Source organism: Piliocolobus tephrosceles, chromosome 20, assembly GCF_002776525.5.
Source record: "Piliocolobus tephrosceles isolate RC106 chromosome 20, ASM277652v3, whole genome shotgun sequence".
NCBI lineage: Eukaryota > Metazoa > Chordata > Mammalia > Primates > Cercopithecidae > Piliocolobus > Piliocolobus tephrosceles.
In genome coordinates, this window is record NC_045453.1 from 37,943,155 (window position 1) to 38,011,697 (window position 68,543).

Sequence of the window (68,543 nt, forward strand, 5' to 3'; positions counted from 1 at the left end):
CTGACCCCACGACAGGCCTTGGTGTGTGATGTCCCCCTTCCTGTGTCCAAGTGTTCTCATTGTTCAATTCCCACCTATGAGTGAGAACATGTGGTGTTTGGTTTTCTGTCTTTGCGATAATTTGCTGAGAATGATGGTTTCCAGCTTCATCCAGGTCCCTACAGAAGACATGAATTCATCCTTTTTTATGGCTGCATAGTATTCCATGGTGTATATGTGCCAAATTTTCTTAATCCAGTCTATCATTGATGGGCATTTGGATTGGTTTGAAGTCTTTGTTATTGTGAATAGTCCCGCAATAAACATACGTGTGCATGTGTCTTTATAGCAGCATGATTTATAGTCTGTTGGGTATATGCCCAGTAATAGGATGGCTGGGTCAAATGGTATTTCTAGTTCTAGATACTTGAGGAATCACCACACTGTCTTCCACAATGGTTGAACTACTTTACAGTCCCACCAACAGTGTAAAGTATTCCTATTTCTCCACATCCTCTCCAGCATCTATTGTTTCCTGACTTTTTAATGGTTGCCATTCTAACTGATGTGAGATGGTATCTTATTGTGGTTTTGATTTGCATTTCTCTGATGGCGAGTGATGATGAGCATTTTTTCATGTGTCTGTTGGCTGCATAAATGTCTTCTTTTGAGAAGTGTTTGTTCATATCCTTTGCCCACCTTTTGATGGGGTTGTTTGATTTTTTCTTGTAAATTTGTTTAAGTTCTTTGTAGATTCTGGATATTAGCCCTTTGTCAGATGGGTAGTTTGTAAAAATTTTCTCCCTTTCTGTAGGTTGCCTGTTCACTCTGACGGTAGTTTCTTTTGCTGTGTAGAAGCTCTTTAGTTTAATTAGATCCCATTTGTCAATTTTGGCACTTGTTGCCATTGCTTTTGGTGTTCTAGTCATGAAGTCCTTGCCCATGCCTATGGCCTGAATGGTATTACCTAGGTTTTCTTCTAGGGTTTTTATGGTTTTAGATCTAACATTTAAGTCTTTAATCCCTCTTGAATTAATTATTGTATAAGGTGTAAGGAAGGGATCCAGTTTCAGCTTTCTACATATGGCTAGCCAGTTTTCCCAGCATCATTTATTAAATAGGGACTCCTTTCCCCATTGCTTGTTTTTGTCAAGTTTGTCAAAGATCAGATGGTTGTAGATGTGTGGTATTATTTCTGAGGGCTCTGTTCTGCTCCATTGGTCTATCTCTGTTTTAGTACCAGTACCATGCTGTTTTGGTTACTGTAGCCTTGCAGTGTAGCTTGAAGTCAGGTAGTGTGATGCCTCCAGTTTTGTGCCAAGCTGTATTTCTAACAGCTCATTGTGAGTGAGTGAGTTCAGGGACACATTTTGTAAGATTCCTCCTGTGTCCTGAGATGTAGTCCAAGTTGTCTGTCACACCAGCTGACTCAGTCAAATACTTGTATTGGTTCTTGCTCCTTCCCTGTTCCACACCCCTAATACCTCACATTTGTTCCTAGAATCACATCCCTAAGTAATGTACCTGCATGCAAGCCTTTATATCAGGCTCTGCTTTCTAGGCAACCCAGGCTAAGGCAAGAGATACAGAAAATAGAATGCGAGAAATTTCATTGTATGGGAAGTCGGGGTCCTCAACAAAAGAAGAAAGAATAACAAAAATGATATTTAAAGAGATAATGGTTGAGATATTTCCAAAATGATGCAGACATCAATACAGATCTAAGAAGTCCAAAACTGATACAAACATCAATACAGATCTAAGAAGTCCTGCAGAACCCAAGCAAGATTTAAAAAAAAAGTCAAAAAATAAAACTGCAAAACCCAAAGACAAGGAGAAATATTAAGAGCAGCCAAAGGAAAAGTGGTAGATTACCTTTAAATGACCATTCATTAGTTTGACAGCCAACTTCTCAATAGAAGCATGGGAAAACAGATACCAATGGAAATGAGATCATTGTAGTGCTGAAAAAAATAATTACCAGGCTAGAGTTATATACCTAGTCAAAATATCCTTTAAGAGTGGTCATGAAATAAAATACTTCCAAGTAGACAAAAATTGAATGAATTTCTTATCAGCAGACCTTTATTAAAAGAAATGACAAAAGTCCTTTCGGGCAGAAGGTTAATTATTCCAAATGGAAGTTTGGAAGTATAGAAGAGATATCAAAAAATGATAAATATATGGGTAAATCTAAGTTAATATTGTCTATATATAACAACAATAAGATGCATACAACTATAATAATACTGCCTTGTAGAATTAAAAGAGAGAGAAAACTAAAATGTATGATTTACAAGTTGGAAGAGAGGTTTATATGTTGTTAAAGTGCGTTCTTAAAGTCTTTGTATTCACTGGAAAGAGGGTAAGGTACCAATTAATATTGAAGGCTGCAACTTATAATCTAGGGTAACAATTAAAATAGTAAGAGTTTATAACTTCAAGCTAATGGGGAGAAGGCAAAAATTAGAATGATAAAAAATAGTCACTCTAAAGGAAAGCAAAAAAACAGAACATAGAACAAATAGGGCAAATAAAAAGTACTGAGTTAGATGGTGGATTTAAACCCAAATATATAAATAGTTACATTAAATGTAAGTAGACTAAATATATAATTTAAATGGCAAAGACTGCCAGAGTGGTTTACAAAACCAAGGTGAAGCTATATGCTGTTTAAAAGAGACACATCAAAAACATAAGGCTACAGTAAGATTAACATTAAAGGAATAATCCACTGGACACAGTGGTTTCCCCCTGTGGTCCCAGCTACTTGGGAGACTGGGGTGGGAGGATTGCTTGAGCCCAGGAGTTCGAGACCAGCTGGGCAACACAACAAGACCCTGTCTCCAAAAAAAAAAAGAAAAGAAAAGAAAAAGAAAGAAAAGAAAATTAAAGGGATGGAAAAAATATTCCATGCAAACATTAACAAAAAGAAAGCTGATGTGACTATACTAGTATCAGACGAAATATAATTTACAGCCAAAAGAAAACATATTTAGAGATAAAGGGGGACGCCTCTTTTAGAGTCAATTCATCAGGAAGTTACAACAATTTTCAACAGCACCTAATACACAACAAATAGATAAATACATAAATAATTGTGCTAGATAAATATATAAATGGATAAAGTTTCAAAATGTCCAAAGCAAAAACTGACAGAACTAGAGAAAAAGAGAAATTCACAGTGGAAGTGGAGACTTTTAACAAGTCTGTCTCAGTAAGGGATGAAACACGTGAGTAAAAGTGAGCTGGGACGTGGATTTGAACAACATGATCAGCAAACTTGACCCGGTGGATACGTAAACAGTCTTCTACCCAATGATTACGGAATACTTCTTTTCCATCTCGAATGGGACCTTTCTGAAAATAGGCTGAGGTATGCGGCAGGCCTCAACAAACTTCAGAGCACTGAAGTCATAGGAGAGCCTGCTCTCTGAGCACAGTGCAAATAAGCTAAACACCAATAACAAAAACCATCAAATAACAAAAACTAAATGTTTAGAAATTTTAGAAATAGGCCGGGCACGGTGGCTCACACCTGTAATCCCAGCACTTTGGGAGGCCGAGGCGGGTGGATCACCTGAGGTCAGGAGTTTGAGACCAGCCTGGCCAACATGGTAAAACCTCATGTCTACTAAAAATACTAAAATTAGCCAGGCATGGTGGTGTGCACCTGTAGTCCCAGCTACTTGCGAGGCTGAGGCAGGAGAATAGCTTGACCTGGGGAGGTGGAGTTTGCAGTGAGCCGAGATTGTGCCACTACACTCCAAACTGGGCAACAGAGCAAGACTCCATTTCAAAAAAAAAATTAGAAATATTTTTCCAAACAATCCATGATGCAAAGAAGTCATAATGTCAAGTAGAAAAGCCAGAACTATACCCCCAAAGGGCAGGTACCTCTGCAGACCTGGCCCTGGCACAGGGTATCTGGGAGCAAGTTGGACAGCCAGTCTGTTTGCTCTGCAGAAATTTCTTTGTGGAATAGCAAAGGGGTATTGCAACGATGCCAAATAAACACAGAACAGGATCCTAGAAGCTGAAGGAGGAACCCTTGCCCAGAAGCCCTGGAGCAGCTCTGTTTGTTAATTATTTCTGTAGTAACCAAGGGAACATTGGTGAGCTCCCCAGAGTAACCACAGGTCAGCATCAAAGTAGGCAAGTAGCTGGCCAGCAGTCTTTCACAGCATCTTTGCTTTTCTTCCCGAATATGCAGTTTGAGAGAGGCAGCTTGCCCTGGGAACTCTGCTGATAGGGCATCATGCAGCACAATCCAGAATCCCTTCTTTTTTGTCACACCCTCTGTACAATATGAAGTAGGAAAGCTGTATTCGTTTGTATTCATTTGCTGCTGTAACTAAATATCATAGGCTGAGTGGCTTAAACCACAGAGATCTGTTTCTATGGAGGCTGGGAAGTATAAGATCAAGGGGCTGCCAGATGGGTGTCAGGAGCAGACCCAGACCACTGAGATTCCACTTCTATGGCACTGATTCAGTGTGTCCTGATGAAGGACCAGCCCACCCTAGCAGAGGGATGACCCAGGGACCGGACCATGCTCCTCATGCACGCTTCTCAGAGCCAGGTTTGCTCCCTCGCTCTTGCCTGTGCTCTAGCCCAGTGCCGCCCGCGGCCTCCAAGTGATGGTGGAAGTGCACCTCTCTGACCTGCTACGCATGGCCTCTGGGCACTTGCAATGCAGCTACTGCAGACTGGGAACCAAATTTCTACTCTGTTTAAGTTACAGTTAAATGGCCACATGTGGCTGATGCATCGGTGCAGTCAGCCATCCTTGGTAAGGCATGTGAGCTCACCAAGGAGCAGTCAGTGCTGTGAGTGTGAACCCTCCAGGAGAAAAGGCCCCTTCCAATTTTGTCCGTAGGATTATGTTCAGGGGGGAAAAAAAAGAGTAGCATTATTGGACCAAAAAAATCACCACAAACAGAAAATGAACAAAATAAAGCTTTATTTGAACTCCCTCCCCTACAGATCATTCAGATGCCCGGGACCATGTCCAGATTCCTCTCAGCAACATGGAAAGCTAAGCCATTTCACAAATGCACAGCCATAGCCACACTACAGCCCCCCATGCCCAGGGCACAGATCTTTGTTGCTAAGTCTGTAACAAAAGAGCACCACTCAGTATTTGTGTGCGCTGCAGCCAACACCACCTCCTGGGCATCACAGGCTCACTCACCCAAGAGGCCAGCACCGCCATGGCCTAGTGGGTGCTCAGTAGGCCAGATACTCCCCCAACACTGGCACTGCCACAAGGCCCTGAGGGGTAGACTGTGGGACAAAGAGGACACACTCTCCCTGACCTAAGGGACCCGGCTCACTGGGCCTCCTTCCCCTGCCAACCACCAGCTCCTGCATGCCTAGCTGGGAGGTAAGCACCCACTGGTGGCATGATTTCCATTATCTTGCTAATGTTGACAGCACCTAAGTCACATTAAAACAGAGAGAGACCGGATTCAGATCTCCAAGTCTCATCAGTGGACCTCAGTGGTTCTCACCGCTCCAACCACAGAGCGAAGGTCAGGCAGCATTTACCAGGACTTGGCTCTGACCAAGTTAGTGCTCGAACAAGTCACCTGAGTTTCTAATAGCTTCCCTGAAGAGCCCACCTATTTGGAGAGTGTTGCCTCTCCTATCAAGAGGCATCTGGGGGCACAAAAATCTTTCTGGATCACAGCTTGAAGAAACAGAACATGATTGGAGTAGCTTCAGAACTAAGGTGGCCACATTCACCCCATCACTTAGGAGTTAGCTCCACTATACACAACCAAGCACAGGAGAAACCGTCACCAGGAAAGGATGCCAGAGGCTTGGAAGTTCTCAAGGGAGCTGTTTGGACAGAGGTACAAACATCTCCAATTCAGACTTCCGAATACACTAACAATAATTTAAAATGTGGCCTCTGATCCTCACGTTTCCCACTAGTAGAGGCAAAAAAGGAGATTTTCATAACTATATGTTAAAAAGAACATGTTCAAGTAAATCCACACACTACATGTAAGTGTTGCATGCTGTTCTTCCACAATATAAAAGTATAAAAATACGATTTCTGCCCTTTGTATCTAGACACATCTGGAGAAAACACGGTTGCTACTAGCTAACTAGCTCTGTGTTAACTGAGCGGGTGCACTATCCCAGGGCCTCGCCTTCCTGTGCTGGCTCAAGAGGGCAGAGAAATGGAGATGGCAATGCCTTTTCTTTTCTTTTTTTTTTTTTTTTTTTGAGACGGAGTCTCGCTCTGTCGCCCAGGCTGGAGTGCAGTGATCGGATCTTAGCTCACTGCAAGCTCCGCCTCCCGGGTTCACGCCATTCTCCTGTCTCAGCCTCCTGAGTAGCTGGGACTACAGGCGCCCGCCACCTCGCCCGGCTAGTTTTTTTGTATTTTTTAGTAGAGACGGGGTTTCACCGGGTTAGCCAGGATGGTCTCGATCTCCTGACTTCGTGATCCGCCTGTCTCGGCCTCCCAGCGTGCTGGGATTACAGGCTTGAGCCACCGCGCCCGGCGGCAATGCCTTTTCATTCCAGGAGACCAAACTCAGGATGACAGAACCAGCCCTAGCATGTTGCATAGCCTCTCCATGGGTGATACTCCTGGGACCTCCAATGGATGGGAGAAAGGGCTCTCAGCCCAGCTTCACGTGAGGGCGGTGTGGGTCATGTGTGGGGTGGGGGCTGCTTCTGGGACTTAGGAAGATGCCAACCTCAGGGGTACCCTCTGGGAAGGACAAGCCAGGGCCTGGGTGCCCGCCCCTCCTAAGAGCCCCTCAAAGCGCCAGCTCACTTAGCGGCAGCCTGCTTGTCCTTGCACTTCTGGTAGGCACTCAGGATCTCCGTGATGATGCTGGGGTCCTCCAGGGTGGTAGTGTCCCCCAGCTCCTGGGTCTCACTAGTGATGATCTTCCTCAGGAGCCGCCGCATGACCTTCCCAGACCTGGTTTTTGGAAGACGTTTCACCACCTGGCAAGGAACAGGCACGGTATTAGAGCATGGATGATGCCCAGCCTCCATGCTAGTATGGACTGCATTGAGACGAGAAGGGCTCTGCTCAGGGGGGATGCCCTCCCGGGGGTCCACAGTGGATGTCTAAGCCTCCACCCCCAGAGAATGGTGAGGCCCGAGGTCTTGGCTTTATCCTCCTACAATCTGGACCTAAGCTGAAACCCACCCCGATGCCCTCTGCCAGGCAGGGTCCACCCAGGCTGGGTTCACCCCATACTGCCGCCTGTCTGTCCTGCCACTGTGCCACGTGCAGGCACCCAGGTGGCAGCAGGTCCAAGCACCCACTGGGTGCCTCATCTCCATTCCCTGGCCTGGGCCTTAGCAGGTTTTGTCTTACATAAGAGGTGAGAACTACTTAAGAGAAAAATTTTGTCTTAGTGTTTGAAAAGCTCACATGGAGCATGCTCAAACAACTACAGCCCATTCACTGCAAATAGCAATACATTAAGAGCTGTTGTTTGGGATCTTTGACAGTCACTCTGTCTTTTGAAATAGTTCAGTTCACCTAGGGCAAGTCCGGGTCTCCTGAAACTCTGGTCACTTGGCCAAATGTGTCAACTCTCGTAATCCCAAGTGGAGCCTGGCCCTGCTGCCTCCAAGGGCCACCAAACCCAGAGTCACTGAGTGCAATGTTCATAAAGGAGGGAATGAAAAACCGAGGGCTGAAGAGGCAGCCCAATCCTCCCCCGATTCTGACCCCCTCGGGTGGGGATCTGCGATCTCCCTCACTGCCACCGGGAAAAGTGCTCAGGAACCACACAGGGGCTGGAGAACCCTGGTACTGTCCTCATGTCTCTAATGAAAATCCCTAAGATGCTTCACCAGCAGCCCCATTTCTGTGACTAGCCTGCACATGCCAACATACAAGAGCGGAAGCCTGCCTAGGTGACCTCCTGGACAGGTGAGCTGGCTGAGTGTGGAAACCTGCCTAGGTGGCCTCCTGGACAGGTGAGCTTACTAAGCGTGGAAGCCTAGGTGAACTCCTGGACAGGTGAGCTGGCTGAGTGTGGAAACCTGCCTAGGTGGCCTCCTGGACAGGTGAGCTTACTAAGCGTGGAAGCCTGCCTCGACAACCTCCTGGACAGATGAGCCCACTGAGCATGGAAACCTGCCTAGGTGACCTCCTGGACAAGTGAGCTGGCTGAGCTTTTGGAGCTGCTGAGCTCTTGGAGCGACATCTCCTGCCCTCTCCTCTCCCTCTATGACAACACAGCGACCCACCAGCCTCACCGCCAGCCAGGAAAACCAAACAGCTAGTATCAGTTTTGATGGTAACTGGAAAAGAGTAATATGCTCCTAAAAGATCATTGTCACTTAACAACTGTGGGAAGCACAGCAGCACAGCCCCACCTTTGTGGGAGGCCCACTCACCAGGATCTCATCAGGCACAGCATATTTGGCAATCTTGGTGGCCACCATGGACTTGAGCTCCTGCACCACCACATCTGAGTCACCTGCACTATCTTTCACCACAATGAAGGCAAAGGCAGCTGAAAATAAAGTCAAGTTTGGGGATGTATTAAATACTAGACAATGAGCCAACTCCCGAAGCAGGGTGGTATGCACAGACTGCCAGAAATCCAAAGGGCTTTTGAATTCTATGTTAGTGACATTGTAGCAGCTGGTTTCTTTAGTTGCAAACCCAAAGACGCAACTTCAGTTTCACGAAAAGTGGCAGCAATTCTAACAGCTCCACAGATGTTCCAGGTGAGTGCACATGTGTGGCTAAGAGCTTGGCATCTCAACTCTAATGCTGACTAATTGTGTGTGACCTGGGACACGGGACCTCCCCTCTCTGTGTCCTCATCTGTGAAATAACCCATAATGTGGTCTGATAGAATGAGACTTCCATGAGAAGGTGCACAGATGCACAGCAAGTGGGCACCAACAGCCTTTGGGGGCGTGTGTGCAACATGGTACCATGGGCCAGGGTGGCTGTTTCAGTTCAATTAAATCAGCAGCTCCCCGGCTGCATGAGCCACACTTCAAGTGCCAGTCAGCACCATGCACAGCCAGAGGCTGCCACCCTGGACCACACAGACATGGGGCAGCTGAGAGTTCTGCTGGGCAGCACTGGCCAGCCCACATTTTAGCATAAATACTAGGTTTCGTTTTTCAGTACCCTGGCATGTTCCAGGAAAGGTTCACACTGTGAAGAGGGATCTAATTTGATTGCTTTCCATATAAAGGGTCGCTTGTCCCAGCGCCATCCCTGACAGCCTGCCCGTCCCCACTGGCCTGTAAGGTCTGTCTCTCCCACGAAGTTTCTATATATGTGTGGCTCTCCTACTGCTCATCTGCCCCAGCACCATGCCACCTTCACCCATTCTTCCCCTGGCATGTAGCACCTAACTGGCTGTGTCGTTTCCTCAGTGATCATCTTTCTTGCTCTTTGTCTGTCTCTCTCCTCTACTCTCGACCCCTCCAGCATGCTAGCTCTATGGGGGTAGAGACCTTCTCACTCAATGCTGTGTCTGCAGCATCTAGAACCATGCCTGGAACACAGGAGGTGCTCAACACATGGCCGTTTAGTGCATGAATGGATGATTGGTTTTCTGAACAAGCTATGATCTGTAAAGACCTACAGCCTTTGCCTGAAAGGCCTTCCCATATCCATGTGGCAAACTCCTGTTCATCCCTCAAGACGCAATTCAGCCACCTCCTGCTCTGTGAAGCCTTTACCCATGAATCTAGTTTATGGCACATGCTGTGTGGGAACAGCTGTCAGTCCCCCTGCTGCCACCCCACTAGGTTGTTAGGTCTTTGAGGGAAAGAACAGTTTTTCTCATCTTGGTCGTTGATATGGGGTCAGAAGTGGGCCTGGGCTGTTGAGTTCTGAGGATGGTGCTGGAGGGAGGAAACCCTCCACATGGGTGGAGGAGCCAATTAAGAGCCAGGAAGAAGCAGGCAAGGCTCAGGACACGGGAGACAAGAGAGACAAGAGCTTGGCCAGCAGCACCAGAGGCTTGTCGGGTCTACCAGGGGCTGCCCTTTTTCAGAGATGGTGCAAAACAGAGAGAGTGGGGACAAATACACAATACTCACAGGCGGCTTTACAGCCAACCAAGAGCTGTTCGTCAGCTCTTCATAATTATAGAATCGATACTCAAATTCATTAGAAATCAGGAAAATCATCATACCCATGATACACAAATTCTCCCCACACATCTGGCAGACATTAAGCAGCCTGGCAACGCCAGACTTGCAATAGCTCCACACACGCAGAACGTGCCCTGGGCAACAGCGTCCACAGCAGACCATGCCCCACCACCACCCCAACAGACCTAAGGCTAGGCTGCCCTATGAAAGACAGTGATTGCGATGCCCAAACGTTTGTCTAAAGGTCACTTCCACTGTCCTTTCCTTGATCTTGCACTTACTTTATGGAGTTCAATCCAGGGGCTTCTGAGCCCCCAGACACAGTGGACCATGCACGGACCCCTCTCAGTGTCCCCAGGGAGTACTGGCTCAGCCACTGGACTCAGACAAAGACGGGGCTTTCCAATCCCAGGACACACCAGTGCCCTGTGGATCCCCAGCCCAGAGACGTGAAATGCAGGAGTCCCCAGAGGAGGGGCCCAGGCTCCTGTCAGAGCGAGGTACCCTCAGGGGAGCACTAAGTTATCCTAGACACACCTGAGAAACTGTCCTCATCTGCGTCCTCTCTGACCCTCCTGATCACATGTGGACGTCACCAGGCAGGGGTCCCCACCAGCTCTCTCCCAATCCCAGCCTTACCAGCACAGTCTTTTCATGGCAACTGAAAATGCTGTTTGTAAAGCACTGAAACAAATTCTCCAACTTGTAATGGGTCAATTTAAAGAAAGCATTTAAGTAAATAATGGAACAACGGCACATAGAAGTATAGGGAGGCAGGTGACATCTGGGACACACTCTGACACAGGGTGGCCTCCCAGCAGGAGAGCCAGCTGGACCCCAGGCCACTGGGCAGGGCGGGAGAAGCCAGTCTGCCCAGCAGTGCCCTGGCATGGGGTCAGTGTGTGTCCAGGTCACGCCAGGCCAGGCAGTGTGCCTGGATGGACCTGGCATTGCAACACCTGGGTGCTCCCGCCCCTTCCCAGACCCAGACACCAAGAAGCTGGCAGACTCAAAACAATGTGCGGCCTTGGTAAAGAAGACCATTCTAGTCCCTCATTCTGCATTCCCCCGGCATGGCGCTGTGCAGTGGGAACCACAGGTCAGATTTGTCCAAAGAGTCCCAGGGCAGCACACAGCCTGCACGCTCCAGAGCACACTCCAGCACACATGCGCGGTGGCTGCAGAGCTGGCTTGAGTGCAATGACCAAGCCTGTGAGGACACATGAGGCTGGACGTTGTCTCATAAACTCCCTGTAACAGGGCTGGGCGATGTCTCCACCAGATGAACCATGGATAGAGGGGGAATCCCCCCAAGCTTAGCCAAGCCCAAGCGGGTCACGGCCACTGTAGATGTGTGTCCTGGAAGGACAGCAGAACCAGGGCATTTCAGAAACCTGACCAAACACGAGTGCTGTTCAGCCTCCTCCCCTGCAGTTTCCACTTGAGAGAGAAGAACACCGAGAGCTTGGCCCACAGTATCCCCTATCACCCCACTCTCCAGAGTCTGCTCCTCGTACAGAGGTGCCCATAATGGGCGCGGGGTCAGGAATCAGGGAGGAGCTCTTCTCCAGGACACTCACCTTCTCCTTTGATGTCGTGGGGGTAGCCAATGACAGCACTTTCCGGCACTGCAGGGTGGTCAGCCTGTGTACAACAGAGAACAAAATGACAAAATGTGGCAGCCCCTGGTGCTAGAAGTGACTCGAACCAGGGACTCCCACCCCGACTTGCAGGCCCATAGGGGCATCATGGAGGTGCAGGAGTGAAGGGGGAGGCCCAGCCTGTGCTCACGATGGCGTCCTCAATCTCTGCAGTCCCCAGCCGGTGGCCACTGATGTTGATGACATCATCCATCCGCCCTGTGATCTGGTAATAGCCGCCCTCAGTTCGGTAAGCCCCGTCTCCAGTGAAGTAATAACCTGTACCACAGCAGAGAAATTCAGCACCAGGAACCCTGAGCCAGGACCCATGTCCCCACCTCACTAAGCATGAAGCTCTGCAGCCCAGCACACGGCTGCAGTCTCGCCCGTCGGCCCTCCTTGCAACTCCGATGCTTCCCTATGTTCTAGAGCATGGGCAGGCGGCTCCAAGACATCGAGACTTCGGGGAGCAGAAGGTATACAAGCAGCACTTCCAAGATGCTTCTCCAAAACACTGAGTCTTGTTTACAAGCTTGAGACTGAAAATTACTGGTTCCAACAAGACAGAGGAGATAGCATTCATATGAATTTCCAACCCAAGGACAAAAAGGGAAACTAGGAAAAAATAAAAGTAAACTGGAAGAAAACTCCCAGCCTTGGTGACAGTCTTCCAAGGTACTTCTCCACCCTCCCTCCCCAGTAGCTAACAGGATCCTACCACGGGCCTGGCTGCAGGGCAGGACTTCACACCCACACCTAAGTAGCTCCAAGAAAGTCCCCGAGCAGGGAATCATGCCCACTGTCAAGATAAGGAAAGCCAGGGAGGTACAGCAAAGGGAGAGGGAGTCGGAGTCAAACTCTGGCCTTGGGAGCGCCTGTTCCTGGCCACTGTGCTACGCTGCACTCAAATCCCATTACAAATGTTTTCTGAGAATAAGATTCCAGCAGTCAGCTGAAAAGGAATGAGAGGGTCCCTGACAGCCTGCTCACCTGGGTAGGCCTTGAAGTAGGCGTCCACAAATCGCTGGTGGTCGCCATAGATGGTCCTGGCCATGCCCGGCCAGGCCTGAGAGATGCACAGGGCCCCGGAGACGTTGCTGCCCTCCACGACACTGCCCTGTAGACCCCAGACATGCGCATGAGAGAGGGCAGGCTCTGGGTGAGAAGTGTGCCAAAAAATGACAAGCCCTGCCCTCAAGGGAGCTGTCCATAGCTCTCCCCTCTGCCCCTGAGGAGGGCCCCAAGCCGCCTGTGTGGCCGCTAGCCAGTGCATGATACCAGTGCAGTGAACGCTGTGAGGTCAGCAGCCTCCTGCCAGGTACAGACCTGGGCACACAGGAGGGAGCTGGGCTGGGCAGGCAGGGATGAGACAGGGCAAGCACATGGCCCCCATGCGGGGAAAGCCCATACGCACCTTCTCATCCATGAGGACGGGGATGATGCCAAAGAAGGGCCTCATTGCCATGCCAGGGAGGATTTCCGCCCCTTCTTCCGAGGGCCGTGGTGCGATGCAGATGCCACCCGTTTCTGCAGGTACAACAAGAAAGAAATGAAAGATCGGCCCCGGACCCAGGGATATGCGTATCCAGAGTGGGGATGGGGGGGGGGGGGGTGGAACTGTCCCTGTTGTGGGCAAGGAAATGCCCCAGGGGCACAACGATCTTTGAGGCAAACCAGATGTGAGACTGGTGCCCTCCACTGTGGATATGAGAAGGAGCCCCAAGATGGCCTCAGCCCCAGGAGCTCTGGCGTCCCACAGCCAGGTACAGGCCCCCTCGCCATGTCAAGGCCTTGCTTGAAGTAGGAAAGGGCAGAGCCCACCCACTTGCACATGAAGATGGGGAAAAATAATTGCTTCTGGGCCAGCGCCCGTTCGACACGAACCCAGCAACGAAAACAGATGCCCTCAAATCCTACCATCACATTATTTCTCTGGCACTCGCCTCTACCAGGGAAATGCCCCAGAGACTCAGCTAGAGAATCTCTGCCCCAGGTTTTCCCAAATGGATGGGACTGTCCCATGGGAACATCTCATTTTCTGGCTTGAGGATGAGCCCTCAGATAGTCACATTCATTACATCTGTGGTGATCTCTCTCCCCAAGCATCCTAATAAGTCAGATACCCAAGAGAAGGGGGGACACACATCCAAACAAAATGTCACAGGAAAAATTCATTTTCCCACTAAAATTTAAATTTAGACTCACGCTTCCTTAGAAGATAGGGCCTATCTCATCAGATGTTCCCCTGTTCAGAAAGGGGCACTTGGAAGGGACACGGCCCTTGAGCTCCTGCTGCACACCAGGCCTTGGGCAGCAAGCTGGGCTGTGTCACCTCAGTTCACCCTCACCCGGGCCTGTGGGGGGCACCCCCACCTCACAAAGAAGGAAACAGAGGCTCAGAGAAGTCGTGACATGAGGTCCCACAGCTGGGAAACAGCAGCCAGGCGACCTCTGAGTTCCCTCACTCTAGGCCCCAGGGTTTCCGCAGTCTCGGGCGTTGACGCGTCTTCTATCGCACCTGCTGTTGAGAGCTCAGACCCCAGTCCCAGCCTCACACCCGACCCTGCAGACCCAGCACTTAGACTGGAACCTGTTCCCCAGGCCGCCTCACCTGTCTGCCACCAGGTGTCCACCAGCGTGCACCTGCTGTCCCCCACCACCCTGTGAAGCCACTCCCAGGCCTCACAGTTGATGGGCTCTCCCACTGAAACCATACAGGAAAGAAAAAGACGTTAACAGGCTGCAAATAAACCTGAAACCAAAAGTAAGTTTCGTTTTTTTTTTTATTGTTTTTTTTTTGTTGTTGTTGTTGTTTTGTTTTGGTTTTGGTTTTTGTTTTGTTTTGTTTTGTTTTTTGAGACTGAGTCTCGCTCTGTCGCCCAGGATGGAGTGGAGTGGTGTGATCTTGGCTCACTGCAACCTCCACCTCCCAGGTTCAAGCAATTCTCCTGCCTCAGCTTCCTGAGTAGCTGGGATTACAGGTGCCTGCCACCACACCCGGCTAATTTTTTGTATTTTTAGCAGAGACGGGGGTTTCACCATGTTGGCCAGGCTGTTCTCGAACTCCTGACCTCAGGTGATCTGCCAGCCTTGGCCTCCCCGAAGTGCTGGGGTTACAGGTGTGAGCCACCATGCCCAGCCAAATGAAGAGATTTTTTAAGGAGAAAACAGCTCTGTAATTTTTTTTTTTTTTTTTTTGAAGAACATACAAGGAGACCTGAAAATGCAGTGAGACATATCATATTTATGGTCATCAAAGAAATGCACATGACTGTAACGTATTTTTATCATTAGATGGTTGAAAATCAAAAAGCCAGCAGGAATGTGGGGAAAACAGAATTTCACAGACACCAATAGGAGGGTAGTGTGGTTCAGCAATTTTGGGGAGCAATCTGGATGTTTCTCTTAACGTTTAAAACTCCATACATCCAATACAACTACTTTGAGCAACTGCTTGGGGCAGACTCTACTACGGCGGAACACCTCAAAACATGACCCCTGACGGACATCCCACAGAAATGACTGCAGATGCCACCAGAAGTGGCCATGTAAAGGGTGTCCTCAGCAGCTCTGCTCATGCCAGAAACCACACACATCCCTCAGGAGTAGGTGGCTAAATACAACATGGCACGCTCCTGCAGAGGAACACCACCCTGCAAAGAAGATGGTGAACCTCCACGACCCATGGCGGCATGGGTGAGTCTGAGGCACGATGCTGAGAAAGGGAGGGGTGTGCTGTGTGATCCCACCCAACTGAGGTTCAAGTGCAGCCACATCTGTTCGTGGTGATGCAGGCCACACTGTGGTCACAGCTCAGGTAACTCCCGTGACTGGCAGGAGCCGTAAGGGGGCCTCTGGGGACTGGGAATTTCTGTAGCACTTACACATGTAAACATCTCTCAAGTTGAACACTTAACATCTGTACCCTTTAGTATACATTCTATCTCAATAGAAAGGAAAAAGATACACATACACCCTAGCATTCTCAGTGTCTACCTTATGACATTTCCACACCAGGCCAGCACTCAGCCAGAACTCTCCAGGCTAGACGTGCTGTCACTAAAACACTGAAATATTCTCATGCTGGTGTTTGCCTCTTGCTCAGGACCACTCACAACCCACAGCCTGTCCCAGCAGCGGCCCCCATGTCAGTGCTGCATGATCAGTGCTGGCCACATGGGCGGCTCGGTGTCTTATGTGTCACACCTGCACTCAGAACATCCACAAGGGGCAGGGAAATGCCCTGCAGCACTGCTGGACACGCTGGGAGACTGCGACAGCCTGCACCCAGCCACGGGGATGTGACCACACGAGCCAGGGCAATCCCCACAGCAGGGCAGATCCATGTGGAAAAATGTAGATTCTACGATCTTAAAACAAACATGACAGCATAATAGCACAGTGTGGTGACTTTGGTGTTGAAGAAAACATCATTTAACAGAGCCGCAATCCACTACAGGAACTGTGGAGGAATTGTGGAGACCGGGCCGAAGGCGCAGGAGCAACAACACCTGGAGCAGAGGTCAAGGAAAATCTTAGCTTTTTTTTTTTTTTTTTTAGAGAGACAAGGATCTCGCTCTGTTGCCTGGACTGGAGTGCAGTGGCACAATCACGGCTCACTGCAATCTTGACCTCCAGGGCTCAAGGCTCCTCCCATCTCAGTCTCCCAAGTAGCCAGGACTACAGGCCCGTACCCCCACGCCCAGCTCCTAAGGACATCAGCTTTAAGTTCAATGCTCCAATTTCTTCCTTTCACAAGAGCTTATCCATGTATTACTTATGAAATTGAAAGTTTAGAAAAGCTTTGAGAAATACACTTCTAGGGGGAGGGTCTTGAGTAAGTGGGATTCTGACGACTCAATGGATTAAATGTCGTGAGGGCTGATCCTAGCTGCCTGGAATGGGTCTGGGCTCTGCAATTGCACTGACAAGTGTGCCAGCACAGTGCTGGCCCTGGCCAAGGTATGGAACACACTGACCCCCAGCACGGCTCCAAGGTGCTGGGAGCCTCAGGTGCAAGACATCACAGGACACCATGCTGCCTGCCAACATTGTATACCAAGAACAGCACAATGAGGTGTGTGATTAGCACCTGGCCTCCCACAGGGTTCTGCGGCTAGAACCGGTTATGCAACAGGAATAGGAATGTGCCTATTGACCAGCTAAATACACAAAACCCAGTTGAGCCTATGCTGGGGGCTGGCTTCCTTGGCTCAGAGGTGTTCCAGGTCTGTGGGGACAGAGGCTGCTGGGATACACATCCCACTCTAATGCAGCTGCCAGAGCACCCCCCTTCCTGAAATGCACTTAGTGTGGTACCCCTTGTCATTGGACCCCGTGAATCTTCCTTCAGCAGACAAATCCCATGAGTGTATCTGGAAAACCAAATCTTGGCCTTCAGCCCTGTCCCCACCTAATGCCTAGGGCCCACTCAGGTGGCCCTGCTGACAACACCTAGAGGATCTGGGAGAGTGTCTACGGCCCTGACCACCCCGCTGTTTGTTCCCAGTTCCCAAGCACTGTATGGCCCGGGCAGTCAGAATCACACGGGCCTCTCAAGCCCAGCTCCAGCATGCCAAGAGAGACCATCCAAACTCACCACTTGCTATGGTTTGAATGTTTGTCCCTTCCAAATCTCATGTTGAAACAGTATTAAGAGGTGGAACCTTTATGAGGTGATTATGCCAAGAGGCTTCCACCCTTATGAGTGGGATTGGTGCCATTATAAAAGGGTGAGTTCAACTTCCTCTTGCTCTCTCTCACCCTCTCTTTGCGCTTCCACCATGGGACAATGCAGCAAGAAGGCCCTCACCAGATGCCAGCACCTTGATGTGGCCTTCCCAGCCTCCAGAAACGTGAACCAATAAATCTCTGTTCCTTATAAATCATCCAGTTTCAGGGTATTCTACTACAGCAGCACAAAGCACACCAAGATACACCATCTGGAAAGGAGCCCCATGCTCTTTCTGAGAGGTGGAGGGACAGTATGGCAAGGGAAGCAGAGTGAGCCAGGAGCCTAGGACCTGCTGAGGGTACAGGGTGGGTGCCTAGAGCCCATCAATCAGGTGGGGGGCAGAGTGAGTTTTACTGACTGTAGAACCAGGTACTGGGTTCAGCACAGGGTACCCTACTTGCTGAGTGACCTCGGGCAGGTTCGCTGACCTCTCTGTGCCTCCTCTTCCTCCTCTGTAATGTGAAGCAACATCTGCTCTTTGCTCAAAGGATGTGAAGATAAAGGCATTTAATATATATTTGCTCTTATTAATAGTATTCAAACTCCTCCTGCTTTTTAATCTAGAAAGCTCTTTGAGAAAAGAAGGTTTTTACTGTTAAGGGGAAAATAAGGGAAAAGAGGAGGAGGAGTCATTGGATGCCTGCTATTCCTCAGGAGCTCTCCCCTTTAATCATCTCCATGCTAAACATTACACTAAGGCTCACATCTGACCCTCTGTGGCATCCTCGCCACCCTGCAGGTAGGTCTCATCCCCATCTCACATTTGGGAATAAGTGGTGAGCTCTACAGGGCACAGCCCCAGCTGCAGTGCCTCTCAACCTGCGGCCCAGATGCCCGCATGGCCTCGTGGTCACCCAGCAGTAGCAGAATCACATGTTCACCACACTCCCTTTCCAAGGATGCATGTGGCAGAATGGGACACTCTTCACGGTCACTGCCCTGCATGCTTCCCCAGTGAAAAGCCACCAAGCAGGTGGCTGACCACACGTGACCACACATGTAACGGCAGACATGAAATGTGGCAGGGACAGGAGAGGGAACAGCAGTCACCGGCACCCAGTCCCTCCCAGCACCAGCCCGAAAGACAGACACCGCCGATACTGTAGAAACCATGCCACCGTCACCTTTCCAAAATGTTTCCACGTGACTTGGCAATATCCATCAACATTACCAATAGGCCTAAGCTTTGAACTGTCTGCCTGGAAACATCTACAGTAGCAGCAGGGCAAAAGCGCTGGATGGTATCCACTCCACGGACTTGGAGACAATCAAAAGGTCCAACCACGGGGCAGTGTTTAGCAAACTGTAGTTATACTATTTTTATTATTATTATTATTACTATTTAGAAGACTGAGTCTCACTCTGTCACCAGGCTGGAGCGCAGTGGTGCAATCCTAGTTCACTGCAGCCTGAAACTCCTGGGCTCAAGCAATCCTCCCACCTCAGCCTTTGCCACCACACCCAGCTAAGTTATACCACTAAATCCCATGCAGCCACTAAAGAAATGACTTGGCCCTTAACTTATTGAGTGGGTAAGTATTCCTAATGAAGATTAAGCTGCAGAAATTGGGCACAGAAACAATGGCACAGAAAATGTCTGGAATGTTTTTCCCCAGACTGGTAACTGCTGCCAGCTCTGGGGAGGGGCTCATAGGTGGGAACAGGTGCTTTCTACCAGATCCAGTCTGGCGTTGCGTGAATTCACACATACAAAGCCGGGCAGCTTCATGACTGAAGTCCTGCTGAAGCCAGTATTGGCTCTGAGGGTCTACGGCAAGCGCACCCTCTCCTGCTGCAGGGCAGGCCACTCACCTGACCCCAGGGTCCGCAGGGAGGAGCGATCGTACTTCTTCACCCAAGCATCACCGTGTTTCAGCAACAGCCGGACAGCCGTTGGAGCGCCATAGAACTGATTGATCTTCAACCTCTCTACTGTCTCCCAGTAGCGACCTATAGAAAGGCCGAAATTCACTGTCAGCAGGAGAGCTGACATGATCTACTTTAAACTTAGAGATCAGCCAAGACTTCCTGAGTGCTGGGCATGTGCAGACGTGCATATGTCCATATAAAAAGGATCCCTCCCAACCACCCCACCAGTGAAAGATGGAAAGAAGCCCCATGGGACAAGTCCCCAATGGCCACTCTCCTCCCAGCACTCCCGAGATCCATGGGTGGCACATTCAGGAACAGTCTGTACCTGGCTTAGGGTGATGGCCTAGTTCAAGGCGATACTACGTGGATTTAATAACCCGTGGAGCATTAACACAGAGCTTTCACTCAGTCACACTTACATGGGCTCTAAAGTGGTGACTGGGGCTTCCCCTCGTGACAGCAGAGCTGCCACTGTGTGTCCCCCAGGGAGCAGGGCCATGTGCCCAGCACGCACACCCCTGATTCCTGTAAACCCACCACCCACACCATCCCCTCCACATGGGACACTGAGCTTCCAGGGGCTGAAGTGGTGGCCTGAGACAGCACCTGGGCCGTGGCCCTTAATCCCTGGTCTTGCCCCTACAACTTCTTCCTTGAGCACACCCAGACCCCAAAGGCAGAGATGGAGCACTGGGAGGTGATAACACAGTTCATGCACAGTTGTCAGCACCATGGAACGCTGTGGCAGCAGCCTTTGGGCAGAGCCACCATGGTCTGCTTACATTAAAGCAAATATTTGAAGACACTGCTGTGTGGGAGGATGATGCCCAAGGGAGCCAGACTTCACCTTGTTTTCAAAGTGATCTCAAAGTAATGGAGATGGTTCTAGGCCATGCATAACATGGTCTGAGGGATGGCCCTGAAGGTTCAGGGGACAGGGCTTGGGAAACAGAAGAGGTGGGCAGCTGGTCCTAGCCTCGAGAAAGGGCTGGATCTGGGCAGGCAGCCTAGAGGTAAGAAGAATACCAAAGTGATGGCCCGAGGCCGGCAGTTTAAGTCAGAGGGCAGGACTGCAGGAGCAGGGGCCTTGAGATGTCCTCCAGCGCCAAGTCAGACTCCCTGCTGCTGCCCGTCGGATCTTTCTGAAGACCCGGTGCCAGGCCCCCCCGGGCATCTCGACAGCAGGACCTGGAGAGCCACACCCTCACCAGAGCCCAGGCGTCCCCCTTCCATGAACCTCTCCACAAGCCTCGAGCCTCAGGCTCTCTCCCCTGACACCAGCATGGGGTCCCAAACAGGGTTCACCATCCTTACCAGCATTGGGGTAAACTGGGGTGCTCTCAAAAAGGACACTGGTGGCACCATTGCAGAGAGGCCCATACACCACGTAGCTGTGTCCTGTAATCCAGCCAATGTCAGCCACACAGCCGAAGATGTCACCTGGCCGGTGGTCGAACACAAGCTGCAGAGACAGGAAGGGAGCATCAGGAGCTTGTCCCCCCACTCCACCGTGTTCACCAGGTCACTAGGAAATGGGCATGCATATGCTGCGGTCCACAGCTGTGAGAGGCAACGGGCTCCTCAAATGGCCTCCAGCAGCAGGACAGGTGGGAACACTGCAGAGTCCGTCTAGTTGTATGTTTAACACATGGACACCTTTTTGCACTGCCTTACGCCACGATTTTTTAAACCTCTTAAGAACTACAAAAAATAAAAGTCAAAAAGGCCAAGAATGGCATCAAGCATCATCAGCTTCGAGGAGCATGAGAGGACAGACATCCAAATCCCCTTTATTCTTCCACAGCAGCTCACTGGAGCCTGATCCCATCTCAGGATCCAACTGCCCATATGCAGGAAACACAGAGAGCAGAGGGACAACAGGCACAAACCAGACCAAAGGACAGCGGAGAAAAATGGCTGGACGCGACAGTGGCCAAGTGTAAGGAAATGGGGGAGCATAGGCTTAAAAGGACTTAAAAGACGTATCAATAATATTTTAGGCCGGGCCCAGTGGCTCACACCTGTAACTCCAACACTTGGAGAGGCCAAGGCGGGCGGATCACTTGAGGTCAGGAGTTCGAGACCAGCCTGGCCAACATGGCAAAACACTGTCTCTACTAAAAATACAAAGAAAAATTTAGCAGGGTGTGGTGTCAGGTGCCTGTAATTCCAGCTACTCAGAAAGCTGAGACAGAAGAGTCACTCGAACCCAGGAAATGAAGGTTGCAGTGAGCTGAGATCACACCACTGCACGCCAACCTGCACAACAGAGGGAGACTCCGTGAAGAAAAAATACATATTTTAATGGGCAACAGTAAGCTACAGTGCCCATGGACACACATATGGGTCACAAAACTATCAAAAGAAAAACACAGGGGCAGGGGCGCAAGACGCATCAGGACATGTTGGACGGGGCTGCAGCCACATGGGCCTGGAAGGGGCGTCTGAGAAACCGGGGGCCTTCCACTTCTTGATCAAAGTGGCATTTGCCTTATAATAATTCGTTAAGCCACACATTTAATTTGGGTGGTTTTCTGTATCTGTCCTAAAGAGAGTTTTAAAAAATCTTTGGGCGAGTGGCCCTTAGTGTCCTGCTGCCATGTTACATGGTCAGATTCTCTGGGAGTTTCTAGACAGTGCAGTGGGGGCTCGAGGCAGCCAGGGCCCCGAGATGCTGTAGGGTGGAGAGACTCGAGGGGCCCTGCCCCAGATAGGCCAGGAAGAAACACTGACCTCTCGCACCTACAGGCCTCGCTCTGCAGCAGGAGGACTTCTGGCCCTGCCCCTGCCTGGAGCCCTGCCGAGGGCCCAGCACCACCCCGCACAGGCCTGTACCTTGTGGGTCAGGGCGGCATAGAGCAGGTAGCCTGCCTGGGTATGGACGATGCCCTTGGGCATTCCAGTGCTCCCTGAGGTGTACAGCATGAAGAGCATGTCCTCGCTGCCCATGCTCTCTGGGGCGCATACAGGGTCCTCCTTGGCCATTTCCTGGAAGGGACGAGAAACAAAGAGTCCACCGAGGGCACTCAGCCTCTCCGAGAGCACCACTCCCCCTCCACAGCAGGAGTCCGCACACGGGATTCAGAATTCACCTGCTCTGACCTGTCCAAGTTCAATTTCAAATGTGGAAAGGACACAAAACAAAAGGGTGGGTGCAATCATTTGTGTTACAGTAAGTGTTCCAACATCCTTGTCGTATTGGAGTTTTATCTTCCCAGACAGTACTCAAGCTCACCAAATACCACAGAGTAATCCTGGGCACCTCTAGGGAGCCCAAATTGAGAACTACAACCCAAGAAGTCTCAGAGCCAGCTAACTTGATATGACCTCTCCTCAAACTGTGCAAAGTGAGGTAACCCACCTGCTCCAGCGGGACGTCCAGATCCCCCATGTGGACCTTGTTGTCTGTCCTGTGAGCCACCAGGACACGCTGCACGGTGGGGCAGTGCTTCACAGCCTCGTCCACTATTTTCTTCAGCTCCATCACGCGCCCACCCCGGAGTCCTTGGTTGAAGGTGATAACCACCTTGCACTTGGCTAACAGAGACAACACAGACGTTTCTCATCAGTCTCCTCCCGACTTTGGCCCTCATAGCTCTGACTCACAGAGGACATCCAGGCCTAGGACTGTGAGAAACTCAGTCCAATCTTGAGTAAAAGACTCGATGGAAAAAGTGAGGGGCTGTCTGTTCTCTAGCCTTTGTGTGCCATGAAGAAGCACCAGGCCTTTGTCCAGTTCTGAGGCTAAGGGGAAGGAACCAGAGATAAATTACTTTGAAGCTCAACTCTTCCTCCTTGAGTCAGCAGCATAAAGACAATTTGCCAACCAGACTTCCACCTTTCTCTTCTGTCTGCCCAGGAGCAAATCCCAGGAAAGGGGCCATCATGCCACCTGCAGCAATCAAGGTGACAGAGAAACACCGAGAGGCAGAGACCAAGAAAGCTGGACAAACAGAGGCCAAGCCCGAAGGTGTCCCATGTGGCCAGGCCCTGTCTAGAGTGACTTGTGTGGGCCAAGAGCCTTCACTGTCCAGAGATCAGAAACTATACCCCAGTGGATGATTGGGAGCTGCCTGCCCTCCTCACCTCCAGGAGCAGGCCCTCCTGATCCCACACCTGCTCTTCAATGACCAATGGTGCTCAGCCAGGCCCAGGGGGAAGCCAAGAGGACCCTAGCTTCCATGGTTAACCTAGGGGGAGGCCCAGAGCAGGGAAGAGGGGTGCACGCACAATGGGCCTCGAGACCCCAGGAAAAGGAGGTGTCCGCCATGCTGTTCCCCAGTGCGGGATGACCCAGAGGGATCACAGCTGCAGGGGGTTACTACACAGCCCCTCAGGAAGAGCCTGGGACAAATGTCCAGCTGTGACCCTGACTGGCAGGGCCTCACCCACATCCCTCAGGCCTTTCAGTCATTTTGCACCAAAGGCCTCTTGCAGAGCTATGGGCAGAAGTGCTTGGGAACCCTCGACCAGTGACTCTCAATAGTTGGGGTACAAATCCTGCAACTCCCCACCCTTTGCATGGAGCCATCTGAGGCATGTGTGCCACATTCCTGTCCAGAGCCTCTCTGCAGATGAATCTCTGGTCACTCCCGGTGGCCTCACTCACCACTGCCCTACCACACGTCCAAGACAGACTCTGGTCTCAACGTTCCCTTTGGGAGAGTCCTACCTAAATAAATCTGAAAGCACTTTTGCGCAACATGCCCACCCTTTCTCCTCCTGAGAGCCCTGGAGATGTCATGGCCATGAAGGTTCCCTGAGAATTTTGCAGCACACACAGGACCATCCAGGGGTCAGAGAGATACTCTAGGCTGCCCTGGTGCAGCCACCCCTGCCTGGCACCAAGAGCCATGGCTACACACACTCTCTGCCCTTCAAGCTTCAGTGATAGCTCACCTGGGGAAACCAAGTCAGTTGGGTGGAGCCTATCAGAGACTTTCCAGACCTACATCCCCGAGCAGGGGTTGGTCCAGGCAAGCCCCCTATGGGCGAGGAAGGGAGATGGCCCAGCAGGAAGGAATGAACCTTTCTCAAGGGGATGGGAGACAAAGAAAGCTCATGGGGATGAGGATCTTTCATGAAACAGTGACCCCAGCCCGTGCAACATGCTGAAATCACACTACACAGCAGGCGGTTCCTTCCCTGCCTCCCAAGGCACACACCTCGCTCCTAACTCGCACCTGTCCAGGGCCTCCCTGCCCAACAGGCTCTCCATGAGAGGCCTCCAGGACGTATCCAGGAGCTTCTGAGCACCATAAGCATGTCTGGCCCACTGGTGCCCTCCATGGGTGCTGGCAGGAACCACGTGCCACCCTGGGAGGATTTGATTTTCCCTCCCTGGATTTGAGCAGGCACCAGCATCTGCGTTCATTTTCTGCTGCTTCCATAACAAATGACCACAAACTCAGTGGCTTGGAACACTCATTTTTAGCTCACAGTTCTGTTGTCTGGATAGGCTTGGCGGGGTTCTCTGCTTAGAGTCTCACAAGGCCAAAGTCAAGGACAGGGCTGGCTCCTATGTGGTGGCTCTGGGGAAATATCCACTTCCAGGCTGATTCAGTGGTTGGCAGAACTCAGTTCCACGCGACTGTGGGATTAAGATCGCCCTTTCCTCGCTTACTGTCAGCCAGGGGTCATTCTCAGCGACTACAGCCACCACCTGCCCTGGTTCATGGCCCTGTTTATCTTCAAAGCCAACAATGGCAGGTAAAGTTGCTTTGAATCTCTCTGACCTCCCCTTCTGCTTCACTTCCTCTGCCTCTACTGGGAGCAAGTTCTGTGCATTTAAGGGCTATGGGATTAGATGGAGCCCACCTGGATATCCCATTGCCTTACATCTGCAAAGTCCTTTCACCATGCAAGTGACATGGCACAGCTTCTGGGGGATTACAGTGTGGCCATCTGAGTGGGTCATTATTCTGCCCCCACAGCCTCTCTCAAAGCCATTCTCCTGACCTCTACCCTCCCCTCCAACACTCTCTACTCCTCAAGCAGCCTAAAGCAAGAGGGAAGGCAAATGAAGAGAGATGGTCCAACCCTGGAAGCCAGGCCAGGGGACTGAACTCCGGAACTGCGCCTGCTGACTGAGGTGGCTGCCCAGACATGTGATACCCTGGCAGTCAGACTCATAATATGCACCCACCTCCCAGTGACCAACTGAAGATGGCTGCACATTCTTTCACCTGCTCTTATAGAGAAGCCGGATCCAGGTCTCCTCCCCTTGAATCTGGAATGGCCACAGACTGGTTTGGCCAATCTAGTAAGACAAGAGTGATGCCAGGCCTGTCCCAGCCTGTCCTGTAGGACACTGGCAGTTGCTATTTCTTTCCTCTTGGAGCCATGTGCTGCCATGTGACAAGCCTGACTGCTGAGGCTGCAAGGCTATGAGGAAGCCCAAGTCAGCCACGTGTAGAGGCCACATGGAGAGAAAGAGAGGCCTGCCAGTCCCCAACCCTTCAAGTCAACCTGACTAATGTCCCAGATGTCATGGAGCAGAGAATAGCCGTTCCCCGTCCCCACCTGATTCCTGCTCCACAGACCCATGAAATAGAATAATAAAATTTATAGTTTTCAGTTGTTTTAAGCACTAAGTTTTGCAGTAGTTTGTGACACAGCAATAGAAAACCAAAACAGCCCCTCATTGACCCAAGAGGACACAGATACCCATCTTAATAGAATCTTGTCCCCAGGAGCCTGGCACCTGCAGAGCTGCACAAGGAGGCTGAAGGATATCAGGGCAGAGTCCTCTTCAGAGCAGAGTCCTGGCCCCTGCCCTCTCATGCTTGGTTGTTTAGTAATTCTGAGGTTCTGGGAGCACCCCAGCATCCAGCTACTAAATCCCCATATGCTGAAGTCACCAAGAGTCAACTGCTATTGCATGTTTCAAACAATCTTAACAGAAGCACTGGGTGACCATGGCCACACCAGCAAGAGAGGAAAGGGGCAGCTTAGCATAATGCTGAAAGCATGAACTACGGCAGCAGAATGTCTGTGTTCAACTCCTGGCTCTGTCACTTACTAGGTATGTGACCTTAGATAAGTTACTTAAACTCTCTGCATCTCAGTTTACTCATCTTTAGAAAGGGAACAGTAACCTCCCAACAAAGAAAAGACCAGAACCAAATGACTTCACTGGTGAAGTCTATCAAATATTTAAAGAATTAGCAACCAATCCTTCTCAAACTCTTCCAAAAAACTGAAGAGAAGGAGATACTTTCAAATTCATTTTATGAGGCCAGTATTGCCCTGATACTAAAGCCAGACAAAGATTACTACAAAAAAAGAAAGCTACAGACAAATATCTCATATAAACAATGATGCAAAACTCTTCCACAAAATGCTAGCAAACTGTACCTAGCAGCATATTAACAGAATACACCATGACCAATCAGGACTTACCCTAGGAAAGGAAGGGTGGTTCAACATGCAGCAATCAATCACTGTAATACATCACACTACTCCAATGATAGGAAAAAACACATCTCAATTGACGCAGAACAAGCTTCTGACAAAATCCAATACCCTTAGATGGTCAAAAACTTAAAATCAGGAATAGAAGGGAACTTAATTGATAAAGGGCATCTGAAAACCCACAACTAACATCATATTAATGGTAAAAGGCTGAAGCCTTCCCCCTAAGATCAGGAACAAAACAAGGATGCCCACTTTTTACCACTGCAATTGAACATTATAAAAGAAGTTGTTGCCAGAGTGATTAGGCCAAAAAAAAAAAAAAAAAAAAGAAAAGAAAAAGAAAGAAATAAAAGACATCCAAATTGGAAAAGAAAAAGTAAAACTATCTCTATTCACAGATGACATGATCTAATATGTATAAATCCTAATGAATCCACAAAAAACTATTTTTTAGAGCTAATAAATCAGTAAATTTGCAAGATACAAGATCACTATGCAAAAATTAGCTGTATCTCTATATATTAGCAATGAACAATACATAAAGGAAATTAGGAAAACAATCCCATTTATAAAAATTCATAAAAGAATAAAATACTTAGGAATAAATGTAGCCTAGGATACGCAAGACTTGGACACTGAATACTATAAAATACTGCTGAAAGAAATTTTAAAATACCTAAGTAAATGGAAAGATATTCCATGTTTGTGGATTAATATTGTCGACGTGGCGATACCCTCCAATTTTTCTACAGATTGAATGCAATTAAAATCCCAACATATTTTTTTGCAGAAGTGGAAAAGCTAATCCTAAAATTCCCATGAAAATACAAGAAACCCAGAAGAGCCAAAATGATCTTGAAAAAAGAAGAACAAAGTTGGGAGACTCACACTTCCTGGTTTCAAAACTTACAAAGCTACAGTGAAAAAAAAGTTTGGTACTGAGATAACAATAGATAGATAATCATATGGATAAATGGAATAGAATAGAGAGCCCGGAAATAATCCCTTCCACATATGGTCAAATTATTTTCAACAAGAGTACCAAGTCCACTTAACAGGGAAAAGAATAGCCTCTTCTACAAACGGCACTGGGACCAATGGATAGCCATCGGACAAAGAATGAAACTGGACCCTTACCTCACACCCTGTACAAAAATCAGCTCAAAAGTAAAGACCTAAACGTAAAAAGGTAAAACTTAAACTCTTTGAAGAAAACAGATGAACAGGGAGGCCGAGGCGGGTGGATCACGAGGTTAAGAGATTGAGACCATCCTGGCCAACATGATGAAAGCCCGTCTCTACTAAAACTACAAAAATTAGCTGGGTGCAGTGGCACGCACCTGTAATCCCAGCTACTCGGGAGGCTAACTAAGGCAGAAGAATCACTTGAACCCAGGAGGTGGAGGTTGCAGTGAGCTGAGATCATGCCACTGCACTCCAGCCTGGCGACAGAGCGAGATTCCATCTCAAGAAAAGAAAAAGAAAACATAGGAAAAAACCTTCACAGCATTGGATTTGGCTATGTTTTCTCAAATAATACAGCAAAGACACAAGCAGCAAAATAAAAAATCGATAAATTAGACTTCATTAAAATTTAGAACTTTTATACACCAAAGTTTACTACTGGGAAAGTGAAAAGACAACCCACAGAATGGGAGAATATCTGCAAATCATATATCTGATAGAGGTCTAATATTCATAATATATAGTAACTTACATACTCAAAAACAAAAAGACAAACAAGCAATTAAAATATGGGCAAACAGCTTAAGTAGACTTTTTCCAATGAAAACATACAAATGGACAACAAGTACATAAAAGATGTTCAATATTATTAGTCATTAGGGAAATGCAAATCAAAACCACAATGAACCACCACTTCATTCTCACCACGACAGCTATAATTTTTTTAAGTGAAAAACAAGATGCAGAGAAACTGGAGCCCACATATACTATTGGTGGAAATGTAAAATGGTGCATCTCCTTAGCACAACAGTTTTGCAGTTCTTTGATAAGTTAAACATGGAATTACCACATGAGTCAGCAAGCCCACTCATAGGTACATACCCCCAAAATTAAAAGCAGGTCTTCCTATACATGAACATTCATAACAGCTCTATTCACAATAGCCAAAAAATAGAAACAACCCAAATGGCCATCAATTAATGAATGGATATTACTCACCTATTAAAAAAATTAAATACATGTGCCACAACATGGATGAATGGAGAATGCCTGCTTAATGGTTGTAAAGTGTACATTTTGAGTGATGAAAAACTTTAGGTACTAGATAGTGATGATGACTGCATAACACTGTGAATGTACTTAATGTGACTGACTTATACGCTTTAAGATGGTTACAACAGTAATTTTAGGGGAGGGGAATAATAATAGTGTTATTGCATAAAATACTTATGAAGACTAAGGTAAATTAAAAGACATAACCTTTGTAGAGTGCTTAGAACAGTGCCTGGTAGACGGTTGGTATTACAGAGTTCTAGAGAGAGGAAGAAAAAGAGAAAGAGGTGGCAGCATCACCCTTGAACGTGGGGGAGGAAACCCTGAAAGGAAGTGGAAGGGCTTCCCAGACTTTTACACAGAGGGAGGTCAACAGGGGTCTGAGAACTCTACCCACTAGTTCTATTTTCTATGAGACACAAGAGTTCTCAATGGCCCCTAGAACCTGGCACCTGCCTTGCAAAACCAGCTCAGGGCACTCCCTCCAGGAGACAGCAGGGAGCAGAGATCAGACTGCATGGACATAGGGCCACCATCCCGACAACAGCACTCAGTCCTTTGACAACAGCAAAACAAGGAAGTTATTGTTCTGCACAGTGTCCAAAACACACTGACCCACATGCAGACAGAAAGACCCCCTTCACCTGACTCCAGATCCCCAAAGATGGTCCACCCCTTCGCTCCTCAGGATAGAAGACTTCCAGTTGTTGACCTGCGGGACCTTCCCTCTGTGTCTCCAGCCTCATCCCACCTCCACACTTCCTTCCTGCTGCACTACACCCGCCTCCACTGGGCCCTCATGCTGCACTCCTCCTCCACTGGGCCTGCGCCTCTGCTGTTCCCTCCACCCGGAACTCTCCCTTTTTCACCTGGCTAAATTCAATACACTCAGATCTCAGCCCACAGAACAAATTCTCATTCGGCCATGTGCCTGTCCCTAGTGGGATCTGTCCTTTGTCTGTGTGACATTTTATTAATGTCTGCACTCTGATGGTCTCTACACTGATGGCCAGGCCCCCAGGAACAAGGATCAGGGAACTCCAGGATTCCTCCCTCCCCACGCCCACCTTCTCACCATCATTGATCCTCCCAGCCAAGGACACCGCACTGAAGCCAGCAAAGATGACTGTGTGGATAGCTCCGATCCTGGCACAGGCCAGCATTGCTGCCACAGCCAGAGGGGACACGGGCATGTAGATGGCAACGCAGTCCCCACGGCAGACTCCATGCCTCTTCAGCGTGTTGGCCAGGCGGCACGTGGTCTCCAGCAGTTCCCTGCAGCACAGAGAAGAGAAAGCCATCAGAGATTGAGGGGGGCCAAAACGCAGAGCTGTTTGGGGTGGAGCAATACTGCAAATGTTATGTCATATACACCCAGCCCAGTGCCAGGATAACAGGCACTTGAATACTTAATGCATGGAAAGTACTTTTCCAGAAAAAGAAAAGTTTTTAACATTTGTAGATTGCTATTGGCAGAGATTCACTGCCACATTGCTAGGGTGACAAGGCTATCCTTAAGTCCACTTATGGCAGGGTTTTGTTAGGGGAACAGGAGCGTAGGGGAGCCATGGTGACACCATTTTAGAATCAATTCCATCTTAAAACTAGCAAGGCGCCGGGCGGGGTGGCTCAGGCCTGTAATCCCAGCACTTTGGGAGGCCGAGGCGGGCGGATCACAAGGTCAGGAGATCGAGATCACGGTGAAACCCCGTCTCTACTAAAAATACAAAAAATTAGCCGGGCGCGGTGGCGGGCGCCTGTAGTCCCAGCTACTCAGGAGGCTGAGGCAGGAGAATGGCGTGATCCCGGGAGGTGGAGCTTGCAGTGAGCGGAGATCGCGCCACTGCACTCCAGCCAGCGGGACAGAGCGAGACTCCGTCTCAAAAAAAAAAAAAAAAAAAAAAAAAAAAAAAAACTAGCAAGGCACATTCTTTTCCAGTCACGACCCACAGTCCTAAGATGTTTACAGTTGAGGAAGCAGCTTAATACCTGCAAAGGCAAACTCTTGCAACAACACAATGTCCAGATGCCCCAATATTGCATAACATATACTTTTAAGATGATTATAGGCATGCTTTGATGTACTTATGCACTAAAATGCCAAGGATAGCTTTCTTTCAATCAACAAAGTAATAAATGTCACTTTGTCAGCCTACCCGCAGGGAGACATAGCTTTGCTTTTACATAGATAAGACCCCTATATAAGAAATAAACAAAACAGAGGCATTCCTCCTCTTGCTGAGGAGGCCCTACTATGTAACTGAGAAGCTTTCAATAAACTATCTCTTTTCACTGAGCTCAGCCACTCGCCTTGGATTTCCTTCCTGGCAAGATCCAAGAACCTTCTCCTGGGATCTGGATGGGGACCCCTTTTTCCAGCAGCAGCTTCTCAGGGACCACAAGTGTCTGAGGCATAGATCATCATGGTTCCAAAACTTCTGAAAATGTTTGCCTCCAAAAGAAAGACTGATCTCATAAGACATTTAGTCGAGAAACGACAGGTCCCAGATTTCTGAATCAACACAGTGGAGGGGCACCAAACAACGCCCTCAGCGGAGAGGCCCCCAGGCCCAGAGAGGGTGGACCCCAGTTCTGCAAAGCCACAGTGAGTCAGGAGTGAAGGCCGCACGCAGGGCAGCCACATCTCCCTGCTGCCCCGAGACAGCACGGGCAGGTAGAGCAAGCACCCTGCTTTCTCCTCAAGCTCGGGGGCCGTGGACGAGCGGAAGGGAAAGCACTGGGCACCCGCCTGGGCCCCATGTCGTCCCCCACGTCTCCTACCTCTACAGGGTGTGCCTGCCCTTCCTCTCTGGCCACTCTGGGGCCTAGCACCAGGTTTACCTGCCAATCAGGGTGCAGCATCTCTCTGGGCAAGCTGATTGGTTCAGGGCTGACACGTGACCCAACCTGGTCCAGTCAGAGTCAACCATACTCAACTCCGGGAAAACCTGGAGCACGGGAGAGCTGCCCACTTGCCCACCATGCAGCGGGAAGTGGAGGAAATGGAAGCTATCCCAAGGTTGTCTTTCCTTTCCGGGCCTCCTCATCCCTCTGAATCTGGACCTGGCAATTGCATTAACCACTTTCCCACTCTTGCTGTACTGACTTTAATTAATTATTTGCAATAAAAAGAGCTAACACATAAGGAAGAATGAGGGGAGGCTAAGGCCCCTTCTCTCTGGGCGGGGCAGGCCACCAGCCCCCAACCCCTGCCCTCTGCAGAGGCCCAGAAAGCAGACCCTCTTCGGGCTTGCAAGGCCCCTCGCAGCGTGTTTGCATAGCTCTCCTCTGTTCAAAGGGTAGTCAAGGAAAGGGCTCCCGAGAACAGTGAAGCTCAACGAGGCCACCCGGGAAACCACAGCAGAATGAAAACGAGCTCTCCGCATCACAGGCAGGGGCCTCAAGGAGGCCTTTGTTTCTTCCCAAGGCCATCTGCAGAGGGGACCACATGAGAACCAGCCTGCAGTTCTCCCCGCAGCCAGCACGCCTGCCCAGCCAGGCTCCAGCCGCCTCTTCTGTGGGATTTCATCGTTTTTCCTTCAGGCTTTCAGAAGGAGGACAAAGGCGCCATTCAGTGGCGCCCCACCCACCCCTTGCCAAGGTTTGTGATAAAAGACAGAACACTCCCCAGGAAAACCCCCAGCACCAAGCTCTACAGAATCTAGGGCTCAGCAACACTCCTGCTACTCCGGGGAGGAGGCTGGGGTGGCCTGTGACCGGCTGAAGAGGGAGCTGTGGTCAGTAGCAGGGAAGAGTCACTCAACATCCTCGGCCGGATTCCGTTTTCATAGCTCTGAGAGCTTAAGCATCACTGCTACCAGAGATGAAGGCTTGAATGTATGCTCAACAGTAAATGGCGATGAAATTCAGTCCCTGTTCTGCAGATGGAGGGCAGCAATCTGAAGCCAAGAAAGGACACCAGACTGTCCCAACAGAAAGGCCTGGGGTAGCTTTCTGTAGTAGCTGCCTAGGCATGGGAGCTTATCTTTCTGAGCTGCCATGTGACCATTTGAGAAACAGCAAGCACCCTCCACCTTGTACAGCTGTCACAAGTATTAAAAAGAAGCAAGACCGACTTGGAACTCTGCCAAACATTCAGTAGGAATCGTCTTTCCCATCAGATGGAAACTCAGAAGTCTTTGTGTGAAATCGTTTTCTAAAATGACAAAAATCAGCTAACTCACTTCAGTGAATTCCTAAGATGTTAAAAATCCCATTCTAGGCACCTTGGGAGTGAGTGGGGTGTTTGCATTGGAGAAAGAAATTGACAGGGAAAGTGCCCTCCAGGAGCACAGCTCCGATGAGGAAATGACAGCACATGTGAAGGTGTGCAGGGCACTGAGCAGCTCAGCTTGGTGGTATAGCCACTGGGGGTGGCAGGGAAGGGCAGCAGGGAGAGCTTTCTGGGTAGATTAGCTGTTGGGAGGAGGACTGGGGCAGAAAGAAGAGTGGATTTTCCCTATGGGGCAGACGTCACCCAGTCATTGGAGCTGGACAGCTAAACGACAGCCTCCAGGGAGGGTCTAGAGACGAGGTTTCCCTGGAAGACTGAGGCCTCAACGTGGGCCCAAGAGCTGAAGCAGGGTCTGGTGAGTCCCACACTCTTGCTGCTGAGTCCAGAGGAGAGGCTTCTGATAAAGGATTTAATCCAGGGAAATCTCAGAGCTCTCTCCCTTCCTATTTTCTCTACTAAGAGAAATACCTTGGCAGAGAAGTGGAAAGGACCCTTGGACGTCAGGCGGTGTAGTCTCCTTGGGGTTCTGAAATCTGGCAGCCACATTTTGGCCCACAGCAGCCCAGCCTCTGCTTAAACATCACACTGCCAGAGCTCACCTCATGGGGCCACCTCTCTGTCACTTTGATAGGGAAACAGTCTACCAAAAATTGGACCACGATTTGCAACTCTTCAAACTCTACCCCTTAGTCCTACCTCAGACCTTTAAAGCTTCCCAGAATAAATCTAATTTCTCAATGACAGCCTTTCAAATTCCTGAATACTCCCCACCCCTCATCCTCTTGGAAGCTTTTCCTCCCCCAGGTTCTCTGGTTCAGCCCTCCATGACGGCACTCAATCTCAGTAGACACCCCCAGACTTCCAAGTGAACCCCCACATTCTCATGGTGCCTGCCCAGAGCTGAATGTGGGTACCCAGACCCTTGACCTCAATTCTATATTTAACCATGTTTTTATTTTTTGTTTTTTTTTTATTTTTCTGAGGTGGAGTTTCGCTCTTGTTGCCCAGGCTGGAGTGCAATGGCTCGATCTCAGCTCACCGCAACCTCCACCTCCCAGGTTCAAATGATTCTCCCACCTCAGCCTCCCGAGTAGTTGGGATTACAGGCACGCACCACCACACCTGGCTAATTTTGTATTTTTAATACAGATGTGGTTTCTCCATGTTGATCAGGCTGGTCTCGAACTCCCCACCTCAGGTGATCCACCCACCTCGGCCTCCCAAAGTCTGGGATTACAGGCATAAGCCACTGCGCCAGGCCGACCATAAGGATTTTTAAAATACCTGGCAGGTGGCTCAAATTCAACATGAGATCACTAACCTGCACCCTCCCAACTCCTAATACATGTAACAGATGCCCTTTAACTAGGGCTTTCTCATATTATGGCCATGGAAATGTTTTGTGTTTTTTTAAAGTAGGCTTTCCATTTATCCCAATCTAATTCTATCTCAATTTCTCCCCATCTCTCCAGATGACTTTTTTTTTTTTTTTGAGATGGAGTCTCGCTCTGTCACCCAGGCTGGAGTGCAGTGGTGCCATCTCCGCTCACTGCAACCTCCACCTCCCAGGTTCAAGGGATTCTCCTGCCTCAGCCTCCTGAGTAGCTGGGACTACAGGCATGCACCACCACACCCAGCTAATTTTTGTATTTTTAGTAGAGACGGGTTTTACCATGTTGGCCAGGCTGGTCCGGAACTCCTGACCTTAAGTGATCCACCAGCCTTGGCCTCTCAAAATGCTGGAATTACAGGCATGAGCCACCACACCCAGCCAATTTTTGAAGCCTGAATTTTTAAGTTTAAACTCTCATTTTTTTCATTAGCAATATCCTCCAGACATATATTATTGGCAAATATGGTCAGCAAACCTAGGTCTTCAAATCATCAAAAAATAAATGTTGTTCAAGTAAGTGATCCTGCCATTCCAAGTACTCAGCAACTATTTGAAAGCACGTTTTTGGATATTCATAATTTCTCAGACTTCCACAAACCGAAATGTTACTGTTTCTGTATCAGAAAGATAACACAGCCACTCAGTGACTGATGCCTTGGGTTACAGTTGCAGGAAACAGTGGCTTCCTCACTACCTGCAGGATCCTCTTTTGTAGCACCCTAGCAGGTTTCCAAAGCACGGGGATGTGCAGCTTTCTAAGTCACTAAAATGAGTTAGAGTTTTACTTTTAAGTCCAAGAAGAAATATAACACTTGTTGTTCAGGTACTGAGCAGGATATTTAAGTTTGTCTGCAATGTAGACTCTGCTGGGTCAAGCTTTTGGTGTGGATGTATGCAAATGATGTGCAGAAAAACACAAATTTGGCCTTGTGTTCCTGGTGCTCAACACTAGGAAAATGCTGACTGGCCTTGGAGAAGGAAGAAGACTTATTACCAACTCTTAACATCAACTGGGAATAACTAAGCTAAAGATAGAATCTGACTGCAAGTAATTATGACCAACATGATAACTGCCTGAGCTCAGATGATACAAATGCACCACTGCCCCCCAACCCCCGCCTCAGAATTTAAAATTAGTCCAAAACAGGAAACAGATGGAAACAGAGTTCAGAGAAAAGAGAAGACGAAATGCACTGGTATTTATTTATTCATCTGTCTTTCAATCAGAGCTAGCCTCCTCACGGTTAATATTGAAAGTATCTTTTTCTCCTAGACATTTCCTGATGAGGGCCCAGGGTAAGTAAGTCCTGTGTGTGCTGTCCTGTTTAAGAAATAAACAAATTGAGGCTGGGCATAGTGGCTCATACCTGTAATCCCAGCACTTTGGGAGGCTGAGGCAGGCAGATGACTTGAGGTCAGGAGTTCAAGACCAGTCTGGCCAGCCATAGCAAAACCCCGTATCTACTAAAAATACAGAAGTTAGCTGGGCGTGGTACTGCACGTCTGAATCCCAGCTACTTGGGAGGCTGAGGCAGGAAAATCGCTTGAACCTGGGAGGTGGAGGTTGCAGTGAGCTGATAGCCCACCACTGCACTGCAGCCTGGGTGACAGAGCTAGACTCTGTCAAGAAAAGAAAAAAAGAAAGAGAGAGAGAGGGCGGGAGAGAGAGAGAGGGAAAGAGAAAGAGAAAGAGAAAGAAACATTGAGAATGCATGATTGCTTACTGCTTACAATTATTCTGGCACTCAGTATTCATGAAATAAACACTAGCTAACAGACTTGTTTGTTGTCTATCAGGTACAAGGTCTGCTTGGGTAGAGATTTGGGTTTTGCTTACTGCCTTCTTCCCAGCATCCACCTAGCTCGTTCGTGTAAAGTACTCAATAAACATTTGTTGAGCAAATGGGCACAGCAGGTGAGCCTGAAGTGGGAAGGACCTCAGCCAAGAGCAACACCCACCCTGTAGACACCCTGTGTTGTCACCTTGCATCACGCTGGCATGAAAATGTGCTGCTGCTCTGAGAAGCAAATGGGAAGGACCCCCCTCTGAGAAACCAGCCTACAGATACTTTTCATTTTCTTCTGCCAATAAGGGAAGTAAACCCAGGTAATTGTCTTGATATGTGAAGGCCTCTGAAAGACACAAAGCATTTCCCGGGGCTCAGTCACTTCTCTCCAAGCACTGGTGCTGACGGGGGCTGGGGGAGGTCAACCTCATGGTCTAGATTCAAAACTTGAAAGGACATTCCTATGCTGTCTCTAGAATTTGATATCTTCTTCTGCATGCTGTGTCAGGAAGATAGAGGTAGTAAGAGAAGAAAGGATCAGCCTTAGGGAAGGGAAGCCTGGCGAGGCAGACCCCTTCTCACACAGGAGGAGCCGTGGAGGGCTACGCAAATCATGGACGGCCAGCTCGTGTCTCATGGACCCAGGCCTGGGGAACAGACTCCTTCCTACCCGGCAGACTCCTCTGGCCCTGACATTACTGTAGCCACTGACTCTCATTCAATGGTGGTAAGATTTGCTCACTCTGCTCTTTACTACCACTGAGAGAACAGAAGACCAGGAAGTCAGCTAGCAGGGCTCATAAACCAAGTATAAAATGTCTCACGTCATTATTTGGTGTCATGGCCATGACATTTAGCAAAGAGAAGCTGCCGTGAAAACATAAAGTGGCAGCCGCACTTGAACGTGAATGGTCCCCTGGGCCAAGGTGAGCCCAGGCACAGCGAGGGCCCCCAGGGGACATGAGCTGAGTTGCCAGTAGTGATGCCAGCTCAGCCAGTAACAAGATCACTAAAGCTATGTGTGTTCTAAATTCCTTATGGAAAATGAAAGTCTCTTCCCTGAGGATTTGCTATAGACTCTGTGGAAAGTACTGAATCTGCAAGTTGATCACTCAGGAGTCTCACAGGAGGCCAAACAATGACTGATCAGAGAACAGGGTTCCCAACACAGCACCCCACACCACTGGGGCCTGAATTGTCTAATCTGTGAAATGGCCTAATAATAGGACCCATTACCAAGGTGGTCGTGGAGACCAAATATGAAGTTGCAGACACCTTTGAAGGTGACCTGTAAACAGCGGCCATAATGACTGCAGAAAATACAACAAGACACGGGAAAAAGAGAATTGTTGAATACTGATGGACCTTTAAGAAAGGTGGGCACCTCAGGTGCTGCCTTCTCAGGAGGGCAGGTGCAAAATGCTGGTTTGCCTTACGGAAGCTACAGTCTCCGTGTCACCAACTCAGGGCACATGCGCCTCAGCTGTGTGAATGCCTTGCAGGAAGCCCTCACCTGCACAGCCCGCCTACTGCATGCCCCCAAGGCGGGTGCTGAGGGCAGGAGTAGATATGAGAAGGATGCAGAGCCTCCTACAGTTGGGGTTGCTGCCAGTCTGGGGGTTCCAGGCACTCAGCCCGAGGCCTGTGCTTCCAAAAGGCCAGAGGGAAGGCAGGTCCGCCCCACATGCTCTGCACAGCCTACCACCATCTGCCATGTCATCCTGTCACTGCTCCCCTGCTGGCTACCCAAGCTTCTCCAGCCATGTTTGCCTGCCACTGTGAGCACAGGAAACCTCCTCTCCAGGCCCATGGCCTCCTACCTCTTCAACATCCAGGGGGTGTTCCCTCCCCTGCCTCTCCTCCCACCTGCCCTCACCCCACCCCTAGTTCACAGCCCCATCCTATGGAATGAGGACAGAACAGCTATCAAGCAAGTATCCTGTACCCGGGGCTGCTCCCATGGAGCAGGCTCCCATGGAGAACCCACTTAACTCTCACAAAAGCCCATGGGCTCTGAGCTCCCATTCCCTTCTTCACTTTTCTGATGAGGAAACTGAGGCACAGAGAAGTTGAGCCACTTTCTCAAGGCTATTCAGCTGAAGGAGTCAGGGCTGGATTCAAACCCAGGCCCAGCTCCAGGGGCCTTGTTGTCAGCCAGCTCCTCAGTATTAGAACCACTCCTGTTGCAAAGGCTCCCAAACTTCAAAAGATTTGCCATCTGCGAACGCTATCATTATTCATGTAACATTTTTCTTGAGTTAGTTTACTTTTTTAATGTAAATTTATTCTAAGAGTGAACCAAAGGCTCTGAACCTCAGGCTGATTCTCTGTTCAAAAGGGAAAGTTAGCAAGAAAAGTGCCCAAAGCCCTCACACTCACGGGGGTTCAACCGAGCCTTTCTTCTTGTCACCAGAATGGAGGACAGGGCTGAGGGTGGGTGTGGAATGGCGTTTTCCTTCATCATTCAGTGTCTGGCCCCTCGCTCAGGGCCACCTTCCCAGGGCACACCTCCCCAGGCACGGTCAGGTCAAATCCCACATCCTTAGTTTTTCTTTTCTCCTCTGACCAGAGCCCAGGATGCAGTCAGCTTCTAAGAAAGCCTTGTAGGATAGAAGTACCAGGCCAGACTCCAGAGAAGCTCTGTCCTCATTCCTGTTAACGCCTGGTTTTCCCTTCGACCTCAGCACTTGGCTTTTGGCCCAAGTCTTGTGTCTGGAAAGGAAGTTCTTTTTCCAGATACAAAGCCCAGCTCATATGACTGCAGGAATCAGGTGTCAATGCCTGAAGAACTTTGGAGGCTCCTGCAGGCTGGCAGCCCAGGACAAGAGCACACTGGGGGACTCAGGTCCTGGAAGCCAGCCCTGAGAATAGCTGGTTCCCTGGCAGAACATTCACCCCTGGCTGGACAGACTTGTTTACCTCCTGGGAGAAAGCCACAGAAGTGAGTCCTTTCCCTGGTGGAATTTGGAAAGGGATGTAGGTTTTAACATTCTGTAAACATTCACTTTCCCCTGTGGTTGAAAAAAAAAACCACAGGAGATTTTGCAGGTCCCACTCCAGGTTTGCACGCCCCACATGCCCTCTGTTCCGTCTCTCTGAATGGCTCTACCAGAGCCCATTCGGCTGCCACAGACACAGCACAACACAGGGCAGCCAACTTCACACAGAACGCTGCAGAGCCTGGACGCAGGTTGGGGGTCCTTCTATTTATCAGGCCTTCCTGAGAGTCCACAGAACATTCCAGAGTAACACCTAGAGGAGAATAAGTCCTGGAGGGGAAGTTCGCAGACACAGCCACACAGGTGGAAATCCAGAGAGCACAGCCGCTTGGCATACCTGCCTCAGGCCCAGCAGCTTTCCCTGCTTCTTGGCAGCAGCCTAGAGAAGCATCAAACTCCTAAAAAGAACAGGAGGCTCCTGCTCCCCAGTGCTGTGCTGGATAACAACCAGTTTCTCAGCAAAAGCAGCCCTGGCTTACAACATTTGCCAGTGACCACTGTGCCAAATATTTCCACCACTGATTTTCAGCTCCTGGTAGGACTGACTGGACAAGGCATTGGGAAGATACGCGCACACAACTACTCTGCGGAGCCCGTTCGACACTAACCCCAGCCTGGGAGCCCGCAGCCCGAGTGCCCAAACCACCTAGCCCCACGGGCAGCCTCCTCCTCTTTCTTTGCAGCCACACCCCAGAAGCTGCCCAGATGCTCCACCCCAGGCCACCCTTAAAGTTCACTGGAACTAATTTTCCCCTTTATAAAACAATAATTGTTAATAATTTATGATTTCATTCCTTTTATTTAATGATTATTCATTTAATAAGATAAGTAATTGCTAATAAACCCTGTTAATTTGGCCAGGCGCGGTGGCTCACACCTGTAATCCCAGCACTTTGGGAGGCCAAGGTGGGCGGATCACGAGGTCAGGAGATGGAGACCATCCTGGCTAACACGGTGAAATCCCGTCTCTGTTAAAAGTACAAAAAATTAGCCGGGCGTGGTGGTGGGTGCCTGTAGTCCCAGCTACTTGGGAGGCTGAGGCAGGAGAATGGCGTGAACCCGGGAGGCGGAACTTTCAGTCAGCTGAGATCGCGCCACTGCACTCCAGCCTGGGCAACAGGGCAAGGCTCTGTCTCAAAAAAAAAAAAAAAAACAACTTAATTTGGAAGGAAGGGGAGGAGCAAAAGCATGCAGCTTTTTTTAGTCCACCCCTTGTGACCTCAAGACCACAGTCCCTCTGATCCTGGGTTTAAGATGACATGGAGGGTCTACATAAGCTCAGGGCTGGGCTTCCACAGAGGGCACTGTAGTCCTGGGCATAAGGCCAAGGGCTGAGAGCACACCCACACTCTCTCCATGGCAGCCCTTGTCCCCAGGCCACCTCACATGGCCTTGCAGCTCATCCCTGTTCAAAGGCACCACCCCAGGGATGCTGGAATCTGCAGCAGGCTGAATACCCTATTGGGAGGGGAGCCCTTCCACAAAAGTGGCCCCATTTGCACTGGGAAAACATGCCAGAAACCATACTAAACGTTAGCCTGGAAAACTGTCCCACAATTTAGTTGTGAAGTCCAAAAAACTAATGGTTTCTAATGTGAAGATAGAAGACTGTTCTTGTTGAAAACGGGCTGGCCTGCAGGGAATCCGCATGAGATGGGCCACCCTGGGTAGAATGAATACATCAGGGTGAAGACCAGAGCCTGTTAGTTACAGCAGATTTTGAACGGCTGTGGTGGCCAAAGGCCTTTGCACACTGGAGTGACTTTGAGGGTTTGGTCACCTGCATGAGGAGGAAGGACTGCCAGGCTCCATTTGAGTGGCCTGGGATCTGAGAAGGTACAGGTGGAATCCTTCTGTCCTAACAGTGGGTTGTGGAGCCCAGGTATCAGCCCAGTCAGGTTCCACAGCCCACCCGCTGGCCTAGAATTGCCTGTGGTCACCACAGCGTCTTCTCCCTCCACATCCACGACAGCCTGGCATCCTCCACCAGAGTCCCCCTTGCTCCCGAGGTTCTGCCTGTGAATCAGCATCAGACAGCTGCGCATGGGAGTGCCTGCAAGGCATGCTGCTGCTCTGCTGCTGCGCAGAGCGGCTAGAGGATGCTGGGTTTCCTTCCTGGGGCAGTCCCGCTCACTGTGAGGGTGCCGAGATACAGGTGAACCAGCAGCAATGGTGGTTTCCTGAGTCCTGGATCCAAGCTGCAGGAGTATGTTTGGAAACTCGGCAGTGCCAGTGAGGTCTCTGGAGGCCCTTCTGATTGTGCCAGAGGTCGAGGCTGAAGGTCCCCCCAGAGGCTGCTCTTCCTACCTCCCGGGGATTTGGAAGCACCCTGCCTAAACTCCCTTTCCACTTAAAAGAACGGCAGTGACTTCCCTTTTCTACAACTGAATCCTGACAGATTTCTGACAAGCCATTGCTGCGGCATTCCCAGGGATGTATTTTCAAATACAGAGTCCCATGACCTTCCCAGAAACTCAGAATGGCCCAAGCAAAGCCTGGGTACTGTCTCACTAGAAACCCTCCCCAGGGGGACTCTGAGGCACGGCCTGCCGCTGGAAATCACTGCTGTAAATTGCAGCCGGAGTGACACAGTTGTTAAAGCTGCCTGGCAATTTGCCTGGCATGTTTGGAGACCATGAGGAATTCCTGAAGACATTCATGTCTGAGAAGATCCCACACGACCACTTCTGAAGTCCCTGTCCACATGGCCTGTCTCCCTTGGTCTAGGCCACTCCCCTAAAGGCTTCATCCACACAGAAGCAGCAGGGAGAGTGGGACTGTGCTGGCCCGAACAGGGGGCAGACACATTCACCAGATCTGCAAGCGGCCCTGAAACCTCTCTCCAGGCTTCTCAGGGGAACTAGACTGGATTTGTTGATGGGAAATTGTGAAGTCCCCACCCATCCTGACCCCCTACTGTCACAATGCTCAGATGAGGTCAAGACAGCCACAGGGAGGGTCAGGAGAAAGAATGACAGGGGAGGCCCCTGTTGCAAGAGGCCAGCAGCACCGTGCCACCACCTCCTGTCCTGGCACCAGTAACTCCACAGCCTTTGATCCTACCTCCTCTAGCAGCCGACCCTCAGTCTCTGAACCCTGCACAAGGGGTCCTGGAGTCCTCTGGCATGAGCCCTCTAAACCCCAGCTGGTGACAGTGCCTGATGAGTGTCTACTGGTCCTCTGAGGCCCCAGACACCTGGAAGACACGGCCCTGGCCAGCAACAGGGCATCCTGTCTGCATGCAGCGGAGTTCGGCCTGGGCACACCAGGACGATGTTTATTTAGAGGTGTGTGGAGGGCCAGAAGCCTCAGCTGCAGAACCCAGGGGTCCCATTGAGACCTGACCTCCACTTCTGATGGGACTATAGACTCCTCAGTACATCCACCACAGTCAGAGCTGGGGGCCTTTTCAGCTGCATGAACTCCCAAGTTCCTAAAGCTCTGTGGATACCAGAGTCCCGAGCTTTAAAAATCAGGGTCCCAGGCAAACATCACTATGAACTGAGATCCTTGGTGTCAGCTCCTGCCCAAGGTCAGACCCACAGAGGCAGTGTAAGGGTGGCAAGGCCAGACTGGACACCGAGGAGATAGCAGGCGACTTGAGGAGGATGGAGGGCTGGTGCCCCGTCCATCCAAGGCCTTGTGTGCAGGCCTGTTGCCAGGAGTTAGGGGTTCCTGGGCCAGCTGGGAGGTCTAGTCCATCCTCACCCCACTGTCGTACCCCACCCGGGGCTGCACTGGGCGCCCTGCCACAGGGGCACACTCACTACTGAATGAGCTTTGGCTTCCATTCCGTGCACTGGACCCCACACCTAACCACGGTGACACCTTCACTCTGTGTCTGCCTCGCAGGGGAGGAGGCAGGGTCAAGGGCAGGAACTTGGGAATGAAGATGTAACCCCTCCATGGGGAAGGGATGGGGATGAGCTGAGCTGAGCTGCAGTTCTGGACAGGTGAGAAGGTTTCATCCACTGGCCCCTGTGCTGCCACACTGTGCTGGTGGGGACTGGACACGGGCAGGACTGAGGGACCCCACAGTGCAGCCCACAGCAAAGCTGCGAGTCACTTACCCCCTGCCTAGTGCCTGCAGAAACAGGAGGGAAAACACACAACAGGAGCCACAAAGCTGTGTCCTGGTCCTCACAGACTCATCTCCAGGCGTGACCCTCCCCCTAGGGAGGCTGTGCCCCCACCAGCCCACGCCCGTCCTCACCTTCTCGCCATCACCTGCTAGCTCCCACCCCTCCCCTCTGCCAGCTGTTCCGCCCCTTCCCAGAACTGGGCCAACCCCCACAGCCCCTGCATGGTAGCAGGGGGGTCACAGAAGCCGGGATCCAGCCTGCGTGGTAGCAGGGGGTCACAAGAGCCAGGATCCAGCTCCACCACAGGCATTTGCTTGCGTGTGGACATAAAGATAAACTCCCTCAGTGTGGGTTACTGCACTGCAGTCTGAAGATGGGGCCTTTCTAAACTACGAAGTGCCAGGATCTCAGCACCCAGGAGAACGCAAGGGAGCACAGACAGCGTGCATAGGAAGACCCCAAATATTCCAGCGGCAGCAGCTGCAGCCCGGGGCTGGAGGAAAGGTGGATGCTGCTTTAAAAACAGTCCGTCCCAAGTAACATGGGTTCCTACCAGATTCTGGCTCTAGCATGCAGATTCCAGACCAAGCGTCCCGGCCCGAGTCTCAGAGGCTGCCTGGGCTCCCTCCTCTCAGGTGGGGCAGTTAGGCGGGGACTCCACGCCTCACCTGCCCTGGGAGCCCCACAGACCACACGGAGTTTGCCTTCCACGACAGCCGCTGTGTCACACACGGGTCAGCGAGGCTGTTCCCCCACTGCCTCCCGTGAGTTAGGATCCTCCCCCAGCTGCCCTGATGTTTTCATAAGGGAGTGTGCTCACTAGGGTAATTAACTTGGGGGGTGAGCAGAAGAGCAAAGGGCAAGGGTCACCCACTAGGGACATAGGGAAGGGGCACATTTTAGCTGATGCACGTGTCCTCCCAGGCAAAGTCCCACTGGAGTACCGTCACCCCTGAAATCACCACCCACCCACTCTCAGCCCCAGCAGCCACGGGGCCACCCATGTCTTGCCCTTCTTCAAATCTGAAACCCTCTGCTGGCCTTCCTTCACCTGGCCCCGACCTGCAGCTGCAGTGGACCCTCATCTTCCAGACACCCCTCCGGTTTTCATCCCACGAGTCCCTCTCCACCCCCAGCAGCCCAGTGGAGGAGAAGTGTGGCTGCATTTTGCAAATGCGAAAACCAAGGGTGGGAGAGGTGGAGCGACAGGCTCTAGGTCCACAGCCAGGGTCAGGGTGGATACAGCACAGCCTCCTGCCTCCACCAGGTCCAAGGCTCTGGCCCCTCCCCCTGCCAGGGTCAAGGCAGGCAGGGCACAGCCTCCCGCCTCCACCAGTTCCCAGACCTTGGCCCCTCCCCCTGCCGTGTCCTCACCAGTCCCCCACTCCTGCCCTCATCACACTTTCCCTTCCTCTGCCTCTCAAAACTCAACCCTCCACAAAGCCTTCTCCAACTAAGTGTCTGTGACAGCACTTCCTGCTTCCTGCTCCCCTCAAGGGACCAGCCACTTCTGTGACCCCCCAAATGGCTGTGTTTGAAGATATCCAGGGCAGACAACAGAAACAAGCCTCTCGGAGAGGTGGCCCCAGGCTCAGTCCCCGCCCACCTCAGCTGTAGTGTGCAGCAGCTCCCTCTCCCTACGGTGAACGGACAGGCCCTGTCATGCACAGCCCTGCGGGCCTCCGTGTCAGGTGCCAAGCTGCACAGATTCGCAGTAAAGCCCCATGCCCAGCCCAGCACACCCACGGAGAAAGCCTTCCCTCAATTCCCTGGGACCCTGAGGCAGCTGGGGTTGGGGGAGGCCTGACATCCCCTCTGCTCCTCTGGTCAGGGGTTTCTCACTCTGCAGGACCCTGCCCAATAAAAAGGCCGGGAAATAACAGTCACAGAAATTACCCCCACCAGCGGGAGTTTCCACAGGGCAACAGCTCCCGGAGTGGCACACAATGACCGTGCTTCCTCGCAGACTCGGGGCTCAGTTCTGCCCCTCCGTGTTTCATGCACGCCTGCCAGGGCTGGAACACTGGGGCCGTCGAATCCCTCCTTTTACAGATGAGGACACTAAAGCCCAGAGGGATGGGTCTGAGGCCATAGGACAAGCCAGAGCTGAAACCTGGTCCTCTGGCTTAAGATGCTCTCATTTAAGTTCAAGTTCCCGCCCCCTACAGAGACCCTCAGAGAAGAGGTTCACTGATTTGGGGCCTCTGCAGGCACCCCCAGCCTGGCACCCACAGTCCGGTCTCTCCTCTGTGTGGGGGCACATCCTGCTGGCTGAGAAGATCTGGACCTGCACAGGGCCTCAGGCTGCTTCCTGCACCTGGAATCCAGCCCTAGCCTGGAAATTCCTGGCCCAGACCCCAGACTCCAGGCTCCAGGCAGGGAGAAACACACCAGCTAGGCAGCAGCCATCTCAAAGCCTCGTTCATCTACCTGGGCCACCGCTTTCCTGAAAGAGAGGAATTTGCATTTCTCCACATGGCCACCCCCCAGGGTCTCTAGAACCTGCCCATGCGAACTCCAGTGTGAAGGACAGTCTTCTAAAACAGGCACCGGCTGGGTGCGTTGGCTCTCGCCTGGAATCCCAGTACTTGGGAGGCCATGGTGGGCAGATCACTCCAACCCAGGAGTTCCAGACCCACCTGGGCAGCATAGCGAGATCCCATCTCTACAAAAAATAAAAAGCTTAGCCAGGCTTGGTAGCACACACCTGTAGTCCCAGCTACTGGGAGGCTGAAGCAGGAGAATCACTTGAGCCCAGGAGATTGAGACTACAGTGAGTTGCGACAGCATCACTACATTCCAGCCTGGGTGACATTTTTGAGCCCCTGTCTCAAAAATAAACAAATAAAAATAAAATAAAATGGGCACCTGCTGGAGAAGTGCAGGTAAACAGCCAAAAAGAGCCGCTACCCTCCCAGAGTGCTGCCTGGCCCCACAGCCTCAGGGCCACCAGGCCCACAGCCTCTGGCAGGCACTGTTCTGCTCTGGGCTTTAAGCCTGCTGCTTCACCAGGGGAGAAGGGCCGCCTCAGCTAGCTCCGGGCAGAGGAAGGCTGGAAATGGAGCTGGGACCTGGAATTGGGTGGCAGACTGCCCTGGGAGATGGGTGCAGATGTCCCAGGCTGAGCCCTTCACCTCCCAGTGGGAAGTGAGCGCTGCAATTATGAAGGAGGAAGCGGGGTAAAACCGCGGCAGGGGAGGGACTCCTCCTTCCCGAGCCCTGCAGCCAGCCAGCACGAGGCCCAACGTCGCTGCCCAGTTACAATGCTGAAAACAGCTCTGGAATCCAGTGAGTACTCAATAAATAGCAGCTACATCATCATCACGGCTATTCTTACGTGCTAGTATGTTCAAGCTGTCATCTCCCTGTGCCTACTTTACAGTCACCTCCATTGTGACAATTACCCTGGGTGTACAGATGGGAAAGTCACACCCAGGGAGATTAGGGAGCCACACAAGGTCACAGGCCAGCAGCAAGATGATACTGAACTAGAGCTGGAACATGCCTCTTTCTGCAGACCCTGCACCCCCGAGGACCTGGGGAAGCAGGGACTGCAAATCCTGCACTTGCAGGGTAAAGGCTATGGGCACCGGTCCCAGGGCTGCATCTGCCTGTGCTGACCCAGCGTCACCTGTGCCTAAGGTCACGGTGGGGGTCAGAGTTGAGAGGTTTCCTTTGCCAAGTCACCTGGGATTGTAACACACAGACTTCCTCACTGCCTGCAAGCTTCCTGCATCGCCACCGGCATCCCAATCTCTACCAGCCCCAAGGGGTTTCTTTAACGGGCCCAGGCTGCTAGTCTGTACATTGATCTTCCAGCTGAGGAGGCCTGCAACCCTCCTAGGCACCTTAAGTGCTGTGGCACGAGGCCCGTGGGCAGGAAAGCACTGTGTTCAGTGGCAGTGATGTGTCTGCTGGGAGGACAACCAGCACCAATGTCTGGGGGCTTCCCTCAGAGAAGGGAAGAAGAAAACCTCACATCAGAAACTTAACATGACCAGGACAGTAGGGAACTCACATCCCTCAAATACTAGCTGCAATTACAGGTAACACTTTTCACTCAAACAGTAAACAGAAATGGTCACCTCGTATTAAGCCTGGCTAAAGTCTGCAAAACCATTTTGGAAGAAGTCTGTTTATTTTTATTTTTTTATTTATTTTTTGAGATGGAGTCTGGCTCTGTCACCCAGGATGGAGTGCAGTGGCACAATCTTGGCTCACTGCAACATCCACCTCCTGGGTTCAAACGGTTCTCCTGCTTCAGCCTTCCAAGTAGCTGGGACTCTACAAGCGCACATCACCACACCCAACTAATTTTGGTATTTTTAGTACAGACGGGTTTTCACCATGTTGGCCAAGTTGGTCTCAAACTCTTGACCTCAAGTGATCCGCCCACCTTACCGTCCCAAAGTGCTGGGATTACAGGCGTGAGCCACTGTGACCGGCCCCTGTTTATTTTGGGAGACAGAGTAATAAGTACTTTGCCAGGGCCATTTCGGTGCCATGGACCTGAAGTTGTCCTTAGTTTTCACAGGCTGGCTGCAGTCCTGAGAATTCTCACATGGTTTATGTTTAACCACACATCTCCACAGGGCTCCAGCCCCACTCACAGACCGAACTGCTGCTTAGCATGCACTTAGTGCACCCACGGGCAGCGTCCAGCCAAGGGTGCATCGCACACAGCCCGCCTGCCCCAGGGTTCAGGCACACCTGAGAGACTGATGGAGGGAAACTGGCCCTTCAGGGAGTGCCATGGCTGGGCCCGCCCTGCCGGACCTCCAGGTGCAGCTCCTTAGCCCCTGACCCCCAACAGAAGGATTTCATCTTTTACTGAAGAACAACTGCCGGGGCAGCAGCCTCAAGTTCCTTCTCAGAAGGGGGTTTGTTCGCAGGCAAATGGAGCTGGGCCCACCATGGCGAGGGGCGGCTGCAGCAGCTTGGGTCTTCAGAGCCCCTGCACTCCAGTGTGCAGGGGCCACCTTGGGGGCCGCTCAGTTGTCCACTGGGGCCCAAGGCTCCCGGGCAGCAGAATGCTGCTGGCCTGTGGGCCACATGGCATCTGCAACCAGGGACTAGAGATAAGAAATGCATGCTATATAGGCTGTAAGTCTGACCAGTGGGGAGATGCGTCAGCAAAGGAGCCCTGGCCGAGGCTGGTGGAGGCTATGCCTGAGGGCTCCTGGGGGCTTAGGGGAGGAACAAGCAGGACAGGGCCCACTGGGAGCCGCAGCAGATCCACTAGCATCACTTGTCTGCATCCAATAGTTGGCGTGAGTGCAGTTTTAGCAGGTTTGTGATAAAATTGGAGTTCAAGAAACAAACAGGAAACTACAAGTGCCCCTTCGCCCCCAGGTCACCCGAGTGGCAGGGCAGTGACTACTGCTCTCAGGCTGCCCAGTGTGGACCTGCCTGTCGGAATGCTCCTCCTCCACGTTCCCTCGCTCCCGTGTCCCAGCCACGTGCACCTTCCTTCTACTTCTGGGACCCCTGGACCAGGTCTGCCCCTGTCTCCTCGGGACTGCTCCTCTTGGCCCAGAGGACCTCAGCTGAAACATTGCCTCCTCCAAGAGGCCTTCCAGACTATTCAGCTCACAGTGGCCACCCAGCCATGCTCCGCCATGTGCCTGGGGATTGTTTGTTACTGCAACATACCCCAGCCCATATTGACACGAAGGCACCCAGTGAAGACCTGCTAAGTAATTGGACAAGAAGACCCTGGAGCTGCCCCCAGGAGAGTATCACACTGGATGATTGTGTGTGATGGGGACTTAGGAACTCACAGTTTAGGGGCACAGTGGGCCTGAGGCATCTCTGTAAGGGTAAGGTAAGCCTCAGGCAAAGGGAGTTTGCATGGAGAACAAAGGTGCTGCACCGACACAGCAGCTCCTACAGGAAGCAGCTTGGGGAAGACCAGTGCAAACCCCCCAACGCACACAGCATCTGAAACATGCTGGGCACATAGAATCTGCTTAAGGAATCAGAGACTAAAGAGATCAGCTTAAAAACAAAATAACTCTTCTAAAGACTATTGTATTTATTGTCCCACCCTCACAAGGCACTGAGAGTAGGGCCAGGCAGGCTAGACCGGCTTTTACTATGTTTCATTCTGCTTGCGTTCACCGTTCACGTTTACTTTTCCTGGATAAGAGAGCATTTGCGAAGCCAAAATGCACTCCTTGAGACTCACACAGCCCCTCCCTGACAGCCAGACTCAGTACACAGGACCGGGCTGGGTGCCTCCCTTGCACCTTGAACATTCGAGGGCACACAGTACCTGTAGGTGATCCTCACTTCCGTTCCAGGCTCATCGCGCTCCCAGATCAACGCAACGCTCTCGGGGGACTTCCGAACATGCTGGTCCAAGCAGTTGACTGTACAAAAAGAGGGTTTGCAGATGTTATACTTGGTGCTTTTGGAGTGAGAATTCGGCCAGGGTGAGGGATTGGAGTGGAGGTCTAGTTTGCTGTGGCTCTCTCTTCGCCCACTGACAGGGACCCTGTCCTCATCAGTGATGATGTTTCTACCCCCTTGCAAGGAGAGCGGTGAACAAACATGATCTCAGAGGTATAAGGTGATGTCCTGCAAATATTCTGAAGTGGTTGCTTCACACCAGTGGACCCAACCCTGGCTGCATATTGGCATCTCCTGGGCCACCCCTAGAGACCCTACCCAGTGGGCCCTGGGCCTTCAAAGCCTCAGAGACACCATGGTTGGTTCTGATGTACAGCCAGGGCTGGGCAGTGCAGCCTGAGCTGTTGGAAAGAACACTCAGTGCAAACAGGTCATTCCTGTTTCAGGGCTTGGCTCCTGCAGTTCCCATCTGCCCAGTGCTGTTTTGCCCCCAAGGTTAAAGGTGCAAGAAGGGATGAGGATCCAAATCCCTCACGTGTTCCACCAGTACCCAGTAAACCAGCCTTGTTCCAAGAAGTGGTTCATGATGGGGAAATGTCCTCCTGGTTTTGCAGAAGGCTCAGCTCCCTCCCTCTCCATTACTCAAGCTCCCACACATGACCCTCCAGCAGAAACAGTCAGCTCTGCGGCACACCGGCACACTGTGAGACTGAGGATTAGCAGCACGGGCTCCTCCGCCAGCAGGCTGGTCACTACTCACTAGATTCCAAAGCTGAGCCCCTTCTGACAACCCTCAAGCCAGCTCTCTTCACTCACTGGCCCATCGGTGGGTCCCCGGGTATGCAGGGACACGAGCCCCATGATTGGCTTTGGGGGCAGCAGCACCTGCCCACCTGGTCTCTCAGGGTCACCCCTGTATCCTGTTTGTAAATTACACCTCAAAAAATGTAATAAATGAAGACAGATGCCAGGAAAAAATTATTACTACTAGCAACAGACACAGGAAAGTTCTTTGAACTACTATTAACAGAAAAATAAAAGAGAAGAAATGCCCCCAAAATAGAAGAAAATAAAAACAAGAAGACAAACTAAGAAGGGGCTCAGTGGCAGACCGGAATTTACACAAAGAACCCGACATCTCTGTGTGTGTTGGGGGAGTGGGCACACTAACCTCTGTTCACTGTGGTCACGCCAAGTGCAGCATTAACCCCACAATGTTTTGCTGGGTGTTGGGTAGTCTCTTAGGAGCAAAGAGAAGGAGCATACAACCCTGTGATGGTTTAGCCCAACCAGTCCTGGGTGCCAATCCTGATCAAGGCACCATGCTGAGCACTGAGGGAAATACCAGGGCAGATTCGAAACCCCTGTCATGGGTGCAGGAGACAGATGCAAACGTAAGAAACATGCAAAGTGACCAAACACACAAGGTCGGTGGTGGCAGGCTCATAACACTTGTCCAAACAGGGAAATGGAGCTGAATTTACCCTGGGGAGGCAAACCCTAGGAAGTTAAGAGCAGCCTGGGGCTGAAACAATAATTACTGCAAGAGCCTCCACGGAGACAGTGCGCTGGCACCACCAGCATCTCCCATTACGGATGGGAAAACAGAGGTCCTGAGAAGTTAACCTGCCCGCCCAAGGTCACACAGAGGCGGAGCTGGATTCAATGCAGGCAGATTGGCTCCACAGTCTGTCCCACCATCCTACCCTCCAAAGTCACCTGATAACAGTCCAGTTCTTCACCAGGCAGTGGAGAACTGCTCTATGCAACAAGTGGGAGGGAAGCAAGCTTTGCCAGTTGTGGGGGAAGAGGGGAGGAGGGAAGAATCAGGCTTGGTCTTACAGATAGGGGAGACAGAACAACTGATAAGAATAGTGAGGCCAATTCAGGCAGGCGAGAGGAACATGTAAACCGTGAAGGAGATGGAAAAACAACACAACTGCCAGCGAGAAAATTAAAACGCAGGTACAGCAGATATTAGCCAACGTGGTCCCTAGGCTGAGTCCAGCATACAGATGTGCTAAGCACCCTGACCAGGGCGTGCAGGCGTGTGTGTGCGAATCCAGTCCAATATTTACACATCAAGAGATTTCACATGAAAGCGATGGACTTCTGGCTTCTGAACAATCGGCAGGAGATCATCCCTCCATAGAGGGTCCTACACCTTGAGTGGCATCAGCGGGCACCCCCCGCTGCCTGCCTGTCACCTCCAGTGACTCTGGGCAGCTATGACAAGCCTGGGAATGCCCAGCTGAGGTTAGACATTGTCTGCACCCGCCATACCCCCCGGGAGCTGATCACAAATGCAAACCGTCAGTCCCACCCAGACCTGTTGAGTCCCAACCAGCCTCATAAGAAGCCCTAGGAGATGTGAACCCACTCTCACATCTGAAAAGCTCTGCCTGACACACTTGCTCCACTCCAAATTTGACCCTGGAGCCCCCCAGAAGAGTGGCCTGCCCAGGCGTAGATGAGAAAGTGCCTCTGAACGGCACAGTGACCTGCCCAAGGCCCCAGCCAGGACTAAGCAGGAAGGGCTGGAACCACGCTGGACGTTTTGCCTTGGCATTCATCTCATTGCTTCACCTGCTCCCACAGCAGCCAAGGCACCAAGACACTTCTCTCAGAGAGAGTGACTGCCCGACTTCAAACAGGCCCTCACAGCCTCCCAGCCCAGCATGACATCCTGCACCATTTTATACCAAGCAGGAAGGCAGAGCTGAGGAAGGTGGAGAGGGGCAGGCCAGCCCCAGGATGGACAGCACCCAGGTGCGGCTGGGTGGCCCGTGAGATAAGCCACGTGTCCCTATCTTTCTAGGACTGACAGGTGGCCTGAGTCCAGCAGATCAGAACGGCGCCCCAAACACAGTGTCCCCCAGGTGCCTCACCACATGCAGAAGGTGCTCAAAAAGTGGCCACCAAGGCCCCAATGACCTGCCTCTCCCTGCTGGCCAGGCCACATCTGGTGAGCTCCCCTGCCCTGGGGCCTTTGCTGTGGCTTCTCCCTGCCTGGGGCACTGTGCCCTCCTCACACCCACACTGCAGGTCTCAGCCCGACACGCTCACTCTCCTGAGCACCTCACTGTCCAGGACCCTGTGCACCCCCCAACTCTTCCAGATGCTCGCTGCCTGCTGCGCTCCCTAGGGCGCCGGCCGAGTGTCCTGCTCAGGTCTAGGTTTAGGTAGCCTAGTCCAGAGCACAGAGCCGAGAAACAGACCACTTGCGTCCTCGAGCCAAAGGGTCATATTGGGGTGTAACTGGGGACAGGTGGTCCCCTCACACCCAAGGGAGGGAGCAGATCTCTCCTTGACTTTGTGGCTTCATCCCTCAAGTAGAAGACGCTCTCTTTTTGGGCCCAAATCGGCACTTCTCAACCTTGAGTGGCATCAGAAATCCCCAGAGGGTGTGTTAGCTGCAGCTGGTGTGCCCCGCCCCCGCTCTGCACATCTGCATGTCTAACAAGATCCTAGTCATGCAACCGCTGCTGGTCCTGGGACCCCACTGACGATGTGTGCACGTGGACCTACATGCACGTCCACTTTCTATACAGATGCCAGATTTCCAGTGGTTTTCTTTTTCCTCTGAGACAGGGGTGATTACACACACTTGCCAGCCTCGTGAGCCACTGGCTAGCAGCCTGGAGTCATCACTAAAAACTCAGGGCCTAAAGTCCAGCCCCTGTCCAGCCACTCACTAACCACAGACAATGCATGTATCATTTAATCCAAGCCCATTTCCTAATCCTTGGAGTGGGTATAATGATTCTTGGTCCGGGTGGGACTGGAAGGATTAGGTGCCATTGGATTATTGCTGACTGTGGGTCTGATGGAGTCAAGGTGTCCCCAGGAAGACAAACAGAACAACCCTTCCCCCGTCTTTGTTCTAGCCACCATGGCTGATGCCCAGACCACACAAGCACCTGGAGAAAGCTCCATGAGGGGTGTGGGGGAACAGTGGCCCTAACACCCATGTGCACATAGCTCTTCGCACATAGTTATGGTTCCTGCTGGTGCTTCAATTGCAGGATGAAAAGGCGGAAGGGAGGGGGAGGAAGGAGGTAAGAAGGTGAGGAAGGAAGGAAAGGAGGAAGGAAGGGGGGAAGAGAGGAAGGAGGAAACGAAAATTTTAAAAAAATCTGCCCAAAGAACTGGGCAGTGGGACAAGAAAATTCCATTTCTCAGCATTTCCAAAAAGAGACGGGCAAGGACCTATGGCAATTTAAGGTATAGCTGAAACTCCACTTCCTATTTCCAGCCTTTCCCAAGTTTCTCAGCACATGATGACCTGTACTTCCCCTGTCAGTGGCCCACACCATTTCACACTGCCCCATGCTGCCCAGTGGTCCCCACTATGGGACACAATGCCACTCCCCAAGGGCAGGGACCGTGTCCCTAAGATTCCTTTATCATGGGGACCAGGGTTGGGAATTACATCACAATTCCCTGCCCAGCCCAGTGTGGACTTACTCATTTACTGACTTATGGTTCACCTCCTCATTAGAATGTGGGCTCTATGGTATTGAGCATTTTCTGGATTATTCATTGCTGTACATGAACTGGAGCCTTTATTTCCACATCTGTGCAATGGGACCACCAACTGCTTCACGTTGGTGTCACGAGGATGCGACAAGCCATGCAGAGCAGAGGGCCGTCCCTCCAGGGCGCTCCATCGCGCTCACAGACACCCAGGGCCCCGCCCAGGGCCTCACACAGCTGGAGGCAGTCAGCCAATGCCCGTGGCTGGAGCAGGGGTTTGGTATTTTGTTTAAAAAGCATTACAAGATTATTGGCATTTCCATTATAAACCTGACACACACGTAGGAATCTTCAAGTACTCTTGTTGGTTACTGAAATACATCCCTCACGCTCACACACCCTAACTGAAAGTGGAACCCAGTATACGGAAATTCCATTTGAATACGGAGTTACTATTCACAAGGGGCTTTTTCTTTTTGGAGACAGGGTCTCACTCCGTTGCCCAGGCTGGAGTGCAGTGGCGTGATCTCAGCTCACTGCAACCTCTACCTCCTGGGCTCAAGGGATCCTCTCACCTCAGCCTTCCAAGTAACTGGGACTACAGGTGTGCACCACCATGCTTGGCTAATTTTTTCTTTTTAAGAGATGGGGGTCTCACTATGTTGCGAGGCTGGTCACAAACTCCCGAGCTCAAGCGATCTGCCCACCTCAGCCTCCCAAAGTACTGGGATTCCAGGCATGAGCCCCGGCCCCTGGCCCACAAGGACTTTCTTTTAATAGCAATCTTCCCTGGCACGCTTTGAGATATTACGTCAGTCACAAAAATTGTTTTGGAAAATTTTCCCAAAGCATCTGTTATTTAAAATAAGTTGTGCCCCTGACAGCTGGGGAGGACTTGGATTCCTTGGGGGGACCCTCCTCCTAAGATTAGGGTTCCTTTTTCATGTAGAGTTACCTGAAAAACCTTTAAAAAGTTACTTGAATCACTGGAGTGACTAGGAGGAAAATGAAGCACAGGCACACAGCGTCTTCCGCCGTCAGTGTCCTGCCTTCTGAACTATTGGAGGCATGCCACAGAGAGGAAACTACAGCCAACAGAGAGGAACTACAGCAAAAGGGCCTCTATTCCTGCAATTAATCTCCAAAAAGCGTCCAAGAAATTTCCCAGTGCTCAATGCTTGGTCACAAAGAGGATTTTTACACTCTTGCTTAAGAGTACACACACTGAAAAACATCACTTATAACTGGGGGTTTAAAAAATAGAGCTTAGCTGTGTGTTTTGAAAGTAACACATGTCATTACCCTCTGGTTCTGCATTTACAACTTCCTGACATCTTGAGTTGATATGCCACAGGGCAAAAACAGCTGCAGAGCCCTACAAAGGACAGAACCAAATTTCACAGGTGGGAAAGAATCCCTTTTAGAACCTGGCTCCCCAAAGAACCTTCTGCAAGGTAGTTTTATACAACAGAAGTAAGTCACAGAAGGGCACAGACACTCTGTCTACCCTGCCCGGTGGGCCTCAGACACCATAACCTCATCTGGCTATTAGAGTTGCGGGATGGGCAGGATACTGTGGTGTTTTGAAAGCCACCTCGGCCACCTGCATGCTCTCCGAAGCCTATTCCCCACCTATCCCAGGCTGATCAGATGCAAGCTCATGTGGTCCAGTTCAAATGAAGCTCAGCTCTCTCAGCAGCACTGCTGAAGGCCAAGCACAAGGTCACAGCCTCCCCACATGCTTCATTAATAAATAACAAATGGCCAGTGATTGGGGATGTATAACGTGTTAAGAAAGTGCTGAGTGCCTTACAAGCGTTTTCTTATTTCATTCTAAGAGCCCTGGGATATGTGTGCTGATAGATACTCCAATGGATAATAAAACAGGTGCAAACAGTCAGGTCCCCTTCCCCAGGTCAGAAGATGCCTAATAGTGTCTGTGCTGGTCTCTTGGACCTCTGGTTGCCGGACATTGCTTGGGCCCAGCCACCACACTGTGACAAGCCCCAGGAGGTGCTTTCGGTCACAGGTCTGGCTGAAGTCAGCCTGCAAGTTGTCCCAAACCAGGCCCCAGACTTGGGAGTGCGAAACAGGCAGATGACTCCAACCTCAGACATTGAGGAGCAGAAGCAAGTGTTAAATAAAATGTATAGGAGGCCACTTATCTGGACTAAGCCACATCCGGCCCAATAGATCACATAAAAATGGAGTCACTCTTGCTAAAGTGCCGTGTCACCAAATGGAAACTAAGCTGTTTATCCAGCCTTCTAAGAAACAAGGAAAGTGAGAGATAGCTAAATCTCCAAACAAGCTGGCGTGATAAGGGAGCTCCTTCCACTTTCACCTTTACAGCAAAAGTAGCTTTGAAATAACCAGTCCACTTTTTGTTCTCTGTGTCCGCATTCTTCAGACCCTTCTGTCTATAAAACCATCGTCCTCTGCTCAACTCATCAAGCATTCATTCTGTTTTATGGAATTAAGTGTTTCCCAATTCTATAATCACGAAGAAAGTGAAGTAAGATCTTTAAACTAAATTTGTCGGAATTTCACCCTTGGACACAAGTCATCCCCATCTGGCCCTGTCCAAAGTCCTGACCCACAGACTCTGCGAGGAATATAAAATTGTTGTTATCTTGTACCACTAAGTTTAGGGGTGGTTTGATGTGCATCGATAGTAACTAGGACATAATTCAGTTACATACTGCCCTTGTTTTACAGATGAGGAAACATGCAAAGTGCAGTAGGGGGAAAGCAAGAAATCAACCCGAGTCCTGATTCTAAAGACACCTGGAGCCACGAAACGGTGTTGCACCATCCACAGCCCATTGTTTGCTTGCTGTTTGTTTAACAGGGCCACGGCCGGGCACTAATCCCAATTCTGTTTCAGAAGTGCCTTCATCTGCCCTGTTTTGAGGCCTACAGACCAGTGGTTCTCAAGCCCGAGTGTCCTCTAGAGCACCTGAAGGGCTCGTTATAAACACAGATGTCAGGTCCCACCCAGGGTTTCTCATTCCAGATATCCAGGATGGGCTCCAGAATTTGTGTATCTCAAAAGTTCTCAGGTAATGCTGATGCTGCTGGTTTGAGGACCATGCGTTGAGAACCACTGGTATTCTTGAAGGGGTGAGGTGAAGTTTTCTTCAAGAGTGATATTCCTTTGGAACAAGGCATCTGACTTTATCACACACAGCTGACAGATCAGGCCAAAGTGTTCTCACCTATCCCATGACTTTCTAGGAGCTCCCAGAGGAGTCATGGCCTGGCCTGGCCCTTTTTCATACTGTCCACACTATGGTTTGCAGACACCGGCAAAGGAAAGAGATATTGCTGGCCCATGAACAGGTGGGCATGCACATCCCGGGGAGAAAGTTGCTGAAAAGCTGTTTTTCAAGTTAGTTTTCTGAAGCTCAATTTCTGGCTAAGATAGCCGTAAAGGCCATATTATCAGGAGAAGTAAGTGAAGGAAAAGGAGACAGAAGAATGCTTGCTGACCACACCCTGATCCTGACCCAGCCAGGTTCAGAAGGTCCTTGCTGTTGGCCCCAGGAGGTCCGCCCCACTCTCTTATCTGAGTGGGGCTGCAACTGTGCACAGGCCAACTGTGAATGTTCCCCATGACCTTGGCCTCACAAGTCCAGAGCAGGTCACTTTCCATTTCTGCCCTTGGGCAAGCTGCTCTAGTCCCCTTCAAGGGCACATTGCACCAACTCTGCAAACCAAAGGGTTTGGTTTTTTTTTTTTTTTCCCAGTAGTTAGAGGGCACTTGCTGCTGACTCAAGGTTAAAGAAAACACTTATCTAGTAAGTGACTCATTTTAATTAAACCAGCAAAGTAATATACAATATTGGGGGGAGGTCCAAAGTTCCTTTCAATTTCTTTGAAAAATAACTACAAGACACTACCTACAACTGTATGGCTATATCTGAAGTTAAACGAAAATCGCTACTGCCTATGGGTCACCAGTAAGAGCTGGGTCTGCTGCATACCTTGCAGCACTCAGCCTAACCTCTGAGCATGACTGCCCCCATCCTCACAACGTGGACACTGAGGGCTAGCAGGGCAGAACAACAGGGATAACTGAGGGAGGAGCTGGAGAAAATGGGGCCCTGGTGACCCTGCCATAAAGACCCTCAAGTCCTTTCTTAAACACTCCCAAATCCAGCAAGCTGGTTATGGCCACCCTTCGGGCCTGTATCCCTCTGATCAACACCGTGTCTGCCAGGCCCTCCCCGCAGGCGCCACACCCAGGCCCACCCTGCCTCCAGGGCCCACCCTGCCTCCAGGGCCCACCCTGCGTGGCCAGCCCTGCCTGCAGTTCAGGGCTTCCCCCTCGCTGCCCAGTCAGCGCCTTAGGTGGGGGCGAGGGTGCGGTGTACGACCCCCAGCCCAGCGGCCTCTGCTCAGCAAGTTCCAGACCACTGACCACCCGCGGCTGCTGGGGCCGGTTTCCCGGAACCTCAGACCCCGCGGGCCCAAAGCAGGCCCTGGGTCGCTGGGGTGCAGTTCTCTGAGGCCGAGAACGAGAACCGGGAGGCCGCTGTTACTTCCTTCCCGCCCACAGGCCCCAGGCCGGCAGCGAGGAAATAACTGGTTCCAGCTGCCACGCCGGGTTTCCTCCTCCCCAGGTCGCCCGCCACAGCTCTGTTTGTTTGCGTGGGCAGGGCTTGTCCTCAGGCTGATCCCCGGGCACCGCAGCCCCCAGTGACAACCGCCACCGCTTTGTTTTTCCGTCCACCCAGGTATAGCAACGGGAAAGTCCCGACTGCAGGGCGCTCGGGTGTAGCCCGCGGCTCCCCGCCGGCTCTGGCTCAGCGGCGCTATGCACCCGGTAACGCAACTCGGGAGTCAGCAGAGCGAGGAGCCGCGCCGAGCAAGGCCAGCAGCGGGGCGTCCCAGGCGGCCGCCGGGTCCCCGCGGGCACCGGCCCGAGCTGGGCACGTGGATCTGGGGCCGGATGGGATGAGGGACTGGGCGACGTGGAGCCACTGCTTAGAGCTGGCGGGGCGGACGGAATACCGGAGGAGGGGCCCCTGCAGGGGTGCGATCCGCGCAGCCCAGGGATGGCTGCCGCAGGCGAGAGGCTCCGAGTTCCCTCTGGACGCAAGAGTTGGGGGCGTCCTGGGTCTCCCGAAGCCCACTCACCAGAGACGTTTAACTGGCCTCCCAGGAACCAGCCGATCTTGCCAGTGCTGAAGTCGCAGTCCCAGATGGTGTGGTAGGGGGTGTCCCACACTAGAGTGTCCCGCGCCAGAGGCCCCCAGAAGGCGGCCGGCTCCCGGGCTGCCTGTGCACTCAGCGCGGGGTACGAGCCGGGCTGTGAGGCTGCAGCAACTGCGGGGGCGCTGCCCGAGGGTCCCGAGGCCGCCCTGCGCGGCGCGCTCACCCGACACAGCGGCCGCGCGGGCTGCCCCGAGAGCCCTCGCAGGCTGCCCAGCAGCCTCCCGACGCCGCGGCCCAGGCTGCGCGCCGCCATCTAGCCCGACTACCTGAGTTCTCTGTGCTCCCAGAGTGGGTGCCTCACGCCCGGGGCGCCCCTTGGAGTCTCCGCGAGCCCCGCCCCTGCTCCGCCCTTCGGCCACCATCCATTCCTCCAGGGCCCCTTCCCGGAGCCCGCCCGGTCCCACCCCTTCTTCTCCTCCCCGGGAGAGGGGGAGACGCTTAGGAAGAGGGGAGCAGCGTGGGGAAAGGGTGCAGGGGAGCGCGGGGCGGAGCCCAGGCTCCCAGGCCCTGGCCCAGGCGCTGTGCTCCCGCGGGTCTGCAGTCCCACCCGGACGTTCCTCGCGTCGGCCTGTTTTGGTTTCAGTTTGCGCGCTCTCCTGCAAGCCCCGACAGCTTCTTCGAGCTGCCAGAGGCACGTGCGGCCCAGGGCGAGGGGGCCCTCTGGGATGGGAAGGAGGCGGGAGGGAGCTGGCACCAACGTTAAGGAGGCTGGTGCACCCAAGCGCACTGTTGGGTCCCAAGACGATAGGTCGGTCAGTTCCGCATCTTCAGAGGCTGAAGTAAGGTTTTCATGACTTTGTGCGCCCCTGAGAGTGAACCCCTCCCCTGGCTTCTCAGCGGCCCGCGAAGGAGGTTGGCGGGGAGCCCAGAAGCCGGGAAGCTGCGCAGGCCTGAGTCCGTGGTCTGGGGTCCCATGCTCCAGCCCCCCAGTTGCCGGCCTCCGTCCTGGCGGGGGTCACGTTCCGCTGGGGGTCGGTGGTGGGTGATATGGGGCGATGAGGACTTTCTCCAGTTGCTCCAGCATCTGTGGCCTGAGTTCAAATTCTGTGACCTTGAGCAAGTTCCTTAACTTCTCGGTGCCTCGTTTTCCTTTTGGGGAAAACGGAAGTAATGCCTCCCTGGGGGGCGGGGACGGCGGGGGTGGGGAGCTGCAGTAAGGAATACATCAGACAACGTCTGTCAAGCGTCTACCCTTGCGTGGCCCCATAGTAAGCTCAGTAGTGGGGGTGATGTTTTTGCAGCTGTGGAGCCAGGAAGGACAGAAGGAAACGTATAAAACTGGTCTCCACCGAGTTCTTAAATATTTCGACACCCAAGAAGTAAATTCATAACAAAGGGGTAAACACAGGGGAAGAGAGGTTTTGGAAAACTGGTTTCTTGAGTTCTTTCTGATGGGAAAGTTTCCTTCCCTTGAGCTGTAGGGCTTGCAGAGGGGAGGAGCCTGCCATTAGAGGAGCCTCTGCGTGGGCCAGCCACCAGCCCCTGCTGGGGAATGCTGCTGTCTGCCAGAGAAGACAGGAGTGTACCTAAGGGCTAGAGAATCAGTGACATCTACTAGCATAACACATGCCCTGCACAGTGCTCGCACTTGACCTGCATTTTCTCCTTTGTTTATTTATTTATGATACTTTTTTAGAGATAGGGTCTGTAGCCCAGGCTGGAGTGCAGTGGTTCCCATCATAGCTCACTACAGCCTGGAACTCCTGAGCTCAAGCGATCCTCCTGACTCAGCCTCCTGAGTATCTGGAGCTACAAGCGTGTGCCATGACACCCGGCTAGTCTACTTAATTTAAAACTTATCTAGTGCTGTCCACCCCCACCGACTGTCAAACTCCAGGTGGAACAAAAGAGGAAACTGAAGCCAAACAAATAAAAGGGCTTACCAAAGAGCATTCGACTGGCTAAGGGAAGAGCAAGACTAATACCCAGTGCCCCCAGTGGGGAGCTCTTTGGCCTAAGTTCCCATTTGAATAGAATATTAAAGACACCCAGTACAGGGCACGGAGAGGCAGAGGTCAGTAAGTAGTCATAATTGTAAATTGAGAAAGCTCTTAACTGTGGCAGGTGGTCACATAGATGGCTACCAACTCTTCCTTCCCATACCTGCATGTGATAGCATGCTGCTCTGTCCAGAGGAGGACCCTGGCTGGCTATATTGCTTTGACCAGTACAACCTGGTGGGAGATCCCTCCAGGTCCTGAGAGACCCTGCAGCCCCAGCTTGTCCTCCCATGGAACCCAGCTGCAAGCTGTGAGGAAGCAGGGCTGGCCTTCCAGAGGAAGGGACCAAGGGAGAGGATGAAGCTGCCTCATTCACAGCCAGGACCAAATCCCAGACAGGAACGAGGCCAGTGTGGAGGCTCCCGCTCCAGCCAAGGCAGCCTCATGAGTCACCCCAGATAACGCCCAGGATGCAAAGGAACCACCCAGTCCACTTACAGAATTGTAGAAGGAATACGTTGTTGTTTTAAGTCACTAAATTTTGGGGTGGTTTGTAACTCAGTAGTAGGTAACTGATACAACAATTGAGGCTGAAAAATGCATGGTTCTTTCACTCACTGACCTCTGCCTCTCAGTGCCCTGTACTGGGTGCCTTTCCTCTCTCTGCCCTCCAAGTGTTGAAGTGCCCAGGCGCTCAGCCCTCAAATCCCCCTTTCTCCCCTGCCCCCTAGGAAGGAGCAACCAGCTCTCTAATCTCTGGCTTTCATACTGCCACCTGCCACCTGGACCTTTCCTCCACATCTCAGTCCTGTATTCAAATGTCTCATTCACATCTGAAACATACCAAGTCCTGGGATTCTTCCCCCCAACACAGCTCTTCCGTGTCAGTGAATGGAAATGGCATTTTCCTGCTGTTTGGGCTCATACCCTTGTCATCCTAGATTCCTCCCCCTCACACTCCACATGCAGCCTGTCAGCAAATCCTGTGGCTCACCTTCAGAACACCTGCAGCACTAACCTCTTCCCCCATCACCAGCCTCTCCTGCCACCATCCCAATCACACCCATCTCTTTTTAGGATTATTCAGTAGGCTTCAAATTGCTTTCACCCTTGCCCCTGACAGCCTAACCAGCCGCAGTGCAATTCCTTTTAAACAAAAGTCAGAGGAACTTGCTCTGGAGCTTAGAGCAATCCAAGGGCTCCCCAGTCTCCTTAAAACAAAGGCCACATCATTCCCTGGCCCACAGGCCATAGCCTGACTACTCAATGTGTGGTCCATGGGCCAGCAGCATCACTTGGACACTTTGCAGAAATGCAGAATGCCAGGCTCCATCTCAGACCTGCTGCCTCAGAATCTGCATCTTAAGCCCCCAGGGGAGCCACATGTGCATTCAAGTTAGAGAAGCGCTGCCCTTCCTGATCCAGCGTCCCCTCTTCCTCTGCTCTCCCTCACTCACTGGGGCTCCAGCACATTCACCTCCTCCTGTCCTTCCCATCACCAGGCAGGCTTCCACCTCATGACCACCACACGCTGTCCCTTCTGCCTGGAATGCTCCACCCAGACGTCCACAGAGACTCCCCCTCACCTCCTTCAGGTGTCTTCAAACATCCATTCATCCAAGAACCCTTCCTTCCCTGTCACCTACATAAAGTTATACCTCTGCCTTCATTCCCTAGTCCCAACCCCTGACTTGATTTTTCTCCATGGCTCTTACTTATTAGCTCTGTGTTTATCTCCCCACTCCTCCTACCAGGAGGGAGCTCTGTGAGAGAAGAGACACCAGCTACGCTGCTTGTGACTGGGCCCGGCACCGACAGCCACCCCGTGGAGAGTGCACGGCAATGGCTCCTTCTTCCCACTACCTTCATTTCTGAAGTCTTCTACAACTGCAATGAAAAAAAGTACATAGAACTAACTCTGTTTTAAAATAAATACTACCTCATTCTTTCTGGTTGGATAAGAAGAAGTGATCATTTCAGAACCAAACATGTCAGAACCAACCAGGTGGTGCAGAACTGCACTTCTTGCTGCCTGAGTTAGCTAGAGGTGGCCTTGAGACCTTCCTTCTGAGTGTCACAGCCCAGGCCAAGGTCGTCCCCATTGCCTCCCTCCTGGCAGCCAGTCATCAGCTCTCGCAGAACAAGCACAAGGTTGAACTCCACCCCACTGCACCCACTCCTGGCCCTGCATCCCGGAAGGCACTCAGAGGTGTTGAGAGGGCAACAGGCTATCAGGGCAGCGCTGGTCACATATTCTCCCCAAGAAGCCCGTGGCCTCAACTTCAGGAGAGCTCACCTTGGAACACTGGATGCTGTCAGGCTGGGGCTGCAGACACATGAAGGGCTTGGGAAGTAGGGTCTTGGGAATCCGGGCTTCGCTTCTGTCTCGGGACTGATGTTTAGGCCAGAAATGCCAGCACAGCTGTGACTACTGACCCTACGACCCACAGCAGTGAATGCTCTTGCCCTCACTGTACATGTGTGAAAATGAGCAGGAGGACAGAAGCTCACCCGAGACCACCAGCTAGTAGGTAGCAGAGCCATAGCCTCCAGAGCATCTTAACAGCTTTAGGGGAGAGCCTACCAACACCACCTTCGCCATTTGCCTTCATAGCTCCTGCCAGGCCCCTTACTCCAGAGTCGCAGTGCTCGGGTGCTCGAGAAACAGTCTTGGCTGATAACGGATCCCCACCCATTCCCTGTGCACTCTGTGGTCTCCAAAGAGCTGGTAAAGCCCTCCCTTCCTCTTCTTTCCTCCATCTCTCCCTCTTCCTGTTCTCTTCATTTGTCTCTGTGACCCCACACACACACCTCTTTCCAATGACACTCAGAAGAAACTGAATTTCTCCCACGTGTACCACCAAGAGCTGAGGGCTGTCAGCTGGAAAAGGATGGTCCAGTTGTGGTCCCTGCAAGCAAGCAGGTCACAATTCAAATTGGGGAGGGACAGACACTCTTCAAATAGCTGAAATGCATAGTAAAACCAAAACACAGAATTTAGAAGAGCATGACAGAGCTCAGAGCAAGTACAGGACCCAAATGCTGGGAGTCTGGAATTGGCTTTGTCACCAGTACACTGAGTTCTTTCTCAACTCTGCATCGGCTACAAAGAAAGATCACCAGATTGGGGAAAAGGGCAAGCAGGTTTTATTCTCAGCCAGGCATGGAGAAGGAGAGAGCGCTTGCTCTAAAGACAGCTTCTTCCAGAGCAGTGGGAAGCTGGGGAATGTTACAGGGTTAGATGTGGAGCAGGGGCTATGTAAGCTTGTGTGGGGAGGAACTTCAGACACGCAGGTGCAGATCATGAACATGCTCTTCATACAACACGTGTGCAGAAAGTGGCAGCGATTCTCTTCTGTGAATGGGGACTTTAGCATTATAATGGTATGCCAATGATCTAAAGGTGGCAGGGGCCACTGGTTCTGGTTTGCTCTGGTTTTGTGCAGGCCTTATCTTCCTCTGGTAATTGGTGAAACGTCCTGAAGTTCCCAGGCCACCGGCAGTTCTTTTAAGCAAGCTTGCCTATAGATAAGGGGATTAGAAAAAAAATTGCATAAGAAAAAATAAGGAGCTTTCTCAGCTATATCTCCAGGGCTGCCCTGGTAGCAGCTTCACAAGGTGACAGGGCTCCCTTCCCTTCGGGCTCATGTTTCTCAATGTGCCCACGAATTCCAGGTGATCATGAGGTATGTGGAGTCTGCGTATACATCTGCTTCAGCAGGGGGCTAGAGGATCCCATATGGCTGCAACACACCATAACCTCATGCACTGTGGCACCATGCACCCAGCCCTGCAGATGTGCAGTGTGCCCCCGACCCTGCAGGGTCAACCCAACAACACACAGTGAAGCACGGGACAAGAGAGGGTGGCCACAAGCACAAAAAGGGCTGGGAAGTGAAAGCGCAATCCAGCAACTCTCCAGCATCCTTCCTGGGGCTGCGGGATGCCCGGCCAGAGAGCTATGCTCTGTGACGCTCTGAGGGCGGTGCAGGAGGCAGAACAGTTGGGCTCTGTGGTGGGGCCAGCTCCTGGTCAGCACAAGCAACATGGTAACTCAGTTCCAGCAGCACCAAATCATGGTAACTCTTAATCACTCACCCCAGCCATCCATGAGCATGCAAGGCTGGAGACATCATCCATCCACCCATAGAAAGGACTTCCCCACAAGACCCCTAGCAGCCCTCAGTGGTCAAGGAAGATACCATGAGAATCTTACACCTGGGAGAACCAGTCTCCTAACTGCCAGGTCTGCAGGGCCAAGAGGGGCATAGCAAGACCCCGTACATGCCAATGTCCCCTTCCGCGTTCCCAAGCTGCCTCTCCTGGGGGTCCCCCACTGCCATAGCTGCACTGCCTGCTCTCGCTCAAGACCAGGTGTCACTTTTAGTGCTACTTGAGAGCCGTAAGTCTCTGAGATCACAGGGACATCTTGGGGTCACTCCAAGGGCAAAGCTCTCAGAACTTTGAGCTGTGGCCACCATCCTGCCTCCCGTGTGGATCAAAAATGGCTTCCTCCATCATGGACCCCCTGAGTGTAGAGATAGCACTAGACAGGGAGCCAAGATAGGGGCCTAGATCTCCTCCTGGCTTCTATCCTCTGTTCTGCCTCCAACCTGCCATGTGGCAAGACCCCTGACATCTCTAGGCCTCAGTTTTCTCATCTGCAAAATGAACCAATGATATCCAAATTCTGAATCCTTGAGCTCTAAAATTCCAAGAGGTGTGTGAGTCCCATTAAGGACATGCCAGACTTAACAGCCAGAGTTTCTTCTCCTTTCCTAAAATCACAGCCTCTGCCAATGTGGGGCCCTCCACAGATTTACTGAAGGACCACCAGACTCTGGCTCTGGAGAACTCCTGCCCTCCTTCCTTCCGTTCAGTGTCTTCTTTGGCTCACAACGGTCCCACCCTCATCAAGGGGGAGCTGTCACTCTGGGCCAGGGACAACCGCTGTTTCTTACACTACTTTAGGGCTGGAGCAGAGACATAGCCACCCAAGCCCATGTCTGAGCGATATAGACAGGAACACCCTTTGTGATTTTCTTTTCATGTTGGTTCAACTAGAATTAACTTTATCCTGGACTTCGGTGTAAGCAGGCATTGACATTTTGGTAGATTTCCAGTAAGCTAGCTTCTGAGAATGACAGCAAGCTCTGGCTGGGAAGGTTTAGATTTTGACTTGCATAAAACTAAAAATTGAGAGGTGAAGCTAGGAAATATATCCTCAGCTAGAACTCGGCGTTTGCTTTAGTTTGAATTTGAGTGACAACTAGAGTGTGGAGCTTAGAGGAGGAGGCTTATAGTCCAGAGGACAAAAGGGATAGTCCCAAGTTCAACACTGTGCTCGGAGAAACAGACTCCCACACCCAGGCAGAGGCACAGCAGCAGCAGGGTTTCCACTGCACCAGAAAGACCAGGGGCTCCCTGCCCTCATGGCTTCGTCCTGTGGTTTCATTGTCCAGCAGAAGCCTGAACCCGTCCCCACACACACGCAGGGCCAGGGGTCCTGCTGTCTGCTGGTGGCCCACCCTGTCCCCTGAGTGATCTTGGAGCCAGATGCACTGCTTGAGCGGTCACGCAGATGTTGCCCGGGTGCTTGTTTTGCAGCGATCACCTGGTTTCTTGACCCCTCCGTGATAAGAGGCTACAAGGGGGAGGGGGAAACCAGGGAATAGCCTTTGGCTAGATGTGAGCTGTTGGCCCCTTTGCTCTGTCCTGAGAAGGCAAAGGCCACTAAAACTGTCATCGCATCTCTGCCTACGCCCTCAGGAACTTCTTGGGCTTTCCAGCCTCTCAGCTCAAACTCAAGGGTGAAGGTTTATGATGCAATTACAGCTTTGAGCAGAGATCACAGGCAGGGGAGGAATTTGTCTGCAAAGGTGCTGATCGCTAGGGCTGGACATGGCTTTCTCAGGGACCAGTTTCTGTGGGTCCCAAAGAGAGATTAAACATGGCCCCAGCCCTGAAAACACCAGCAGGGACCCAAGAGGATGTGTATCTATTGATGAGGAACTAATAGCATTAGTCAAATTTCTCACCGGGCTGAATGTTGAGAAATTGTAAAGCTGGCCAACACTGCCCCCTGGCGCTGTAACTGATGCTGCTTTCCAGCCTGTCTAAGCAATCTGTCAAGTCTTCCACAGGACAAGCCAACCAGAAGAACTCACGCATTCCTTAAGATCATACCGCCATCAAAGGAAGCCCAGGAGCATTTCCCTAATAATGAGCCCTCTCAGAATAGCCTGTGTCTCCTTAGTAAATTAATCAACACAGATTGACTATGGCCAGGGCAGTGTGATAGTCCTGAACTAGGGGAATTCCGGATGAGGACATGAGAAATCTCTTCGCCCTGGCAAAGATACATACTCCATCAAGACGGAGGACGGGGTACGGGAAGTGTATTGATGATAGATAGATAGATAGATAGATAGATAGATAGATAGATAGATAGATAGATAATAGATTCCTTTAAAGGTCTAATAAATTGGAAAAACGCAAATCCCTTGGTGGAAGAGAAATTCTGAGGAGGAGCCCCTGGCAGGTAGCAGGCAAATAGTTTGGAATTCAAGGCAGAAACTATAACTGACGGATATAGTCAGAAACACCATTTGTGGTTTTCTTTTCATATTAGTTTAACTAAAATTAACTTTATCCTGGACTTACTGTACAAGCAGGCATTGACGTTTTGGTAGATTTCCCGTCCAGTAGCTTCTGACAACGGCAGCCAGACCTGGGAAGTGGCTTGAGAGGGCAGCTGGGAGCACTGGGAAGGTGCTCTGGGGAAACCGTCAGGATTTTTGGCTGGGGACCAGGGAGAGGTAGAAGTAAAGTAAAGTAAAGCCATGCAAAAGTTTTTGTCTGGGTGGAGGAATAATATAATGCAGGCTAACTCTATATAGTGGTAGAAACATATGTTTATTTGGTATGTTTAAATTTTACGTATAATTCTTGGACAACTAAAAGGAGTATGTGATTTCCAAACCACTGGTGAAAGAAATGGAACAAAAATTGGTCAATTTTAAAGAAACAAAATAGGAAAGGGTGGAGTGGGGAAGGAACAAGCAAGGAT

At 51.2% G+C, this 68,543-nt stretch overlaps 1 protein-coding gene across 2 annotated transcripts; it reads right to left on the minus strand.

The window, feature by feature from the left end:
* Nucleotides 1-4,920: 4,920 nt before the first annotated feature.
* On the minus strand, nucleotides 4,921-60,624 carry ACSS1 (acyl-CoA synthetase short chain family member 1). Of its 2 annotated transcripts, XM_023193451.1 has the most exons (14): nucleotides 59,457-60,624; nucleotides 49,762-49,858; nucleotides 30,068-30,267; nucleotides 22,700-22,875; nucleotides 22,174-22,326; nucleotides 20,653-20,800; nucleotides 19,279-19,416; nucleotides 14,344-14,436; nucleotides 13,147-13,259; nucleotides 12,723-12,849; nucleotides 11,884-12,011; nucleotides 11,673-11,736; nucleotides 8,365-8,483; nucleotides 6,376-6,951 (listed from the first exon to the last, which is right to left on the minus strand). In XM_023193451.1, exons 1-14 carry the CDS (start codon nucleotides 59,785-59,787, stop codon nucleotides 6,772-6,774), a joined length of 2,067 nt encoding a protein of 688 aa, XP_023049219.1. In that variant the 5' UTR covers nucleotides 59,788-60,624; the 3' UTR covers nucleotides 6,376-6,771. The 2 variants fall into 2 exon arrangements, with proteins under 2 accessions (XP_023049220.1, XP_023049219.1); XM_023193452.1 differs by lacking the exons at nucleotides 6,376-6,951; nucleotides 8,365-8,483; nucleotides 11,673-11,736 and adding an exon at nucleotides 4,921-5,621 and having other exon boundaries at nucleotides 11,925-12,011.
* Nucleotides 60,625-68,543: the final 7,919 nt, after the last annotated feature.

Bases quoted from the DNA above. Each gene is read 5' to 3' on its own strand.
- ACSS1 (XM_023193451.1), bottom strand. From the start codon at position 59,787: ATGGCGGCGCGCAGCCTGGGCCGCGGCGTCGGGAGGCTGCTGGGCAGC. The intron at 20,801-22,173 runs GTACAGGCCTGT...CTGTCTCTGCAG, and splicing joins ATGCCGCCCTGACCCACAAG to CTTGTGTTCGACCACCGGCC. The intron at 13,260-14,343 runs GTGAGGCGGCCT...TTGTACCTGCAG, and splicing joins GGACACCTGGTGGCAGACAG to AAACGGGTGGCATCTGCATC.